Raw genomic sequence first — 72089 nt, 5'->3', positions numbered from 1 at the left:
TATGTGAATGTGTGTTTTGCCTCCCTTTATATCTGTGTACCACATGAGTGCCTGGTGCTATAGAACCAAAAGGAGGCGCTGGATTTCCTGGAACTTGAATTACAGATGTCTGCAAGCTATAATACAGTACTCTGGAAGAGCAGTCGGTGTTCTTAACCATTAAGTTATCTCTCAAGTCTCATACATTCATCCTTTACAGACTCTTTTATTCAGACATTTTATCTATATGGTACACTACAATGTATGATCTTTTGTGACTGGTATCTTTTATGTAGCATAATGCTTCAAAGTTAATCCAGCAATGAATGAGAGTTTCAATTTTTTATATTCTCAAAAATAGTTTTAATTACCTTTTTATTATAGTCATTGTGATGGACATGATGCATGTCCTGCAATTCTTAACTGTGTTCTTCATGGACTCTCCTATAAGACTGTTTGAAATATTCTAGGTTTCTTGAATTTCCATATAAATTTAGGTAGCTTTTAATAGTCTTATTTGAGTCTCCAAAAATACTACTAGAATATAAACTTTGTCTAAATCATGAAACATTTGGTGGGTACCAACTGTGTTCAAGACTCTCTTCTAGCTGCTGAAACATTGTAGAAATACAGTTAATGCAAATTGGTTATGCTTTTCAAATTTTCTATGTCCTTACCCACTTCTAGTATATGTCTTAGTTTCAAAGACATGTGGATTGCTCTCTAAGAAGACTGTGACTCATCCCCTTTTCCTTTTCACTGAACCAATTTGGGTTTGTTATTCATTACAGTGTGAGTGCAATACTTAAATTTTCATAAATGCTACAGTGTTTTGGAAAGTGACTGATTCCATTAACATGAAATATAATTTATTTATGTATTAAAATCACTCTTACCATAAATAATGTTTTGTTTCTGATATGAATGATATTTATGATATCAATGAGTTTGGTCTTGACTGATATTCCATATGGTATTTATCATTACAGATTTTTTTTCTCTTTGTTAATGTGTGACTCTCCCCTAATTTTTATCTTTTCCAAATGTCATAAATTTATACTTTTTAAATGACAAGAAATTAGATATATTAACTTTCCAATGTAAATGTGCCTTTCTTTTTAATAGGATCATACACATGGTGACAGAAACCACTGGCTACCCACCAAAATCCATTTCCTTTTTTCTTCACAGAAATGGAACTGTCACTGAGCACATGGGATTGTGACTGAGCCATACTTGCGCTTCCAGCCTCCTCTATAGTTAGACAGGCCCATATGACTAACCACTCATCAATGGACTATAAATGGAAATTCAGATGTGCTACTTTTTGAGCCTGGGTCTTAAGGAAGAGCCATGCATATTCTACACCCATTTTCTCTTCCCACTACTCAGATGGTTGAAATCCTGTCAACCCAGATGGAGAGCACCAGCATGCTAAGGCAACTGTTTTTCAATTGAGTGGGATGGATTTTGTCCCTTGGAGGACATTTGGCAGTTGCAGCATTTTGGAGTAAGATGGAGGTGCTGTCTTACAATGTAGTAACTTGTAGAGGCCAAGGCAACCATGAAACATTTTTAAAGGCACAGAACAGTTTCCAAAGAATTATCCATCCCCAAATGTCAAAACTGTGTAATGTTGAAAAATCAAATGCCATGCATTTGAGAACAATTTCACAACAGAAATAAAACCTACAGGAAACAGGGGTCTCCTATGGCCTAGAATGTTCCCATAGACAGGAAAATCTTATTCTTTAGACCTGAGAACTTTTTGATAATCTTTGTAATAACATTCCAGTTTTAATATAATTAATTTATTGTGATTTTGACATGTTTAGAATCATTCCTGCCATTTTATTTTGTGTAACCTCTTTTCTTTTCTTTTTTAAATATTTTCATATAGTATATTCTCATCATGGTTCCTCTCCCTTTTCTCCTCCCAAATCCTACTTACCTATCCACCTATCCCACTCCACAACTTCTCCCTTTCTTTCCTCAGAAAACACAGTTATATAAAAAGCGGGGGGGGGGACAAAGCAAACATACAGAGAAAAGAAAAAGCCTCTCTCTCTCTCTCTCTCTCTCTCTCTCTCTCTCTCTCTCTCTCTCTCTGTCACACACACACACACACACACACACACCATAAAAACACAAAGTTGGAAATCATAATAGATAAACAAAAGACAAGGTAAAAAGTTGCCCCTCAAAAAAAACTATTATGAGACAAAACATCTCCAGAAATTCTACTTAGCTCATGTGGTGCTGGGCATCTACTGCTGGGCGTGGGCTCTCCCTAAAGTGTGGTTTGTATACCCAGCGATACAACACTGAAGAAAACTATTTTTTTTTCCTGTATGAGAAATTACTAATTGGAGATTGCTTCTGGGTTAGGGATGGGGATTTGTGTTCCCTTCCCTGGTCAGTGCTGGGATCCCATTTGACTTGTATCTGTGCAGGTGCTGTGCATGCAGCCACAGTCATTGATAATTCATATGGGTCTCAGTCTTGCTATGTCTGGCAGGCACTCTTTGACTGGTGTCTTCCATCCTCACTGCTTTTTATGCTCTTCCTGCCTCCTCCTCTGCATAGTTTCCTGAGTCCTGAGTGAAGGGCTTTGATGAAGACATTCCAGTTAATACTGAACGTTCCAAGGTCTCTCACTCTCAGAACATTGTCCAGTTGTGGGTCTCTGTATTTGTTCCTATCTCTTGAAGAAGGAAACTTCTCTAATTCTGGTTGAGCAAGACACTTATTTATGCATATAGCAAAATGTCATTAAGGAGCCATTTTATTCCTAGGTTGCTTTATAAGAACAATAGATAAGTTCAAGTTCTTTGCCACTTGAGTAGTGGCAGGTATGATCTCCTTCTCATGGAATGGGCCTTAAATCAAATTAGTGAGTGGCTGGTTACTCCAACAACTTTTGTGGCACTGTAGCACCCGTGTATGATACAGACAGGTCACTATTGTAGACTGAATGGTTTGTATTGTGTTGTTTTTAAGATTTCTCCTCTGGTAGCATGCAGAGTACCTCTCGGTACCATGAACATTAATCAGCAAGGGTGAAGGCTCTACTTAGGCACCAACTTGACTGGTGTTCAGTACATATGTGGGTTTTCTCTTCAGCAATAGAGCCATACCATCAGTTTGTGGAGAGCAAGCAATAGCCCTGGCAGTAGCCTGAGTTGTGTTGGGATTTCCATGGGGCCCCTGATCAACAACTCCATTAGATGTAGCCCATTCCAAGCACTGGAAGTTTCATTTTGGTGTTGACAGAGATCTAGTTGGAGCTTTGTCTCCCCTGTTATTTGGTGATTCCATTTAGATTTATTCACGTCATTGAAGAAAGAAATTGGAGAAGATATCAAAAGATGGAAAGATCTCCCATGTCATGGATAGGTAAGACTGATATAGTAAAAATGACGATCTTACCAAAAGCAATCAATAGATTCAACACAATCCTCATCAAAATTCCTAGCCTGAGCAGTCTATTGGGCCACTGACAGTGGGAGCAGGCTTTATGTCTAGTGCATAAACTGACTTTTTGGAGCCCACTCCCTATGGAGGGATGCCTTGTTCAGCCTTGATGCAGGGAAGAAGGGCTTGGTCCTATCTCAACTGAATATGCCAGGCTTTGTTGACAGAGGAGGCCTTACATTTTCTGAGAAGTGAATGGGGGGCGGTTGCAGGGGGAGGTGGAGAGAGGCACAGGAAAAAGGGAGGTGGGGGAACTGTTTTCGTATGAAAAGTGAAAAAACTTTCAAATAAATTTTTTTTGTTGTTTTTTGGGTTTTTTTTGTTTTTTTGTTTTTTTTATTTTTTTATTTTTTATTTTTTTTGAAAGAAATTTTATTAAATTATAAAAGTTTCCATTTCCGCCCCTCCTCCCAACACCCTCCCACTCGCCCCACTCCCTCTCCTCCTCCCTCTTTGTCCCTAAGGGCAGTCAGGGTTTCCTGCCCTGTAGGAAGTTCAAGTTCCTCCCCCTTCCCTCCAGGTCCAGAAAGGTGAGTATCAAAACAGACTGGATCCCCAAAATCCAGCATATGCAGAGGAAACAAGTCCCAGTGTCATTGTCAATGGCTTTTCAAAAAGACTCCGGGCCAGCCACATTCAGAGAATCCGGCCACATTCAGAGAATCTGGTTGGATCACGTGCTCGTTCAGTCCCAGTCCAAATGGCCTTGGTAAGCTCTCATCAGATCCGTCCCCTTGTATCAGTGGGTGATAGCATCCCTCGCAGTCCTTATTTCCTTTTTCATTTTCTTCGTCCTTCTGCTCCTCATTTGGATCTTGGGGGGCTCAGTCTGGTGCTCCAATGTGGGTCTCCGTCTGTATCACCATCCATCGCCAGATGAAGGATCTATGGTGATAAGCAAAATATTCATCAGTATGGTTATGGGCCAAGGCCGGTTCAGGCACCCTCTCCTCTGTCCAGAGAACAATCTGGGGATCTCTCCTTGGACCTGGGATCCCATATATAATCAAGTCTCCTGTAAACCATCAAATGACTCCCTTAGTTGAAATATATTCTTCCCTGATCCCATATTCATCCTTCCTCCCTCCTCCCGATCCCGGTCCACCAAGCTTTCCCCATTCCTCCCCTACTCCCTTCTCTCTAGCCGTCTCCCCTTCCAACAACCCTCCCACCCCCCCACCCCCATGCACCCGAGGTTACCTGGGACTCTTGTCTATTTCCTACCTCCTGGCGGATAGCTAAGTAATCTTCATCAGGTTCATCTTCTATTTAGCTTCTCTAGGATCACGAATAATAGGCTCAAAGACCTTTAATTATGGTTAGAATCCACTTATGAGTGAATACATACCGTGTTCCTCTTTTTGGGTCTGGCTTACCTCACTCAGTAAAGCATTTTCTATTTCCATCCATTTGCATGCAAAATTCAAGATGTCGTTGTTTTTTACCGCTGAGTAAAACTCTAATGTGTATATGTTCCACACCTTTGTTAACCATTCTTCTAGAGGGGCACCTAGGCTGTTCCCAGGTTCTGGCTATTACAAATAGTGCTGCTATGAACATAGTTGAACAAATGCTTTTGTAGTATGTTAGGGAATCTCTAGGGTATATTCCCAAGAGTGGAATTGCTGGGTCCTGAGGGAGGTTGACTCCCAGTTTCCTGAGAAACCACCACACAGATTTCCACAGTGGCTGCACAAGTTTGCATTCCCACCAACAATGGATGTGTGTTCCCCTCATTCCACATCCTCTCCAGCATAGGCTATCATTGGTGTTTTTGAGTTTGGCTATTCTGACAGGTGTAAGATGGTATCACAATGTTGTTTTGATTTGCATTTCCCTGATCGCTAAGGAGGTTGAGCATGACCTTAAGTGCCTTTTGGCCATTCGAAGTTCATCTGTTGTGAATTCTCTGTTCAGTTCAGTATCCCATTTTTTAATTGGGTTAATTAGAGTTTTAGTGTCTAGTTTTTTGAGTTCTTTGTATATTTTGGAGATCAGACCTTTCTCTGATGAGGGGTTAGTGAAGATCTTCTCCCAGTCAGAAGGTAGCCTTTTTGTCTTACTGACAGTGTCCTTTGCTTTACAGAAGCTTCTCAGTTTCAGTAGGTCCCATTTATTCATTGTTTCTCTTATTGTCTACATTCCTGGGGTTCTGCTTAGAAAGTGGTCTACTGTGCCTATATCTTGTAGACTACTTCCCACTTTCTCTTCTATCAGGTTCAAAGTGGTCGGATTAATGTTGATGTCTTTAATCCATTTGGACCTGAGTTTTGTGCATGGTGATAGATATGGATCTATTTTCATTTTTCTACAAGTTGACATCCAGTTATGCCAGCACCATTTGTTAAAGATGCTTTCCTTCTTCCATTGTATACCTTTAGCTCTCTTGTCAAAAATCAGGTGTTCATAAGTTTGTGGGTTAACACCCGGGTCTTCTATTCGATTCCATAGGTCAACTTCTCTGTTGTTATGCCAATACCAAGCTGTTTTCAACACTGTTGCTCTGTAATAGAGTTTGAAGTCAGGGATGGTAATGCCTCCAGAAGTTCCTTTATTGTATAAGATTGTTTTGGCTATCCTGGGTTTTTTGTTTTGCCATATAAACTTGATTATTGTTCTCTCAAGGTCTGTGAAGAAATTTGGTGGGATTTTGATGGGAATTGCATTGAATCTATAGATTGCTTTTGGTAGAATTGCCATTTTTACTATGTTGATTCTCCCAATCCAAGGGCAGGGGAGGTCTTTCCATTTTCTGGTATCCTCCTCAATTTCTTTCTTCAAGGACTTAAAGTTCTTGTCAAATAGGTCTTTCACTTCCTCGGTTAGAGTAACATCAAGATATTTTATGCTATTTGTGGCTATCATGAAAGGTGATGTTTCTCTGATTTCCTTCTCTGCTTCTTTGTCCTTTGTGTATAGGAGGGCAACCAATTTTTTGGAGTTGATCTTGTATCCTGCCACATTACTAAAGGTGTTTATCAACTGTAGGAGTTCTTTGGTAGAGTTTTTGGGGTCGCTTATGTACACTATCATTTCGTCTGCAAATAACGAAAGTTTAACTTCATCCTTTCCAATTCGAATCCCCTTGATCCCGTTAAGTTGTCTTATTGCTATTGCTAGAACTTCAAGCACTATATTGAAGAGGTATGGAGAGAGTGGACAGCCTTGTCGTGTTCCTGATTTTAGTGGAATGGCTTTAAGTTTCTTTCCATTCAATTTGATGTTAGCTGTCGGCTTGCTGTATATTGCTTTTATTATATTCAGGTATGATCCTCGTAAACCCAATCTCTCCAACACCCTTATCATAAAGGGGTGTTGAATTTTGTCAAATGCTTTTTCAGCATCCAATGAAATGATCATATGGTTTTTTTCTTTCATTTTATTTATATGATGGATTACATTGATAGATTTGCGTATATTGAACCAACCCTGCATCTCTGGGATGAAGCCCACTTGATCATAATGGATGATTTTTCTAATGTATTCTTGGATTCGGTTTGCCAGTATTTTATTGAGTATTTTTGAGTCAATGTTCATGAGTGAGATTGGTCTGTAATTCTCTTTCTTGGTTGTGTCTTTGTGTGGTTTTGGTATCAGAGTAACCGTAGTTTCATGAAAAAAGTTTGGCAATGATTCTTCTGTTTCTATATTGTGAAATACATTAAGGAGTATAGGTCTTAGCTCTTCCTGGAAGTTCTGGTAGAATTCTGCATTGAAACCATCTGGTCCAGGACTTTTTTTGGTAGGGAGATTTTTGATAACAGCTTCTAATTCTTCACGACTAGCAGGTCTATTTAGATTGTTCACCTGGTCTTGGTTCAACTTTGGTATATGGTACTTATCTAAACAAATGTCCATTTCTTTTACATTTTCCAACTTTGTGGCATATAAATTTTCGTAGTAAGATCTAATGATTCTCTGAATTTCCTCTGTGTCTGTGGTTATGTCCCCCTTTTCATTTCTGATCTTATTAATTTGCATGTTCTCTCTCTGCCGTTTTATTAATTTGGATAGGGGTTTGTCAACCTTGTTGATTTTCTCCAAGAACCAGCTTTTTGATTCATTGATTCTTTGGATTGATTTCTGTGTTTCTATTTTGTTGATTTCAGTCCTCAGTTTGATTATTTCCAGTCTTCTAGACCTCCTGGGTGTATCAGCTTCTTTTTTTCTAGAGCTTTCAAGTGTGCTGTTAAGTCTCCAATGTGTGCTTTCTCTGTTTTCTTTAATTGGGCACTTAGTGCTATGAACTTTCCTCTTAGCACTGCTTTCATAGTGTCCCATAGGTTTGAGTATGTTGTGTCTTTATTTTCATTAAATTCAAGGAAGACTTTAATTTCTTTCTTTATTTCTTCCTTGACCCAGGGGTGATTCAGTAGTTGACTGTTCAACTTCCATGAATTTGTTGGTTTCCTGGGGGTAGCACTGTTGTTGAATTCTAACTTTAATCCATGGTGATCTGACAAGACACAGGAGGTTACTAATATTTTTTTGTATCTGTGGAAGTTTGCTTTGTTACCCAGTATGTGGTCAATTTTCGAGAAGGTTCCATGAGCAGCAGAGAAGAAGGTATATTCTTTCCTATTTGGGTGGAATGATCTATAGATATCTGTTAAGTCCATTTGATTCAATACCTCCAATATTTCTCTTATTTCTCTGCTAGGTTTCTGTCTGATTGACCTGTCCATTGGTGAGAGTGGAGTGTTGAAGTCTCCTACTATTAGTGTCTGTGGATTGATGACTGCCTTGAGTTCTAGAAGTGTTTCTTTTACATAAGTAGGAGGCTTTATATTAGGGGCATAGATATTCAGGTTTGAGACTTCCTCCTGGTGAATTGTTCCTGTTATGAGTATAAAATGTCCGTCTCCATCTCTTCTGATTGATTTTAGTTTGAAGTCAATTTTGTTGGAAATTAGAATGGCTACACCTGCTTGTTTCTTAGGTCCGTTTGCTTGAAAAACCTTTTCCCAACCCTTTACTCTGAGTAGATGTCTGTGTTTGTGGTTGAGGTGTGTTTCTTGTAAACAGCAGAATGCTGGATCCTGTTTTCGTATCCAATCTCTTAGTCTGTGCCTTTTTATAGGTGAATTGAGTCCATTAATATTAAGTGATATTAATGACCAGTGGTTGTTGACTTCAGTTATTATTATTTTTTGTTTGTTTGTTTAATAGAGTTTGTATGTGTCCCTTCTTTGAGTTAAGCTCGTGAAGGGTCGCTAGATGTCTGAGTTATTGTAGGCAGTGTTGGCAATGTTGGATTCCTTGGGTTGTGATTTTCCTTCTATTACTTTCTGTAAGGCTGGGTTTGTGGCTATGAATTGTTTAAATTTGTTCTTATCCTAGAATATTTTGTTTTCTCCATTGATAGTGAATGATAGCTTGGCTGGGTATAGTAGTCTGGGTTTGCCTCCATGGTCTCTTAGTTTCTGCAGTACCTCTATCCAGGACCTTCTGGCTTTCATGGTTTCCATAGAGAAGTCTGGTGTAAGTCTGATAGGTTTACCTTTATAAGTTACTTGACCTTTTTCCTTTGCAGCTCTTAATATTCTTTCTTTAATCTGTATGTTTTGTGTTTTGATTATTATATGGCACGGGGATGGGTTTTTTTTTTGATCATGTCTATTCGATGTTCTGTATGCTTCTTGAACCTTCATAGGAATATCATTCTTTAGGTTGGGAAAGTTTTCTTCTATAATTTTGTTGAATATATTTTCTGGGCCTTTGATCTGCAGTTCTTCTCCTTCTTCAATCCCTATTATTCTTAGATTTGGTTTTTTTATTATGTCGTAGATTTCTTGACTGTTTTGTGATGAGAATTTGTTGGATTTGCTGTTTTCTTTGATCTGAGCATTTATTTTCTCTATGGTATCTTCAGACTCTGAGATTCCTTCTTCCATCTCTTGTATCCTATTGGTTATGCTTGATTCTGTAGTCTCTGTTCGTTTACCTAGATTTTCCATATCCAGCCAGCCCTCGTTTTGTGTTTTCTTCATTGCCTCCATTTCAGTTTTCAATTCTTGAACTGTTTCCATTACCTGTTTGATTGTTTTTTCTTGGTTTCCCAGTGTATCATTCACGGATTTACTCATTTCTTCAAACTTTTTGTTATACTTCTCCTCCATTTCTTTACTCATTTCTTCAATCCTTTTGTTGTACTTCTCATCCAGTTCTTTAAGGGTATTATTCACATCCTGTTTAAGGGACTCTATTGCTTTCATCATGGCATTTTTTTTTCAATTCTTCTGAATTAAGAGGTTCAAGTCCTTCTACTGTAGGGTCATTGGGATCTGGTGATTTCATGTTGTTTTTTAGATTGTTGGAGGAGTTCTTGCCTTGGTGTCTGCCTATCTTTTCCTTCAACTGCTCTATATTGGATCTTCTGGTACCAGGTCAGGTTCCCTTGTAGGGCAGGGACTTCACTGACAGAATGTCTACCTTTCCTCAGGTAATCTATTGAAACATAAGCACTCCCTCCTGCCGGGTTGCACTCACAGCCCCGGCACAGCACGCAAGGGAGCTGCTCTGGGGAGATCTTGTGGCCCCAGGGGGAGGGGAGAAAGAGAGGGAGGTGTACCTGGATGAGGGCTGGGATGGGATTCGGGAGAGCTCCGCAGGGTATAGCCACCACTGCAGGGCAACCAGAAAGTCGAGGGGGTGGGGAATGTCTGAATTCCTCCTAGCCGAAGCCCTCGGGCCAGGAGCAAACTCACCCCTCCTCCAATGGATGTCTGCTAGAAGATCACTGTCTCTTGCTGGCCAGGAATGTGGCTGAGGTGATTCAGGGCCTGCCTGTCAGGCAGGCTCTCAGAGCACAGGAACTGCCCCTGCCCAGCTGAGCCCACAGCCCAGGCTCAGAGTGCCAGGGAGCAGCTCTGGGGAGATCTTGTGGCCCCAGGGGGAGGGGAGAAAGAGAGGGAGGTGTACCTGGATGAAGGCTGGGATGGGATTCAGGAGAGCTCCGCAGGGTATATCTCAAATAAAATTTTTTTTGGAAAATTTCAATGTGATTCTTTACAGACTTTGAAGGGACAATTCTCAACTTCATATGGAACAACAAAAACCCAGGATAGTTAAAACAGTCCTGAGAGGTATCATCATCTATAATTCCAAATTGTGTTACAGAGCTACAGTAATAAAAATAGCACAGTATTCATAAAAATAAGTCAGACACATTATTCATAGTATCCTCTCCTCTTAACTAAGCTTTCTTATATTTTGTATGGAGTTTTTGGTCAAATTAAATGTTTTCACTTGAATGAATGTTTTTATTGTTCCATGTTTTTCTTAGTTCAAAAAATTTTAATCTTTATATGTATATCAACAGGTATTTTAGATCATATTTTAATATTTTATTATCAATTTATATTTTCTAATATGCTCAAATAAAATAAATCAACTGTTTGTCCCATAGCCATGAAGTTAATTAACAATTTATATGTATTTGTAGCATCTATTCTAATCTTAACACTACCTAAAATTTGGTTTTAAACTAGTTTAATATTAAAACAATATTTTCTTAATTTGTTTTGAAAGACAATACCACACTATATATCCATGGATTGCCTGAAACTTGCTATATAGATAAGTTTGATCATAAACTCACCAAGATCCTCCTGCCTCTACCTCCAGAGTACTAGGACTTAAAGCATGTGCCACTATGTTTGGATTGGAATAATAATTTTAAAAATAAGAATAAGTTGTTGTGGTTATATAAACCATAAAATAAATTCTTCATTATGTTAAACTGTATAGAAATATAAGGTGAAATGACTACAAATAGTAATCAAACTCTAGAACTTTCCTTCACCATTCAGACTCCATATGGTAATATACAGTCACTTTTATTGTATGTCTTTTATTGTATATTGTATTTGTGAAACAATAATACTGCTTTTCAGACTTCTATGTAAATTGAATCACAAAACCAAGTACCTTTTGCATCTAGTTTCCACCATTTCATACACTATTTTGGAGTTATCTCACATGTTTGGCTGTACTTTATTCTTGTGTATTGTTAGGAATTTTGTTGTATGACTATGCGACATTTAGCTAACCCACTCACCAACCAATGGACATTCATTTTTGTTCATAATTTCAAAGGGTTTAGTCCATGACTTGTATCCATGTGCTTGGGCAATATACCACAGTAAGAAGTTATAGGAGGAGATCTTTCACCCCACAATGAACAGGAACCTAGAGCCAGGTATAACCTTTGCAGCCCTGTCTTCTGTGCACTATCTCTTCTAGCTAGGACCCACTTCCTAAAGTTTCCAAATCTACCTAAGATGCAGCTGAGGAACAAGTGTACAAATACATAAGCCTATAGGAGACATTCTGAATTCCAACTACAGGAAAACAAAATGTGATGCGCAGATTAATGGCAATCCTCTACTAAAACTCCAAAGCACTTTACAGAAACTTCAAAAAAATCCTAAAATTCATGCAGACACACCCAAAGACATAAAATACCTGAATTAATTGTGATTTTCAAAAAATGAACAAATGAAACAGAAGCATCACATATATTAAAGAGATGTTGTAATTTGTATGACAGTGGCATGAAAACAAACTCAGAACAGTGGAAGAAAATTTGGGCTATGTATATTCTGGGGTTTTTTTTGTTTTGGTTTGGTTTTGGTTTTTTGTTTTCAAAACAGGGTTTCTCTATAGCTTTGGAGCCTGTCCTGGAACTAGCTCTTGTAGACCAGGCTGACCTCAAACTCACAGGAATCTGCCTGCCTCTGCCTCCCAAGTGCTAGGATTAAAGGATTGAGTCACCACCACTGGGCACTATGTATATTTTTAAGAGTTTAAATGGGGTTACCTTATAATGGAAAGACAATTTCTTAACTAGAAAACATAGGCTAGCAAGTAAAAAGCCCTGTGCCAGGAGTGGGTTATCTCTTTTGGCACTGATAACCACTAGTGTCCCATAGACCACCCTCCCAAACATCACAGGCTATTGTCATTATTTCTGATTTCACTGCAGAGGTTAATGGTAAGCCTCTATTGCTGAAGACACCACATGCTTAAGTCAGAGAACAAGGAGTTATTAAACTGGTACTGATAGGAAAACTTCATCCCTATAGGCTAGTTTTCTTAATTCCAGAAGATGCTAGGCACACTGCCAGAGAAAAAAGCTAATCATCAATCTCATCCAACTTTGACCCCTGCAAGACATGCCCACTAGTACAATAGTGGCTTGAATGTTGTAGGACTAATCAAACATTACATGATTGGATTTAAGGCTTGCTCCATGAGCTAGAATACATACCTGACAGTGTTAACAAGTACAAGAACCTGTGGCTAGATGCACCAGAGGTCCTAGAGAAGAAACTACTATTACTATTCTGCCAAATGAACATAGTATTAAACTGACTCCTAATGACTTATTATACTCATGGATTAGTGAAGCTCTTAATAATCATTGAAGAAGATTCTGTAGTAGATGGCTATTAGCATTAAAGACCCACCACTGATCAACATGCTTAGAAATAAAGATTGTACAATGCTCAGCCCTAAATGAAAAAAACTATATCGTACCCCTTTTTCCAAATGCTCAGGGATCATGACTGAAGATGGAAAGATCTCCCAGGTTCATGAATAGGTAGGATCAACATAGTAAAAATGGTAATCTTACCAAAAGGAATTGACAGATTCAATGTAATCACCATCAAAATCCCAACAAAATTCTTCACAGACCTCGAAAGAACAATACTCACCTTCATATGGAAAAACAAAAGACCCAGGAGAGCCAGACGGTCATGACACACATCTTTAATCCCAGCACTTGTAAGGCAGAGACAAGCAGATCTCTATGAATCTGAAGTGAGCCTGGTCTACAGAGCAAATTCCAGGATAGGTGCCAAAGTGACAGAGAAACTCTGTCTCAAAAAAAAAAAACAAAAAAAAAAAAAACAAAAGACCCAGGCTACCAGGCTAGCTAAAACAATCCTGTACAATAAAAGAACTTCCAGAGGTGTCACCATCTCACCATCTCTGACCATCCCTGATTTCAAGTTGTACTGCAGAGCTGCAGAGCTATCGTAACAAAAATGACATGGTGTTGATGTAAAAACAGACACATTGGTCAGTGCAATCTAATTAAAGACCCAGACACAAATCCACACACCTATGAAAACCTGATTCTTTATTTAGATAGCACATTTTTTTTCAAACCTTCGTGTACTTCCACCTGGGCTTCTGGGATCGCCTCCTACCTGCTCTGTCTGATCTCAAGCTCTTAGTTCCTCATTTCATGATCTGTATTATCAATACAATGAAGTTTCTAGAGCAGTCTCCCATTATATGTCTTATACAGCTTCTCTGCATTAAGATATTTGATGGATCCCTAGCACTTACATGATGCAATATAAACATTCTCCTTCATTTATTTAATTTTCTGTGGATGTGTGTTTTGCCTCAATATATATCTGTGCGCCATGTAAATGCCTGAAGCCTGCATAGACCAGAAGGAGGCATCAGATCCTCTGGAATTGGAGTTCCAGGCAGTCATAGTATTATTTGTATTACTTACCTTGTGTAGTTTTAAAAAGCATTTATATGCTTGTCATGAGTTTCTACCGCCTACTTTTCCATTCCTGTTTTTTTTTTTCCCATTCACACTCCACCTACAAGAAATGACTGTCCCAGGAGCTACCATCATGTTTCCATTTATCCTTCAAATGATATATCTTCAATGAAGACTCCCCACAACACTCCTGTAATAGGCCATAATCCCCCTCTGAGATATATATCACTTTATATTTTATCTATAATGAAGCATTTTAGAATGCATGGGGGCACCCCTGTGTAATTTATTGCATTATGTACTTAAGAAAGAGTGTAGATTTCTTTAGAGTCTCAAAGGGCTCTACACTATATAATGACAGGAACCAATGGTTCCTATATAGAGCAAGTGAGGAAGCATCTGAATACTAGGTATGTTTCCTTACCCACTTTTATGTTCCCCGTACCTACCATGATGCTCAGCAGGATATCAGAGCTTCATGGTTGTTGTTCAAAAGAGAATAGAAAGCTTCTCAGGCACAAAAAAAATAGTAACTTAAAATCAGAGGACTGTATTTTTGCTTATTATTTTTATTATTTTTCTATATTTTTTTCTCATTCATATAAACAAGATGTACCCTAATGATGTTTTTTCCAGTCACCTCCTTCACCTCCTCTTTGTGTCTAGTACTTTATTCTTGATCATCAAAGCTCCATGAAAGCTTTACAATTTGTTTCCCTTAGCTGTTCTTCTGGAAATACTGCGATGCAGATATCACTACCATTCTCAGTGGTTTCCCAGAAGTAACTTCAAAAAGATCCACAGCAGTCTCCCACACTCTCAGATCTACTTTTCATAAGAAATTTTCCAATCTAGACAAATGGATTCCAGTATGTCAAACTAAACATACTTTGTATATTCCCTTGACTGGAGTTTCATCTACTATATTCTTTCCACCAAGATGTAAAAGGTACTTATCATTTTTCTCTAAGTTGTTTAATTGATTATCCCTTATAATGGCTCATCTGGAGTCCCACTTCTCCCACAGAGTCTTTGCTAAAGTATCTCCTTGAAAGTGCCTGTCTGCCCCATACTCCAATAGCTCTTACTAAAACTCTCACTGGCTCAAATGTTAGTGTGCTATACTGTAAAGAATGTCACTTTATTATCAACTCAATTCTTGACTATTGAGAGCAAGGAGACATGTCTTTTCTTTTTATTTTGTTTGGTTTTTGTTGTCTTTACATAACCTAACCTATTTTTCATTAAATGGTAGACCTGAAACAAATCATGATGGTAATGATGTGGTTACCATTGTTAGTGTTGTTGGGTCTTGTCTTCCTTGTGCCAGTTAACATAAAATTCAGATTAGGAAAGCCAGTTGTGTTCTCTTTCTTACTAAGAAGACTTGATGCAAACATAAAGAAGACACCATGTCTCCAGATTCCCTATAGTTATTCCCTATAGATTCCCTAAAGGAAAGGGACTATCGGGAAGGGAACTCCTAGCAGAGTGCTGCGGACAGGCAGTGAACACAGGCCAATAGCTTTACTTCTCGTCTAGCCTTATTTAGACAAGGCATTTGACAGAGGAGCAAAATTTTGACGCATATTGTGAAAACCCCTCTCAAAACTGGCACAGACTTTTTCCCCACCCACTTCTCAAGCTGCCAATACTATACTGCAGGAGAGGCTTAGGGCAGACTAAATCGGCTCACTGATCTTCCTGTGCACATAAGTGGAGGCAATGTTTTTTAAAGAGGAAATCACGTGTGATATCTTCAAGTTTGATCACATCACCCATACACTATAGCAATGATACCCTGGAGGAGATTGTATGTAATATCCCATTCAGACAGATCCTGTCATCAGTGCTGCAGTACCATTCAGATCAGGACTCTAGGAACTAGCTCAACATGAAATGACTATGAAAAACCAGCTTGCTCCTTTCTTTATTTACATATACTCTTTCTACAGGTCCTTTAAAACAATTATAACAGCTATACATACACAATAATATAATATATAACAATAATATATAAAATATAGATACTTTTCCCTCTTTCATATCTTTCACTTTATCTCTTCTTCTCCCTTCCTCTAGTCTTCTCCATCCCCAGCCTCCCTTTTGTTTTCATGCCATGCATGCATAAATGACTCTATCTATATAAAATCTAGATTCAGACTGAGAAGGAAAACATAAAATATTTGTCTTTCTTAGTCTGGCTTATTTAATTTAACATAGTGATTTTAGTTGTATCCATGCTCCTAAAACTGGCACAGTTTCCTTCTTCCTTATGGATGAAGAAAATCCATTTCATACATACTACATTTTCTCTACCCGTTTATCTGTTGATGGACACACAGGAAAACCACACCTCTTTAAACAGCAAATTCACTGTGATCTCTTTCAAATTTGCTCAATGAGTCATTACTTAGGATCTAAGCAAAACAGATAACATTGAAATAAAAAGTCTTACTTTCTCTAAACCATGTGCACAGTTCCACATACTGGACATTTGGATAACCATACATACTGTTGTATACATTTGTATAACCATACATATTGTTGCCCATCAAGTCGCATCTCCATGAATGCAGGGTCAGTTTCTTTCAAGGTTTTAAAATTGATTTATTTATGTTGTTTTATGCATATAAATATTTTGCCTACACAGTGTGTGTGCACATCACAGTCACGCCTGATGCCTGTTGAAAAAGGGGTTGATTCCCTAGAATACAAGTTCCAAAATGCCACCATATGCATGCCAGAAATTGAGCAATGGTCCTCTGCAAGAGCAAGAAGTGCTCTTAACCACCCAGCTATCTCTCCAGCACTAGGCAGCTTTAATTCATTCTTTTAAGTATGCTCTATTTTTTAGGCAATTGTATTAGTGTACCAGGATTGGTATAATTAAATACAACCAACCTAGTGGCTAAAATCATCAGACATCTTTTTTCTCTTCAGCTCTAAAGGCTGGAAGTTCAAAGTCAAGATGTTGGTGAGGCCATGTGCTCTCACAACTCTCCAGTGACACCTCTGCCTTAATTTCAAATTTCTAGTGGCTTCAAGGCATCATTTGCTTTATGGCAGTGTAATTCCTGTCCCTGTGTCTTCATGGAGCCCTCTTCACTTTATGTATGTCTGTGTCTCTTTTCTGTTCTTATAGAAAAACTAATTATTGTGGATTAGGGTCACCTTATTTGAACATGACCTCTTCTTAACTTGATTGAATCTGAAAGATTCTATTTCCAAATAAGTTTACATTCACAAGGGAATTAATACTTTGCTGTCCCCTTTTGTGGGGGGCACACATTTCAACCCACAAAAGAAAAAACGAGTAAGACACTTTGTACTTACTGACTTCTACTGAGTTCAGTAGATCACATTTCTATAACCTGATCCTATTTAATGTTCCATGACATTTTTCTTGAAAGCTCACAGGAAAAATGTGTATGTTAAATAGTTTTGGGTTTTAAAAAGTGTTTTACAACTATAATGAAGTTCCACATAACTATGGAGAAAGGTTCTCAGGACCTTTTCAGCTCATTAAGGAAACACTTCCAAGACAGAGGTTAAGACATAGCAAAAAGCAAACAAATTAACCCAGAAAATTACATTTCACTGATTTTTTTTTCAAATTTTAAAAGTCATAGTGCTTATAGATAAATAAATTCCCATAAATACAAGTTCTTTCATCATAGCAAATCAGTTTTCCCCTAGCTGAATATTGCTAAAGGTCATTCACATTAGATCAAAAACTAAAAGATAAAAGGTATGATGATTATACCAATAAAAGTACTTTCAGGAAGCATTTTCGCTCTGAGTTGCAACACCTCCAGTGAGACTTTTGACTCACAGGTAGTACCAATAATTGTTTAACATAGTTACTTTCTCATAGACCTGATGGATATGAGCAATCCGTGTCCTTTGAAAGAATCGGCTTTTTAACCTAATGTGATTCAAATCCCTGACAAAACTGCCCTCTTTGTTTCTTATTACTAGTCTCTTTGCTTACGCATCAAAGACATTCCAAGGAGTGGAGAACCAGCACATTAATGTTCTTTCAGCCTTAAAACTAAATCTCACCATACTTTTTTTTATGATGCTAAAGGTATCAACCAGATATGCCAGTGATCTTTGAAAGTCAAATTGGGCATTAGAAAATTACACTGGAATGTAATAAATAAATTCTGTCTGCATATTAAACAAGGACAAGTTAATTAAGAAAATAGTTACTTGCGAGATTAATTAGTTGGAATCAATGTTGTTGACTAAAATCACCCAAGTATGTCTCCCCAGGAAGTCAAGATGTCACTATAAGAATTCCCTGACTTAAACATAACACAAATACATGTATGCTGCACTAAAAAGAATGGTCTGCCTCAGTAAGACAAAGGAAACATCAATCTGAATATAGTATCCTCAAACTAAATCAAACTGTTTAGTAAATACCATTGTAAATGGCTGAGCATGACAGAAAAATAAAGTGACTAAGCATGCCTTCTGAGCAAATCTATTGCCTTGTGAAATGGAAAGCAAGACCATACTCAGATTTGCCAGATTCTGATAGCATATGTATGAATGAGAGAAGACCTTTGACATCTAGGAAAATTGCTGATTCTCTCACATGAAGAAAGGCACTGTCATCTGAATCTAAGGAAGTTCAAGTCTTCCTTCTTCTTGCTAAAAACATGAAAGAATTCTATAGGGAACACCTGAAGTTGACAAACAAAAAAGAATAAAGAATAGTGTTTATATTTATTTGTTGGGTCCTCTATAGTCAGAAAACCCATTGCTTAATTTGTGATCTTTGTGAACTCAATTTAATATATTGCATTGTCCAGTCGTTCTAGGCAGAGATAACATATATTACCCTGTCCAATTAAATGGCAATGATAATTCATATGAAAGAGTGTGCCTGGAAAATTTGACAGATAATGAAGAGACTGGGGAGGCTAGCATTGCAGCAAAGCATGAGATAATGTAAGACCTTCCTTGTAGAATATGTAAGAATTTTTTGTTTCAGCCTAAGTGCTAATGTATAGTTTTGAATAAGATACCTCATTGAGACAGTCCCTATGAGAATAGACTGTGGGGCCAGGGAATGAAAGAAAGCAGAACAAGGAGAAAGCTAGTGCAATCGTATAAGTAAAGGAAGACGGTGGCTTAGATACATGTCATAATGATGGAGGTGAGAAAAAACGAAGAGTGATAGAAAGAATAGGACAAAGGAGACCAAAGAGAGGGGAAATGAAAGGGAGAGAAACAGTGTAGCTATCAGTGTAGAATGAAAGGAATTTTGTCTAATGGATTGGGTGAGTATAACAAAATATGAATCAGAAAAGTACCAGGAGTTTACCTATGTTTATGCCTACCTTACTAAAAATGAATAGTTGAGTTAGTATTAACTATTTTCTGGAAAAGAGTTAAGAAATCAGATCAGGGAGTAAATACAAATGAGAAGTTCTGTTTTTGACATGTTAGCTTAGAGATGGTTGTAAGCTATTCAAGATGTTTCTCATACAAGTATGACTATCAGTGAACATATTTAGACAAGCTCTATCTATCTATAAAACCAGAAAATAATCACAGGAGTTAAGGTAAATATTTTGTAAAAGCCCAGGGTGTAAGCTTTAGTCACTCCAAAGATATGAAGTATCCTTCTCACTATTTCAGCATCATCAATGAAGCAGGCAATATGAACTCTATATGACTGAGAAGTGTGAGGACATGTTGAGTGTTGAGCGTTTGAAGAAAGGATAGAGTGTGTGAAACTTTAATGTGGGGAAGTGGTTGCAGAAACTGAAGTAGGAAAAAGCAATGCTGTTATTAGGCAGTCCCTTGGGCCTACTTACAGTTCACAAGAATAATTGCTCCCATGTCAGGTGCAATTGCACAGGTAAATGCACTGAGAAGGCAGAGTTGCTCTTAACAAGGGCTGTGCTTTAGGCATGTGAGAAATGATGGCAAATGGCTAGAAGACATATCTTCACAGGATCAGTAGAATGATGGAGCATGTGATTTAAACTGAGGAAAGAGGAGAAGCTAAAGGATAAGTTGCTGGTTTGGCTTTTGTCAACTTGACACAAACCTAGAGAAGAAGAATCCTGAATTGAGACAATGCCTCCATAATACTGGCCAGTAGGTAAGTTGGTGATGTATTTTCTTAACTGACAATTGATGTGGGAGGGCCTGGCTAACTGGGTGGTGGCACCTTTGGACAGGTGGTCCAGAATGGTAAAAGAAATTAGTCTAAGCTAGCAAGCCATGGAAAGTAAGCCAGTAGGTAGCAGTCTTCCTCGGCTGCAACTTCAGCTGAGCATCTGCCTCCAAGTTCCTGTCCTGCTTGAGTTCCTGTTCTGACTTCCCTACATTGATGGATTATGACCTGCGTGTTGTAAGATTAAATAAATCTTTTCTTCCCAAGTTGCTTTAGATCATGGTGTTTATCATGGCAATGTCCTAAGACAATGTCTTTCCCATACAAGATGGGCTATCAAATAAAAAGTCCAGTACCAATACCTTCTTTTGAGTTGTCAGTCAGTAAGGTCCCATGGACCACCTCAAGCATTCCAAGATATTGAAAGTGTTCAGTGGGTAAACTGAAATAAACCTCTTTCTCCCCAAGCTGACTTGGACATGGTGTTTTATCACATCAATAGAAACTCTACCTGATGTAGGGCGCCAAGGCGCCACAACCCTGCTGTCATTTCCTGCCTCTCAAGCAACTTCGGCCCCGCCCCAAGGCGCTTGGCGTGCTTTCCCGAATGGCGCGATCTAGCCACCAATCGTGAGCTGACGCATAAGATCAGGAGCGGCCAGAGCCATTCAGACTCGGACACGTCTCAGGCTTTGTTCTGCACGGCTTATAAGCCGTACGCGCCAGGGTCGGGGTCCTTTGCCATCAACCTCAAGTTTGTGCGCTCCCAATAAAAGTACGTTCTGAGAAGAATCCTGTTGTGGTCGTCTCTTCTGCTGGCAGATGCGGCGTGCCACAACCTGAGACAATAGGTAAGAAACAGTGAATCATAAGAGAGCAAACCTAACCATCTAACTCCATACCAACTACTCAAAAGAACTGGAAAAAAAGACAAGTGCAACAATATAACATGGAGATATTAATAAATATCAATCTGTAGAACAATGGAATAAGGCAGCACATTGGTTTTATGAGAATTGAGCAATAACAAGAAAATTCACCAGTATTCATTGCCTTTACTAAAGGAATGTGTGAGTTGGAGTGAAACCCATACTATAAAAATAATTTCGGTTTCATACAGGGATATTAATATATTTAACAGAATTTCTCTCTCTCTCTCTCTCTCTCTCTCTCTCTCTCTCTCTGTGTGTGTGTGTGTGTGTGTGTGTGTGTGTGTGTGTGTGTATTAGAGTATTATTAGGTAGATAGATAGAGACAGATATTATGTAATTACCCACTATTTGTTTTGTATCCTCATTCTATCTCCTGGACAGTTCATTCCACTTTTCTCCATGATAAGTTGATTTTTGGGGGATAATTCCTTTAGAAAATAATGTTTATTACATTTCTACAATCTCAATATGCAATATATTGTGAACCACATTGTTATCATCTCTAATTCTCCATCCAGTCCTATATTTCTAACTGGTAACAGTAGTACAATTATTTGGGGATGTAACATATCACTTTCTAATTGTATTTGAGAACCCACTCTATGAGAAGAAATACGTACCTAGTACTGAAACCTGGAGGGGAGAAAAATCTATGCCTGGGGATGTGATAGGCCCTACAGTAAAACTTACTATTGATATTAGGTTCAATCAACATGTAGCCAAACTGCCTTTTAAATATTCATATTCATGCCATTATACTAATACTGCTATATATAGGGCCAGAAAAGAGGGTTGGGTATTTAAGGGGATGTTTGAAGAATATGTTCCAAACACAGTATTTTGCTTGGTTTGTTTTTTATTTTCTGAAAATTCCCTATCAGTACTGACCGAAGTACATTTCCCAATACAGAGGGAGCTGGGAGAAATAATGTAAAGATCATTGTACTGTTCTGCAACAGAACAAACAGCAGCAGGAGGCCAGTCTGGGCTATATAAATAAGTCTGACTGAAAAAAAAAGAAAGAAATTAACTAACCCAAATCAGAAAGTTCAGACAAAGCTGGCAATGATAATCAGGGTCAAGTTGAAAAACCTCACAAACAGACCATCATTGGAAATGAAGAAGCGGGTAATGGATGGAGGAAGAGGTGAAAAGTAAAGACGTTCTGGAGGAGAGCCTAACTCAAATGGCAGAAACAGGCTTTGTTCCTGGAAGAACTTCATGGAACAAAGTTAATGGTAAATAAAACAGGAGCTGAAGCAGAATAAAATCAAACCAGAAAGTAAAGAGAGAAATAAAGGGACTAAGAAAACAAAATGAAATTCCATATAATAATACTCAGATTGTAATCGAAAGGAAGCATAAAAATGAAATAAACTGAATCAAGAAAGTATTTTAGATAATGACTATGTATGTACAAGAAAAAGAACACCACACAACTACAGGAAAACAATAAGTAAGGTGCACAGAGAAAGGTGATCAGATGCAGAATCTTTGAAATGTGGAAAAGACAGGGCCTTCCAATCAAAGAGCTTACTACACACAAATAAACATGAACACAATGCAGAAGCATCATACCATATTTTGAGGTACTATGGAGATTGCTCAGTGGTTAAGCATGCTCACTGTTCTTACAGAGGACCTGAATTCTGTTCCCCACAGTTACATGGTGGCTCACAACCTCCTAGAACTCCAGCTCCTGGGAATCTAGTGGCTCTTTCTGATCTCCACGGGGTCTTTCATGCATGTGGCATACATACATTCAAACAAATACAATACACATTAAATAAGCAATCTTAAAATCCCATTTTGTATATTACTAAGTCCTAAGTAAAAATAAAATCATATAGATATTCTGGAAGGGAAAAGAGTAAAGGGGAATTTCTCACATGTGTCCTTTGAGATTTCAGAGCTGGAAGACAGATCCAACTCTTTTCTTAACAATATTTTTATTGTTTTTCTTCGAGAATTTCATGCACATGTGCATTGTATTTTGATCATACCCATCCTCAATCAACTCTTCCTAGATCCCCCAACTTGCTACCTGCCAGTTTCATGCTGCCTTCTTAAAGAAAAGCAAATGTGACTTTCAAACACTTTGCCCAGACAAGTGATTTAAGTATAAAAGCAACAGGCAGAATATCTCAGACATGAATAAATTAAGGACTCAGGAAATGTAACCCTAATGAGCTCTCTTTTCAAAAAAAAATACTACTTGATAATGAAATTCAGTCAACCAAGAGAAGAAACTAATGAGGAACTTAGGGCAAGATAAAGTAATGGGACAGTTAAGTATTGAAACCAATTAGATGTGGAACTTAAATGAGAGAATTGGGACTTCAGAATAGCATGTAAATATTATAAGCCTTGATTAAATAAAACAGACAAGCATCAAAAATGTAAGGCAGAGTGGGGGAATCCGAGGGAAGTAAGAAAGCTGTCGCTCATTTAAGGAGGTGCTAAGCTCATTCATTTCACACTGGTCCAAATTAAGATATGGAGTTCTACAAGAAATCAAGACTTCAACTTCTTTTTTATAATTTATTTTATTTTATTTAAAAAAGAAACTATCTTTTTACATTTTTACATACCAATCCCAGTTCCCACTCCCTCCCCTCCTCTCATTCCCTCCACTGTACCCCCAACTCACTCCCCATCTACTCCTCAGAGAGGGTAAGGCACATTGCTTTGTGGAAGGTTCAAGGCCCTTCCAACTATACCTAGGGTGAGTAACCTATCCATCCAAAGAGAATGGATTCCCAAAAAGCTAGTACATGCAGTAGGGATAAATCCTAGTGCAACTGTTAGAAGCCCCTCAGTCTGTCCAAGCCATGCAACTGTCACCCACATTCAGAGAAACTAGTTTGGTCCCATGCTGGTTCCTTTCCAGTCCAGCTGGAGTTAGTGAGCTCCCATTAGCTCAGGTAAGGTGTTCCAGTGGGTGTCCCTATCATGGTCTTGACATCTTTGCTCATATTCTCATTCCTCCCATTCTTCAATTGGACTTTGGGAACTCAGCCCAACTTCTTAATGATCTTCAGAATCCATTTTCTTTCTCTTAAAATGATCCTTTATTACTTTTAGCAAAGAAAGATTTTCCTGTGGTGTAGTGATTTCTTCATTTTAGCTTGTTAAATCAGAAGACAAATCTAATAGCATTTCATATTAAAATGAATAACATGCTGCTTGTATGATCTCTTCCTTTCACATATGTTTTACCTGTACATCTATGTGTACAGGAAGACCACTATAATGTTAGCCACAAAGTGTGATGCTATCTATTACTTGCCTCTAAAGTATCTTTGGGGGCTGGTGATGCAGCTCAGTGAGTAAAGTGTTTGTTTCACAAGCTTGAGGACCTCAGTTCAGAACCGCAGCACCACGTAAAATGTTACACCCAGGATCACAAACCTACAATCGCAGTGTTGGCAAATCATACAGGAAGATCCCTGGGGCTTGCTGTTCAGCTAACAGAGCTAAATAATTGAGGTCCATATTCAAGAAGAGAATTGGTCTCAAAACCTAAGGTGGAGAAACAGCTGAGGAAGACCCCAAACTGTGGCCTCTACATGCATGGGAAAGCACATATATTTGGGAGTAGAATGATGACTCTGCAATTAAGTGTGCTTAATGTTCTTACAGAGGTCCCAGGTTCAGTTCCCAGTCCCGTCAGGTAGCTCACAACTACCTTTAACTTTGGTTTCAGGGAGTTCCATGCCCTCTGGCCTCTGGGGCACCTGCCTGTGTGTGCTGCACATAGACTCATGAAGCACATTCATACACATAAAATAATAAGTATGTTTTAAATACGTATTCTTCATAATTTTTCAACCATAGCCTTTCCTATTAAACAAATTAGAGGATCATTGAATGGTAGAGGGAAACAAGAAAAAGAGTTGGCTAAGTATTTATTTTTGACCTTAAAATTAGCCTTTAACCATAAGTCTCCCAAGTCAAAATGACTACAGGGTCATCAGTTTGGTCAATTTCAAATTTATGTAAGTCATTGAACAAGTACTGCCTATATGCGCCTGCATGTAATTCCTTCTCCTTTTGTTTGTGATAAAATAATGTCTGGCCAAGAAAACACTGCCAGAACACATAAATTATACTGTGAGCAAAAGAGGGAACCAAGGATTTTATTGTCTGTGACTGTGTTTAAGGAGCTTTTCAGAGAGAAAACAAAGGATCCTAGTCCAAATAGCACTGTGACACAGCCACATAGACTGATAGAGACTTTGGTGACCGTGCTGGCTTTCCACCACTCAATGTGCATGCTCAATCTAGGTGTCACAATATATTGCACCAGGCAGTGCCTGCAACAGACAAGGCCTATTTGGAAGAATGCAGAAATAGCATAATTCATAATTCTGAGTCACCAATTTGCGGCTCAGAATCATTATTTATAAACTTATAAAACTGAAGATGAATTTTCAGCCCACAGAAGACATAGCTAATAAAATTGTATGCCCTTTAGAAATAAAGTAGGAACCAAGTTTCTCCTCTTCAAATTCATGCTGGTCTTTATCATCATTGATAAAATCAGAGAGCTTCAAAAAGGAACTTTACTAGCAGAAAACGGTGAATATGGTAAATCATTCATTAATGCCATTATTCTAGCTTCCCTTGATGTTAACACCTTGCATATCAATACCACAGTCATTAAAACTAGAAGCTAAATATTGGCAAAAATGCTACATTCAATCTTTAAATGTTACTAGTTTTCTCTTCTAGAGTTCTTTTTGAATTCACTTGTCATTTCTCTATGATTCTCTGACATGTAATTATTTGTCAGTCTTTTTGCAGCTTATGACCTAGGCTCATGTCTGTGCATGTGTGTGTGTGTGTGTGTGTGTGTGTGTGTGGTGTACAAGTAGACATACACATTTGTGCCGATACATATAGAGTCTAGAGGTGAATTTCCGGTGTTGTTCCTTGGACATCATCTACCTCTTTTGAGAGTGTTTCTCTCTTGCCTGGAACTTGCCAATTAGGCTAGGCCAGTAGTTAGTCAGCCCCCAAGAGTCTCCTGCATTTGCCTTCCCAACAGAGGAATTACAATTCCAGGCGCCATGCCTGGGTTTATTTTTACGTGTATTCTTGGATCAAATTCAAATCTTCATGCTTACAGAGCAAGTACTTGACTGACTGAGCCATCTCCTCGGATCCCATGACCTAGGCTTTTTAAAATGGTACTGACCAGTTATATTACAGAATGAGATTCAATTTGTGCTCACCGGGCGTTTGCTCAGAACTAAACTGAGGTTATGCAGTTGGAGCATGAATAATAAGTCATACTGTATTCCTCAAATTGAATCTTATCAAGAAATACATCATGTTTACTTATCAATATTGATGCTAATCTGATTTAATTAAGAAAGTATTTGAATGGTTTCTTTTCTATAAGGTTAGTACTTTTTCTCTTCAAATAAATAAACTAAGATAGTTTAAAACCACAGTAATATTCTATTTCTCCTCAAGCATTCAACCAATGCATTTGCTACTTCATTGGTGTATCTTACTATAATCATCACATTAATATTTGACTAATGGCAATTTTATATTTAGCCTATTCCCTTTACATACATTAATTGGAGTTTTATGCAAGGAAAACTTTTCTTTATTTACCCAATCATTTCTCTAAATCACTATGGACAAATGGGGAGTTATTATATTCTATTGATAATAATACAATATTATTTTCTTAACTTAACATTTCTTTCTTTAAACTGTCCCACTTTTGGTCATTTTGGATTCCAATTTCTTTTTATGTGACAGTACCTTACTGCAAAAATAGCTAATTATTTTTTTCTGGTACCAATATAATATTTCATATTATATTGACTACTCCCCAAAACTAGACTCAGTCATTTCTTTCCAAGACATCTTGGTTCCTATATTAGAAAGCAAAACTGTGCATTGGTGTGCTGTCAGCTAGTGTGCTGACATTAACTCTTACCCTCTCCAGAAATTAAGTTTTCTGGGAAATGTTGTACAAATAATAAAAACTCAGAGATAGATTTTGGGACTCAGTCTGAAGATCAGAAAAACAGAGCAGGTAGCCATGGACTCTTAGCTCAGACCTAAATGGTGATCCTGCATTCATGAATCCTCAGACTGAGCCTAAGTCAGAAACTTGTCTCCTTCCGTTTTTTAGTTCTCTCTAGTACTAGAATTAAAGGTGTGCACCACCACTGCCTGGCCTCTATGGCTGACCAGTGTGACTTCTTTGCATTCTGATCTTCAGACAAGCTTTACTTATTAAAACACAAATACTATAACACTATAGGGAACTGTGGCATTGCTAGACTATTTTAGCTCATTGTTTATGACAAGGATCTAGTGACCTACTTCTTTAATGTAGCCCAACTTCCAACAATGCCGTAATGTGTCTATCTTTATTAGGTCGTGTTCTAATCGTCTCTGGAAATGCCCTCTTATCCATTCCTGGAGGTGTGCTTTACTAGTGTTCTACGCATTTGGGGGCTAGAGAGATGGCTCGGTGGTTAAGAATGTATACTCAGCTGGGTAAAATGGGCACACCTTTAATCTCAGCACATAGATGGAATCAGGTAGAACTAGGTGAGTTCAAGCTCAGGGTGGTCTGTATAATGAGTTTTGTGCCAGGTAGGGCTACATAGTGAGATACTATCTCAAACAAACTCGCATACTGCCTTTACAGAGGACCCACGTTTGGTTCCCAGCATCCACATCTACCTATTTCACTCCAGCTCCAGGAGCATCCAACACCTGTGACCACAGTATTCCCATGCATACCAAACAGACACACTAACACACACACATAATTAAAAATAAAGGAATTATTTAATTGTCCATATTGCTTTTTTAATGATATTTTAATCCATTTAACAACTAAAATTAACCATCACCCTGGGTCATGTGAAACATTACCATAATTGTAAGTCAAAACTACACAAAAATATAAACATTAAGAAATACCCTTGTCAGGGGCTGGAGAGATGGCTGGGCAGTTAAAAACACTGACTGCTCTTCCAGACGGCCCGGGTACAATTCCCAGCACCTACATGGCAGCTCATAAGTGATTATAAATCCAGTTCCTGGGCAATCTGACACCTTCACAGCATTGCACATAAAATAAAGTTAAATAAATCATAGAAAAAAGAACTATTCTTGTCACTATATTTCCACTTTTTTTACACCTTTGTATTTTTTTTCTCACTCAGATTCTATAAGTGTCCATTGTTTACTTTCTGGTTCAGACTTCCCCTCCCTTTTGTACATATTTATCTAATATCTTTTTCTTGATCACATAAACATTAGACTGTCTCAGATAGTATTTTATACTTTTCAATTTTTATTTATTATTACTTGTGTGTGTGAGAGAGAGAAAGAGAAAGAGAGGGAGAGAGAGGGGGGAGAGAAAAAGGTGTGTGTGTGTGTGTGTGTGTGTGTGTGTGTGTGTGTGTATGACAACAGGTGTACAGGTAATATGGCCAGTGGATGGAGGTCAGACGGCAATTTTCGGGAGTCGATTCTTTCCTTCTGCTATAGATTCTGGAGATCCGACTCACAGCATCAGGCTTTTTGGCCTCATTATTGTCTTACTACTTAGCATTATTTGTGATATTCATTCCTAATTATTTCATGGATGTTCTTCTCACCGCTTTTTTAAGATATACACAGTCCTCCACTGTATTGATGTACAAAGTTTTTCACTCATTTGAGAAGAACTTGTTCATATTTCTCTTGAATAAGGAACATTTCTTCTCATGTTGAAGGATAAGTTTTCAAGTGATAAGTCTGAAATAAGTCTGTGTTTTCTCTAGGCTTCTCTGAAAATTAGGAAAACAATATATTCTCTTCACTTGATAAGTAGAGTTAGAAATCCTCACACTTGTGAATTGAAATATCATTTTGAAAACAACATAGCAGTGTGTTACCATCTACATCTGACTCACTAATTTAACCAACAACAATTTTTTCTGACAAATAATTAATGAAAAGGAATGTCTTGAAGCAAAAGGATGTACATAGAAAATGTATAAGTGTCAAGATAAGAAAAATAATCTGGAAAACCCATCCAGCAGCCATCCAAACTCTTAGCCACAACCTGCCCACAAACCCGCCTATCCTCCTACAACCTCGGTTAAAGTCTGAAACACAGTTTGCTCCTATACTGAGGGGACTTAAGAGGTGAGTGAACAGCCACACAGGCAGGACGCCCCACTCTCTAGAAACACCTCAGTGGGACAAATCCCCGGGCCCCTCCCCCAACTCCCTTGGCTTTTCTAGCCAGTCATCAGGGAGTTTCCTGTGGCTGGGCTCCCCCAAAACCCAAACCCATCCACTGGAACCCCCAAGCTACTAGCCACACCCTGCCTAAGAGCTGAGAGCTTGCTCTAATACTGGGGGGACCAAGAGCTTGCTACAACACTGAGGGGAACAAGAGAGAGCACCAAGAGAGCAAACCAGGAAAGCAGACCAAGAGAGCAGGCACATAGGGACCTCAAGAGGCTTTCTGAGACAGACATGGAAAGTACAAAGGAGACCAAGAAAAACTCCCAAGCACTCAGACAGCCACTGCAAAGATTGGACCAAGACACAAAGACACTGCCAGCCTATTTGAAGGAAGAGATGGGTAGGCACCGATGCAAGAATTCCTCCAACAACCTAAAAAGCAACATGGTAACACCAGAAACCAGCAGTCACAGAATAGGAACACTTGATCGGCCTATCCCAGAAGAAGTAGAAGAAAACAACTTTAAATGTAACTTCATGAAAATGATGGAGACCTTTAAAGAGGAAATGAAAAGCTCCCTTAAAGAAATGGATGGGAAGACAAATAAAAATTGGGAGAAATTAATACATCTCTCAAAGAAAACCAATAAAAAACAATCAAATAGGTGAAAGAAAAACAGTTCAAGACTTGAAGACTGAAATAGAGATAATAAAGAAAACACAAACCAAGGGAATTCTGGATAGGGAAATTCTGGGTAAATGAGCAGGAACTACAGAGACAAATATAATCAACAGAATACAAGAGATAGAAGAAAGGATCTCAGGTGCTGAAGATACTATAGAGGAAATAGACTCATTGGCCAAAGAAAACATTAAATCAAACAAATTCTTAACACAAAACATCCAGGAAATCTGGTACACTATGAAAAGACCAAACCTAAGAATAATAGAAATAGAAGAGGGAGAAGAACTCCAGCTCAAAGGCACAGAATATATATTCAAAAAAATCAGAAAATGTTCCCAACCTAAAGAAGGGTATTCCTATGAAGGTACAAGAAGTTTATAGAATACCAAATAGACTAGATCAAAAAAATTCCCTCAGCATATAATAATCAAAACATAAAATATACAGAATAAAGAAAGAATATTAAGAGCTGCAAAGGAAAAAGGTCAAGTAACATATAAAGGTAAACCTATTCAGAATTCCACTCGACTTCCCAATGGAAACCATGAAAGCCAGAAGGTCCTGAATAGATGTGCTGTATAGACACTAAGAGACCATATATGCAAGCCCAGACTACTATACATAGCAAAGTTTTCTTTCAACATCAATAGAGAAAACAAGATATTCCATGACAAAAACAGAGTTAAACAATATGTATCCAAAAACCCAGCCTTACAGAAAATACTAGAAGGAAAACCCCAACCCAAGGAAGCTAACTGCACCCACAAAAACAAGGCCTCTGATAACTCCCCACCAGCATAACCCATAGAAGGGAAACACACAAACACTACTACTGAAAAATAACCAGAATTAACAACCACTGGTCATTAATATCACCTAATATCAATGGACTCAATTCAACTATAAAAAGACACAGACTAAGAGAATGGATATGAAAACACGATCCAGCCTTTTTCTGTATACAAGAAACACACCTCAACCTTGAAGACAGACACTACTTCAGAGTAAAGGGTTGGGAAAAGGTTTTCCAATCAAATGGACCTAAGAAACAAGTGGGTCTAGCTATCCTAATATTTAACAAAATTGATTTCAAACTAAAATCAGTCAGAAGAGATGGAGAAGGACACTCTATACTCATAAGAGGAACAATTCATCAAGATGCAGTCTCAAACCTGAAATCTATGATTCTAATACATGAGCACCCATATATGCAAAAGAAATATTACTAAAATTTAAATCACACATCAAACCCCACACACTAATAGTAGGAGACTTCAACACTCCACTCTTCCCAATGAGCACATCAGCCAGACAGAAACTTAACAGAGAAATATGAGAACTAACAGATGTCATTAATCAAATGGACTTAACAGACATATATAGAACATTCCACCTAAACACAAAAGAATATACCTTCTTCTCAGCACCTCATGGAACCTTCTCTAAAATTGATCACATACTCAGTAATAAAGCAAACCTTCACAGATACAAAAAATATGGAGTAACCCCCTGTGTCTTATCAGATCACCATGCATTAAAGTTAGAATTTAACAACAATATTACCCTCAGAAAGCCTACAAACTCATGGAAATCTGAACAGTCAACTACTGAATGACCCCTGGGCCAAGGAAAAAATAAAGAAAAAAATTAAAGACTTCCTCAAATTCAATGAAAATGAAGGCACAATGTCCCAAACCTATGGGACACTATGAAAGCAGTGCTAAGAGGAAGGTTCATAGCATTAAGTGCCCACATAAAGTACCTAGGGAAATCTCACACTAGTGACTTAAGAGCATGCCTGAAAGCTCTAGAATAAAAAGAAGCAGACTCACACAGGAGGAGGAGAAGACAGGAAATAATCAAATTGAGGGTTGAAATCAACAAAATAGAAAAAAACAATACAAAGAATCAGTGAAACAAAGAGCTGGTTCTTTGAAAAAATCAACAAGATAGACAAACCCTTATCAAACTAATCAAAAGGCAAAGAGAGAAGATCCAAATTAACAAAATCAGAAATGAAAAGGGGGACATAACAATAGACACTGGGGAAATTCAGAGAATCCTTAGGTCATACTACCTTCATCATGCAACTGATGGAAACAGAAGCAGAGACCCACAACAGAGTACTGGACCGAGCTCCCAAAGTCCAGCTGAAGAGTGGAAGGAATGAGAATATGAGCAAAGAGGTCAAGACCATGATGGGTTCACCCACTGAAACAGGATCTATCCCTACTACATGTACTGGCTTTTTGGGATCCTCTTCTTTTTCGATGTTTACCTTGCTCCGTCTAGATATAGTAGGGAGGGCCTTGGACCTTTCACAAAGCAATGTGTCTTGCCCTCTCTGAAGATCAGATAGGGGTGGGGTGCGAGGGTGTATGGAATGGGAGGAGGAGAGGGAGTAGGAACTTGGACTGGTATTTTTTTTAAAAAAATTCTAATTAAAAAAGAAAAATAAGCTGAATGTCTAATAATAGTCTAATGAATTAACACTGGCCAATACAATTGAGTGTTATGTGCCAACAAAAAGTCATTGTGCAAACTACACAGACAGTAAAGGTTTTATATTATCAACCAAAAAAAGAATACAAAATAGTGTAATATGATTGCAATGACACCAAATTGAAATTAATAGCTGTTTGCAATTGTACCAAAGAGAATTGATGCTGGGAAGTAGCAGACTAATCAAATAGTAAATTTCCCAGAACCCTTTGCATTCTTGTGAGATCACGTGGTTTAGTTCTAACCAAATAAACTATGCTGAATTATCTGACCAACTTCCCATCCAACTTACTCATGAGGTCACTTTCCTTATCTGTAAGTTGAATGACAAAACAAAAAAATGTATTAAAGATAGTGTAATTGCTGTCAGTCTGAGTCACTGCGCATTCCATAAATCTTCAATTATACTATTGTTTCTGGGCTTTCATAAGCAAGAAGTAAGTATATACAGTGACAATCCACTATGTTCTCCTTCTTATAACAGTATTATTTTAAGAGTAAATAATTGTAGTATTGTAGCATTGTAGTATTGTAGACAATTGTAGCAAATTGTCTTACCTTAATGCTACTATTTTCAATGCTACTATTTTATCATCAATGGATAATAAAAAGAAATATGACACTTCAATCTGTATGAAGAAATGAAGGGCTAGAGCGATGACTTAATGGCAAGAGTACATATTACTCTTACAAAGGACCTGGGTTTCATAGCCAGCACCCTTGTGGTAGCTTACAACTATCTGACTCTAGCTTGATACCCTCTTCTGAACTCCATGGATGCCATGCACAGGTACAGTACACAGACGCAAATGCAGAAAAAAATGCCTATACATATTCAAAATAAATAACTACATCTTTTAAGAATAAATAAATAAAACTAGGCAAGTATCCTTCATTGATACCTCAACAGAAAGATAGTCAACTGAGTATTATGTAGTAACAAAATCATTATGTAAACTACACAGGTAGTAAATGTTTTATATTATCAACTGAGAAACATCTGGAAGCCAAACATCTGCCATCCAGCTGACTATTCTAATCAAGGCTTCAGAATATCCTTGAATAAGAATAGAAACTCTGTGTTCTTTTGACTCTTGAAATGCTATACTCACAGGACTGCCCCAGCCAACAGGCATATAATAATCTAGGAGGCCAAGAGTGTCAGAAATTTTGGTACATAAAAGATGACTAGCAATATATCAAAGTATCACCTTAATCTAATTGTTCAAACAAAGATGTATGAGACTGAGCAGCTGCCTTAGTTCTGTCAGACCCTGACTGACCCAAACCTCCAGACCCTGACAAAAGAAGGCTATGGGGTTATATATCATCAGTTTTAATATTGCAACTACATCTACGAACAGCATCACTTCTTATGGTTAGATTCATGCTACCCATTTGCCTCCTCTGGCTTTGTGCTGCCAGTGCTTACTACACCTTACTACACTCAGAAGTCAGAAACTGGGAAATCTAAATTACCACCTAAGAAAACTACACCCTTGAATGTCTCAAACAGATGCTTCCCAGCAGAAAACCACATCTAGCTCAAGGAAAGTCTGACAACCATGAGCTTTTAGAGCTTATTCGGAATGTATTACATTTTTGGCGTGTGCTTGAGATGCATCTTGTAACATGAGGGCCGGCTTGTTGGGGTTTCTGTCCCGCCTGGTACCCTACAGCCGGCAAACCCCAAAGAAAATCACACACAGGACTCCATAAGATTATAAACTGATTGGCTCATTAGGTCAGGCTACTTATTAGTTCTTATGACTTATCTTAACCCATTATTCCGATCTATGTTAGCCATATGGCTTGGTACCTTTTTCAGCTGGGCAGGTTACATGTTGCTTCTCTGGTGGTCTGTGCAGGAGTGCCTGAGAGAGCTTCTGCTTCCAGAATACTCCCAGTCTCTTTGCTCCACCCCTACTTCCTGTCTGGTTTTCCCGCCTATACTGCCTGCCTGGCCAATCAGCGTTTTATTAAAATATGATTGACAGAATACAGATAATTCTCCCGCACCAGCATCTCACATATGTTCCTTCAAATAAGTGTTCTGTGTCTCTTAAATGACACCAGTTTTCCTTCAGATGTCCTTATTTCAGAGCACAGGAAAGAGTAAAGTAAGTCTTCTACACTCACTTCTGTTGTATTTGAAACACATTTACAACCTCCCAAATGGCCAATATACTTCAACTGGAGGATGCTTTCACTTTAGTAAAGCACTGATCCAAAGATGTTGGTGTGCCAGGACATCCAATAAGTTATTTATTTGTTTTAATTAAGAATTCTTTCCATATCTCTCCTGATTAAACTGACTACAGCAGACAAATCAGACTTTCTAATGGAACGCTTTTTTCTCTTATGTTTGGTTGCAAATAATTAATTCAGTTGGTGTACTTTCTCACTCCTTGATGTAACCAACTATGCAAATAATCAGTTATTCAGATGCATCCTTTCCCTTATATGAATATAATCTTAGCTCTCTTACTGAATCTTTAATACTTTAGGTAACTTAGATTGTGCCGTGAAACTTTTGACTTATGTCCATTAGACAGAGAGAAAAATTCAAAGAAGTTAATTGAGTTTTCTTATGCCTTGTGGAAGATAATCACTGGTAGAAGATATGAACACAATTTTGTCAGAGTCCAAAATCCAAATTTGTCCTAAATATAAATAAAAACAAGACCTAAGAGTTAGTAGTCCCTCTGTGCAGAGCAGGTCTTGTCCTTGCATGCATATGTAATATATTTGTGCAAGGGCATACACCTATGCATACAGAACCCAAATGGGGACACTTACGGTCCTGTTTTGTCACTATCTGGATTATTCCTCTGAGACAACACCTCTCACAGAATGTGCAATTAGATTGGCAGCCCATCTGAACCTGAAACTCCACTGCCATTACAGGTGCCCATATAGCCATATGCAGCTTTTTACATGGGTGCTGAAGATTTGAACTTAGGTCCTAGTGTTGCACAGCAAGTGACCTTACCTGTAACATGAGGGGGCCTGCTTCTTCAGATTTCTGTCCTGCCCGGCCCCTGAGTTGTTTAGTTCCAGAGAAAAATCATACACAGATATCTGTAAGTAATAAAGCTGATTGGCCCATTAGGTCAGGCTTCTTACTGGCTAACTCTCACATCTTGATTAACCCATTATTCTGATCTATTTTAGCCATGTGGCTCAGTACCTTTTTCAGTGGGGCAGCTCACATCCTGCTGCTTTGGTGATCTGGGCAGGAATGGGAGGAATCAACTTCGTCCTCCCCAGAATTCTCCTGCTCTCCTTGCATCATTTCCACTTCCGTTCTGTTTTCCCCACCTACACCTCCTGCCTGACCAATCAGCGTTTATTTAAAACATGACTGACAGAATACAGACAATTCTCCCGCACCACTTACCCATTGAACCATATCTCTAGCCATCGATTCTGTCCTCTAACTGCTGTGGCAGGAGTATCAAAGAACAAAAAGCATACCTTATGTGATAGAGGAGCCAGTGGAGAAATGATAGAATCTGTCCCTAGGAGGAGCTAGGGAGACTACTAGTTGTCACAAACAAAATCATTCAGCATTATATGTGCTTTCCTTTGAAATATCATAAAATGAAGGTAAAGGTATACAAACAGGACAAGTCAACAAGAAAAAAGTCACAAATATTTATGAACATGAATAAAATGCTGCCATGCTGGCACCAGCCTTTATTTCTAGAACTCGGAAGATGGGTGCAGAAGAATCTGAAGTTCCACATAATGAGTTCCAGGTGAACCTAGGCTATAAAGATAGAGAGGACAGAAAGAAAGAGAAGAAACATTCAGGAAATAAGATATACTCTTTTGCCACCCTCATCCTTCCCCTCCTCCACCTTTTTTCTATCTCCTCTGCATTCTCCTATCTAAACCAAATGAACTCTTTTTCTTTTACCCACTGTCCTAGAGTTTTGGTTGTTATGACAAAAGATCATGGTGAAAAGAAACTTCTGGAAGGAGAAAAGAGTCTATTTGAGCTTACTTGTTTGGATCCCAGTCTAATATAAAGGGAAGTCAGGGTACAAACTCAAGGAAGAAACCTGGAGACAGGAACTAAAGCTGAAGTCATGAAGGAGCGCTGCTTATTGGCTTGCCCCTCATGGCTTAGTCAGCCTCCTTTCTTTTTTCTTTTTTTTATTTTTTATTGGGTTATTTATTTTTATTCACTCCCCTCACTTCCTCCCCCCACCCTTCTACCTTCTCTCATGATCTCCGTGCTCCCAATTTACTCAAGAGAGCTTGTCTTTCTCTACTTCCCACGTACATGAGATCCATGTATGTTCCTCTTAGGATCCTCTTTGTTTTCTAGGTTCTTTGGGGTTGTGAATTGTAGGCTGGTTTTTCCTTGCTTTATGTCTAAAAATCATTTATAAGTGAGTACATATTATATTTGTCTTTCTGGGTTACCTCAGTCAATATGATGTTTTCTAGATTCATCCATTTGCCTGCAAAATTCAAGATGTCATTATATTTTCTGCTGTGTAGTACTCCATTGTGTAAATGTGCCACATTTTCCTTGTCCATTCTTCGGTTGAGGGGTATTTAGGTATGACAAATAATGCTGCTATGAGCATAATTGAGTACATGTTCTTGTGGTATGATTGAGCATTCTTTGAGTATAAACCTAAAAGAGGCATTGATGTGTCTTGAGATACTTTGCTTCCTAATTCAGAAAATAAGATAGATACACTCTTATAGATTAATAGTTTTAACCTTCTAGGGGAAAAGTAGGATGAGTAATATTAATGATGTTCGAAAACCCATGTGGAAATTTACATTTTTGTAAGTTTAAGACAGATAGTGTGGTAGCTTGAATGAAAATGCCCCCCATAGGGTCATAGGGAGTGGCACTATTAAGAGGTGTGGCTTTGTTGAAGAAAGCATGTCACTGGTGGTGGGCTTTGAGGTTTCAAATGTTCAAGCCTAGCCCAATGTTACTTTCTCTTCCTGCTGCCTGCTGATCCAGATATAGAACTCTCAGCTACCTCTCCAGCACCATATCTGCCTGCATGCTGCCATGCTTCCTACCATGATGATAATTGATTAAACCTCTGAATCAGTAAGCCAACCCCAAGAGAAATCCCAAATAAGACAGACAAGTGGTTAGATCGAATCATTGGGATTACCTTACACAGGTAGATAATGCTCCTCCCAGAACTCAAAGATTATCAAACAAAATACCCAGTGCCAGACATAGGATAGTTCCCTTTGAATTGTGGGTTAGAGAGGTTCAGAGACCTCCAAAATAATAAAGACAATTGTCATTGCTCTCTTTTTCACCAGAATGTGATGGTAATACCCTATTGCTGAAGATAGCATACAGTTTGTTCTCTAAACATAAAGAAAACAAGATAGCATCACCTGGAAGATTCTATCATGACTGATAGCTTTCTTTCATACTGCCTGAGAATGCTATTCAGTTCCAGTATGAGAAAATTATCATTAGCCTTGCATAGATGTGAAGCCTGAAAACTATAATAATGACAAGCCCAGCAAGATATGCTAGTTAGTACAATAGTGGCATGGATATCATAAGGTAACCAACACCATTCTGATTGGATTTAAGGCCTACAACACAGACAATAACTCAAGCCTAGTACTGTAAATCTGGTCAAGAACCCCTGGGTGGGGAAGTCATAAGCCCTAAAGAGAACTCACTACTATCATTTTGATTACTGGACATAGTATCAAACTCCCTTCCAAATATTTGCCTTTATACTTAGATATTAGGGTAACTATCAGTCCTTATCAGAGAAGACTCTCTTTTTGCAGTAATAAGATTACTTGTAACAAATAAGATTTGTTGTAATAAGATTAGGCATATCCTGTCATATTAAAGCTATATAAAACAATCCAGTAGGAGGAAAAGTGTTCCAAAAGCAGGCAAAGGAGTTGGAGACAAATCCTGATACCACTGCTAAGAGACACATAAGAACACCAAACTACACAACCATAACAGAGTTTAATACAGAGTCCACAACTGAGAAAATGCAGAGAATAAGTGACTGTGGAGTGCTCATTCCTAAAAGGAACATCTTTATTACACCTTTTCCCAAAATGTTCATGTAACTTTTTGAAACAGAGGATAGAAAGGTTGCAAGAGCTAGAGTCTTCTCTGATGAGGAGTGCTATATGTACAGGACATAGGTCAAACCCATACAGGCTCCCTGGTTGTTGGTTCAGTCTCTGTGAGCCTTATGAGCCCAGGATAGTTGATTGCTGCAGAAGCTCCTACTGCTCCTTCAGCCAATAGCCTTAAAGCTACCAGCCTACTTGGGTATGGTCTCTTTTGCTTTAAAAAGCAGCAGTAGCCCTGCTCTCTGTCTCTCTCTTGCTTCCGGCTCCACTTCCAGCTACTAGACTCTGTTCTTGGTCACGTAGAGAGCTGTTGTCTAGAACAGTGATCTGAAAGTTTTCCCCTTAAATAAATAACCCTTTTATTAATCATAATTCCAAACTGGTGTGGGATTGTTTTGTGACTTACATCTACAGTTTATTTTGTGGGTTTTTTTGTGATTTCATTGACCCCTTTGGCTCCTCCCCCTCTTCAGAAGGATTCCCTGAGCTCAGCCTAATGTTTGTGTTTGACTGTGAGTCTCTGCATCTTCTCCCATCAGTTGCTATATGAAGTTTCTCTGATAATGATTATGATGGATTCTGGTCTATGAGTATAGGAGAGTTTCATTAGGAAACATTTCATTGATTTTTTTTAACCAGTTGTGTTTCTATCCTAGGTCTCCGGCTTATCCAGACTTTTGTTCCTGGCCATCCAGGCAGTGTCAGGCATTGCTTCCCTCTCTTAGCGTGGGCCTCAAGTTGGGCCTGTCATTGATTGGCCACTCCCACAAGTTCTGGACCCAGAACTTTATCTTAGCACAATTTGTAGAAAGAACAAAGTGTGAATTGACAGTTTAGTGGTTGGATTGGTATCCCAATCCTGCCCTTAGAAAACTTGGGAAGACTGTGACAAAAAATAGTGCCTTATAAATCCAACAGAGCTGTTGTACCCATGAATTCACAATAGCTGTCATTTCCTATATGAGTCCTGCATGAGATCAAGGTAACCAGTATTCAAGTAGCTCTTTAGTGAAGGATATTGCCCTGTGAGCCTCTCTTCCACCCATCTCTGATAGGAGTGGCTGGCCCAGCTAATCCAACATTTCAGAGTTTTCTTAGATGTGTCCCCTGATGTGTTGCCCATAATCCAAGTTTTTTTCAGGAGGTCTTCCTTGATCAAACCTGATTTTCCTAAACCCAGAATGAATCCACAGCCTCTCATTTCCTATGGATATAAAAGCAAAACCTCTTCTCCAAAGTAACATATATTTTGACTTAAATTTTGAAGTCAAGGCACTTTCAAAATATATATGTTGGATTAATCCAGTAACATTTATCAAATGTCTTTTAGCAGCTGTTGCACTTTCCTCAGTCATCAAATAATTCAAAGACAACACAATAACATACAATATTCAGATACTCTGTGTATTTTCCATATCTATGTGGCTTTATTTTAATCTCTATTACTTTTTTGCCAACATGTCAAATAAAAACCCTTTATTCCTTTATACAGCCTCATGCTTTCTTGCCAGCTGCCTTTGAAGCAGGCGCTTTCTGGGCTGGGGCCTTCTGACCCTTCTGACCTTTAGCAGGAGGTACTTCCTTCTGGCCTGAAGCCTTCTGGCCTGAAGCCTTCTGGCCTGCAGCCTTCTTGGCGGGTCCTGTCACCTTCTTGGGTGGAACTTTACCCTTAGCAGCTGCTGCAGCTGCAATGGCAGCCTTAGCAACAGGTGCCTTTTTGGGAGAGGCTTTCAGGATAGCTGTTCTCTGAAGTTTCTTGACTTCAGTCTTGATGATTCTGTTCCTCATTTTCTTTGCCATCATGACTTTGAAACGATCAAAATCTGTCATCTTGGCTTTCCTTTCCCTGGCATCGATCTTCTTGGCCCATCTCGTGGCCGCCCATTTCGTATTGATATCCACCTTTTCCCAAGCTTTCCGTACATACTTCTGTTGGGCACTGTGTGGGAACTTGAGGATGAAGTCAGTGAGCTGCATGAATTTGAAAGGGATGGCCTGTCTCCTCACCCGAGTGCAAGGTCCATCAACCAGAGCCCGGTTCTGATCAATGACATCTACAATCGTGACCAGCTTTCCAGCATGAGGCCCAAAGGAGACGTAGGCCACCCGGCCAACCTCCACAAAGTGCCTGAACACCATGTCGGTGGTGTTCAGCGAGAAGCTAATCTCTATTACTTTTGTTTTTATTTTTAATTTTTGATTTTTTTGAGACAGGATTTCTCTGTGTATCTTTTGCTATCCTGGAACTCACTCTGTAGACCAGGCTGTCCTTGATAGCACTACTTTAAGACCAGTTTTGAGTACCAGCTGCTCAAGATGGTTCCAACTTGGTTAGCTGAAATGGTGCACTTTCTTACAACATTCTGGCCAGAACTCCAGATAGGAACCTCAGAAAAACCCAATTTACTATTCAGAGACTATTTGCAATTATACCAGACAGTAATCCTGAAACCCAACTATCATTCTACTTTTTAGGATCCCATAGAAAGAATATTGCCCCCATGAGAGTTATACGTAATTCTAGAAGACAACGTCTCCTCTCCCAACAAAGTTTGTCCTCAGGGTTAGGGATATCAATTAGGGGTTGATTATACCTGGTATAGGGTTGGGGTGAAAATTATGTAGGCTCAAGAATCTCTTTGGAAAAAAAGGAAAACTGGATAGGATAATAGGTAGATTAATGTGAGCTTACTCACATTAAATAATAATAGTGAGTAATAGAGTGAATATTTGTGAAATATTATTTATAGGCAATTTACTGTGATACAGATTCTTATATATTGATACAAGTTAAAATTATATTTGTTATATTGAATATATCCCTATTTCTGTTTATAATATTTGTACACCTATGCAAAGTTATTTTGTCAGATTATATGCATGCATGTTTCAACCTCTTTTTAAGACATTTTGTATATTGATACAGTTTTAGGATATAATTATCATATTGCATTATATATTTCTACCTCTGATAAAGATACTTATACATTGTTTACATTTTGAGGTCATTGCCCTCAATTATTGCACAATTGTTTAAAGATTGTTTAATATTCTAATATGAAGTCTTAATCTTTAGTTATACAGGTATCAAGCATTATAGGTCAATAGTCATTCATGTTTGTCATATTTATAGTTAGACTAATCAGGATCTTTAGATACATAAAGATTGTATTCTGTATAGATAGGTAATCTTCAACCATTTCAAAGAATTGTAGAATATGACATGCAAATAACTTAGGGTTCCACTGACTTGAGACATGATTGCTCCTGGCAGCACTGATCTATTCCCAAAAGAATGTTAGCACCCAAGACACTCCACTAGGGGCTTGTTTTCTTCTTGGAAAAACTGACCTTCAGGCAAGGAACTGCCCATGCCTCGACCACTGACAAAATGTACACTATCCAGACAGGACAAGCAGAATACAAGAAAAAAGTCTGCCAAACCTTGCCAAGACAGGGTAAGACTGTTCTGAAAATTCTCCTGCCTCTTAAAATTGTTTGTCAGTTATTCTAGGCCTTAGCCAAAGTTGATTACTTCAACATTGCAAATGAGACTTTGGGTGATTGCCCAGATAGCCAGTTGTCTCTGTCATCTACTGCACATTTTGAAAGCTGCTTGATTGTACTTCCTGCCTACTCAAGTAATATTATCTCCCTTCTCAGGCCTTTGATGGAGTTGAAGATTAGATAGGCATAGTTACTTTCCTCTAATGATTTAGCTATGCCATTTCTAATACAAGACTTTGACTCCTTAGGATAAAATTATTATTGAAACATTTAGCATATTTTCCTTGTTTAATATTGTTTATACTGGTTATAGTTCTAATTTTTATATTTGTTTTTTGTTCTTATTATACATAATTTTGTATTAGGCTTAGAACTCTTTTATTTAAACAAAAGCTACAGGTGCTGTAGGAACTCTTTTAGCCAGTAACCTTTAAGATACCAGTCCACTTGGGCATGGCATCTTGTACTATAAATGCCAACATAAAGCTTGTGTTCACTCTCTCTCTCCCAGATTCTGGATTTGGTTCCTGCTCTCATTCTTTCAGAGGACTGTGACCTGTGAGTCTTCCTCTAAATAAATAACCCTTTATTATACACAATTCTGAGCTAGTGTGGGGTTATTTTGTAACTTTCATCTTCACTTCTCCCTATATATCCATTTGGCTTTCCCACTCAGCCTTATTCTTCCTGGCTAGGCCAAATCGATGTTCATTATCAACCAAAGAAAGCAACATACATTCACAGTATACAGAAGGGTCCTACCACAGCAGTTATATGGAACTGTGAGTGAAATAACCTCTTTGCTGCCCATGTTGCTTTTGGTCATGATGCTTCATAGCAGCAATAGAAACCCAAACTAAGACAATGACCTTTTCAGGCTGTTAACTGAATGAACTCTAGAGAGTAGTGTTGTACTGATTCTATCACTATAGTGTGTGTACCATTGTTCTATAAACTTCCTAAATACTCAGCTCCCCAAATACAGATACACAAAGAATATGGGCTCTTCTCCTAATCCAAATAAAAACTCTAATGTATAGGTGTGCCACACTTTCATTACCCATTCTTCCATTGTGGGGCAAGGGGAGGGTTGGGGAGAGCTTGGGTGAGTGGGATGGTTAAGATGGAGGAAAGGACGGATATGGGAGCAGGGAAGAAGACATCTTAATTAAGGGAGCCATTTTGGGGTTGGCAAGAGGCTTGACTCTAGAGGGGTTCCCAGGTGTTCATGGAGATGTCCCCAGCTATGAACCTGGGCAGTGGAGAAGAGGGTGCCTGAACTGGCCTTGCCCCGTAGTCAGACTGATAATTGTCTTGAATATCACCATAGAATCTTTGGCAACAGATGGAGATAGAGACAGAGACCCACATCGGAGCACTGGACTGAGCTCCCAAGGTCCAGGTGAAGAGCCGAAGGAAGGAGAAGATGAGTAAGGAAGTTGGGACCACGAGGGGTTGGTCCACACACTGAGATAGTGTGCCTGAGCTAATGGGAGCTCATCAAATACAGCTGGACTGGGACTGAACGAGCATGAAATCAAACTGGATCCTCTGAATGTGGCTGACAATGGGGGCTGACTGAGAAGGCAATGATAATGGCACTGGGATTTGTCTCTACTGCATGTACTGGCTTTTTGGGATCCTATTCTATTTGGATGCATACCTAAGCCTGGATGGAGGGAGGAGGGCCTTGGACTTCCCACAGGGCAGGGTACCCTGCCTTCTCTTAGGACTTGAGGGGGAGGGGTTAAAATAAGTGGAGGAGCCGGAGGGGAGTGGAAGGAGGGGAGGAAGTGGAAATTCTGAGTGGTATTATTTATAAAGTAATAAAAAATATATTAGTAAAAAAAGAAATTTAAAGCTTTCTTAATAGTCTAACATATAGATGTAGTGTATTTTATTTAACCATGTCTCTATCTACAGAGAGCAACAGTCCTTGGTCAGGAAATCAATGGTTATATAAATAACAGAACATAAATTAAATGAAGAAGATTCAGAACTCCAGATTATTCCTTGGTTTGTGTAAGTTAATAGAATCCATGGAGAAATAACAATCCAATGTTCTATTTTTAGCCCTTTCAAGGATATATTTAGCCCTTGTCGCTGATGTGTTGTGCTAAAAGGTGCCCCAGAGCAAGGTGGTTAAAGCTGAAGCTCCTTGCCAGAATAATAGAAGCTACTCTTATATCAGTGTGCATCAGAAAACAGGACCAGAGGAACAGGTCAGGAAATGCAACTGGATTCACTAAAAATCTAACTTCCATTTAAGAAAAGTAGGTCAAATTTTTTAAAACAATGACTCCAAGTCAACAAATATGATCAGAACTTTTCTGTTATTTTATTGATTATGTTCTCAGTGATGATCTAAGCTTATTAAGTATAATTGATTAAATGTACTTATTGAAGGAATAATGTGATGTTTTGATATATCTATACTATACATTGTGAAACATTAACCCAATCAAGCTAATCAATATATCCATTACTTCACATAAACTTAAATCTATTCTTTTAGCAAATTTCAAGTACATAATACATCATTAGTAATTATAGCTTCCTTGTAGCACATTCAGTCATGAAAAATTATTTAACTACAAATTTAAATTTGTACCATTGGCACACATCTTCTATTCTCTCTCAACAACTGTCAACCACCAACTATTTTGTCTGAGTCTGACATTATTAGATTTCACATATGAGTGAGATCATGCAGTATTTGTTTTCCATTTGTAATGGTTCAGTTTTAGTGGGGATTTTTTTGCTTCCGGAAAATATAAACAATAAGATGGTACAGCTAGCTACTTATAAGGAGTGTCTACTGCTATCAAGATATACTATTTAAGTGAAAAAAAGAACATATCTCTCTGTTTTTTCTTTGCAAACTTTTGTCTGTTTGCTTTAGTTCTGGTTTTTTGTTTGTTTGTTTGAAACATGGTATTGGTAAATAGTCCAGGCTTTCCTCAAATTCACTTTACATCTCAGACTTATCTACAGCACACAAGCTTCCTGGGTGGTAGAAATATATTCATACGCTACAGTTCCCAGATATCCTTCACATTTCTTGTTGGTGGCTTTGTTTTGAGGAAGATTTTACAATTATACCTAATAGAAGTAGAAATAAGAAACAGTTAGGGTTTACAGGAGACTTGATTATATATGGGATCCCAGGTCCAAGGAGAAATCCCCCAGATTGCTCTCTGGACAGAGGAGAGGGTGCCTGAATCGGCCGTGGCCCATGACCATACTGATGTATATTTTGCTTATCACCATAGATCCTTCGTCTGGCGAAGGACGGCTATGCAGTCGGAGGCCCACATTGGAGCAACGGATTGAGCCCCCCGAGGTCCGGAGGGGGAGCGGAAGGAGGAGGAACATGAAAGACGAAATCAGTACTGCGAGGGATGCTATCACCCACTGATACAAGGGAACGGATCTGATGAGAATTTACCAGGGCCAGTCGGACTGGGACTGAACGAGGACGTGATCTAGCCAGATTCTCGGAATTTGGCCGGATTCTCTGACTGTGGCTGGCCCGGGGTCTTTCTGAAAAGCCATTGACTATGACACTGGGACCTGTTTCCTCTGCATATGCTGGATTTTGGGGATCCAGTCTGTTTGGACGCTCGCCTTCCTGGACCTGGAGGGAGGGGGAGGGAGCTGGAGCTTCCCACAGGGCAGGAAACCCTGACTGCCCTGGGGGACGGAGGGGAAGGAGGGGGGGAGTGGGGGGAGTGGGAGGGTGTTGGGAGGGGGGGCGGAAATGGAAACTTTTATAATATAATAAAATTTACTAAAAAAAAAAGAAAGAAAAAGAAATAAGAAACAGAACAATATCCTCAGAGATCAGTAGGCAACTGAAGATTTTTGTATTTTTGTTTTGTTTTGTTTTCTGGTTTGTTTTTTTTTTTTTTGATATGGTCTTTTTGTGTAATCCTGAATGTCCTGGAAGTCACTATGTAGAGCAAGCTGACCTGAAAGTCATAGAGATCTGCCTGACTCTGCCTCCTGGATGCTGAGATTAAACACATGTGCCACCATGCCTGGCCTTAACCAAGGCATTTTTGACAAATGCTTTCAAAGGGTAGTGAATCAGAAATAGCTAGAGGTACACTAAAGCATAGAAAATCACTGAGATGTAGCAGCATAGCCAGAAGGTACATTTCTTAGTTATTCTTGCATCTGTATGGTTCCATGCGACCATTAGTGTCCAGTGAAAGGAAAAGATAATTGAAGTGTGTATCATGTTGAGTAAGTCATCTGTGGTGGTTTGAATGATAAATGTCTCTCATAACCTCAGGTATTTGAAAAATTGTTCCCCAGCTGGTAGTACTGTTTAAAGATGTGGTACAGCCTTGATGGAAGAAGTATATTATTAGCAGCAGACTTTGGAAGTCAATAGCTTCATTCCACTTCCAATTCACTCTCTTCTTTTTGTTGGTGTATGAAAATAAAGATATGTTCTCTCAACTTCCTGCCTCAGATACCTGCTGTGAGACTTTCCTGTCTATGCTGAACTCTTACCCCTCTGGAACTGTAAGTCCAAATAAAATTTTCCTTCTATAAATTTCACTGGTTATGGTATTTTATCACAGCAACAGAAAAATAATTGATACACCATCCTTGCACTTTGTTTCCCTTCTATGGTGATCATGGAAGATAATAACATCACAAGAAGAAAGTGGCTGCATAATTGAGAGAGCTTTAGAAAGAAACTACCCAGAACCAAAGAACCAGGACAGAACACTGAACTTTGCATGACTAATAATAATTATTATATTGTCATTAACATGCATAGGCAATCTGTTAAATTAATGAGAATATGTGGCTAGACTCATTTTAAAACCATGCTGCTCTCCACACAGCCAGACATCCTACTTCCTTCTCCAGGGTCTAACCTTGTGAGTACCTTATTTGGGAGAGATGGAAGAAAGGAATAAGATATGTATAGAATAACACTTCAAGCTCTGATCCTGTGGAGGGGTAAGTGTGTTGACCACCACACAAGTCCGGTTAGGGAACACACAATACTCCCGCCATCCTTATCTCCCTGGCTACTCCAAAGGGGCAGCTTCCCCCAGCTAATCCCTCTCTCCTGCTATGCCATCCCAGCTTTCTGCCTGGAACCCCTCCCCTCCCCTCTCCCTCTTCCGGGGCTTAAATTCCTCCATCTCAGCCGGGGTGGGCACCACGGGCCGGGTCAGGCGGTGAGTGCAAAGGGAAGGAAGTCCCTTTGTTCTAATAGCCTGCCTGCAGTAAGCTAAGGCTGCAGGCAAAGTGATTCCTGGATAGCAAGGGGCACTAATCCAGTAGAAGAAGACCCAGCGGAGGGAAGAGCCATTGGAGAGCATCTGAAGGAAGAGATGGGCAGGCGCCAAGGCAAGAATTCCTCCAACAATCTGAAAAACAACATGAAAACACCAGATCCCAGCGATCTTACGACAGAAGGACTTGAACGCCCTATTCCGGAAGAAATGGAAAACAGTGTCATTATGAAAGCAATAGAGTCTCTTAAACAGGGTATGAATAACTCACTTAAAGAATTAGAAGAGAAATATAACAAAAAGATGGAAGAAATGAGTAAAGAAATGGAAGACAAATATAACAAAAAGTTTGAAGAAATGAGTAAATTCGTAAATGATACCCTGGGAAACCAAGAAAAAACAATCAAACAGGTAATGGAATCAGTTCAAGAATTGAAAACTGAAATGGAGGCAGTGAAGAAAACACAAACCGAGGGCCGGTTGGATATGGAAAATCTATGTAAACGAACGGAGACTACAGAATCAAGCATAACCAATAGAATACAAGAGATAGAAGAACGAATCTCAGATTATGAAGACACCATAGAGAAAATAAACGCCCTGACCAAAGAAAACAGCAAATCCAACAAATTCTCATCACAAAACATTCAGGAAATATGGGACATAATAAAAAAACCAAATCTAAGAATAATAGGAGTAGAAGAAGGAGAAGAATTGCAGATCAAAGGTCCAGAAAATATATTAAACAAAATTATAGAAGAAAACTTTCCCATCCTAAAGAGGGATATTCCTATGAAGGTGCAAGAAGCATACAGAACACCGATTAGACTGGATCAGAAAAAAACATCCCCTCGCCATATAATAATCAAAACACAAAGCATTCAGATTAAAGAAAGGATATTAAGAGCTGCAAAGGAAAAAGGTCAAGTAACCTATAAAGGTAAACCTATCAGACTTACACCAGACTTCTCTATAGAAACCATGAAAGCCAGAAGGTCCTGGATAGAGGTACTGCAGAAACTAAGGGACCATGGATGCAAGCCCAGACTACTATACCCAGCCAAGCTTTCGTTCACTATCAACGGAGAAAACAAAATATTCCAGGATAAAAACAAATTTAAACAATACGTAACTACTAATCCAGCCTTACAGAGAATATTAGAAGGAAAATTACATCCCAAGGAATCCAACATTGCCAACACTGACTACAATAATTCAGACATCTGGCGACCCTTCACTAGCACAACTCAAAGAAGGGAAACACATACACTCTATTACCCCCCAAAAAAATGACTGGAGTCAACAACCAATGGTCATTAATATCTCTTAATATCAATGGACTCAATTCACCTATAAAGAGGCACAGACTTAGAGATTGGATACGAAAACAGGATCCAACATTCTGCTGTTTACAAGAAACACACCTCAACCACAAAGACAGACACCTACTCAGAGTAAAGGGTTGGGAAAAGGTTTTCCAAGCAAATGGACCTAAGAAACAAGCCAGTGTGGCCATTCTAATATCTAACAAAATCGACTTCAAACTAAAATCAATCAGAAGAGATGGAGATGGACATTTCATACTCATAACAGAAACAACTCATCAGGAAGAAGTCTCAATCCTGAATATCTATGCTCCTAATATAAAGGCACCCACATATGTAAAAGAAACTCTTCTAGAACTCAAGGCAGTCATCAAACCACACACGCTAATAGTAGGAGACTTCAACACTCCTCTCTCACCAATGGGCAGGTCAATCAGACAGAAACCAAACAGAGAATTAAGAGATTTATTGGAGGTATTGAATCAAATGGACTTAACAGACATCTATAGAACACTCCACCCAAATAGGAAAGAATATACCTTCTTCTCTGTAGTTCATGGAACCTTCTGGAAGATTGACCACATACTTGGTAACAAAGCAAACTTCCGCAGATACAAAAAAATATTAGTAACCACCTGTGTCTTGACAGATCACCATGGATTAAAATTAGAATTCAACAACAATGCTACCCCCAGGAAGTCAACAAACTCATGGAAGTTGAACAGTCAACTACTAAATCACCCCTGGGTCAAGGACGAAATTAAGAAAGAAATTAAAGTCTTCCTTGAATTTAATGAAAACAAAGACACAACATACTCAAACCTATGGGACACTATGAAAGCAGTGCTAAGAAGAAAGTTCATAGCAATAGGTGCCCAAATAAAGAAAACAGAGAAAGCACACATTGGAGACCTAACAGCACACTTGAAAGTTCTAGAAAAAAAAGAAGCTGATTCACCCAGGAGGAGTAGAAGACTGGAAATAATCAAACTGAGGGCTGAAATCAACAAAATAGAAACAGAGAAAACAATCCAAAGAATCAATGAATCAAAAAGCTGGTTCTTGGAGAAAATCAACAAGATTGACAAACCCCTATCCAAACTAATCAAACGGCAGAGAGAGAACATGCAAATTAATAGGATCAGAAATGAAAAGGGGGATATAACCACAGACACAGAGGAAATTCAGAGAATCATTAGATCTTACTACGAAAGTTTATATGCCACAAAGTTGGAAAATGTAAAAGAAATGGACATTTTTTTAGATAAGTACCATATACCAAAGTTGAACCAAGAACAGGTGAACAATCTAAATAGACCTGTTAGTCGGGAAGAATTAGAAGCTGTTATCAGAAATCTCCCTGCCAAAAAAAGCCCAGGACCAGATGGTTTCGATGCAGAATTCTACCAGAACTTCCAGGAAGAGCTAATACCTATACTCCTTAATGTATTCCATAATATAGAAACAGAAGAGTCATTGCCAAACTCCTTTTATGAAGCTACAGATACCTTAATAACAAAACCACACAAAGACACAACCAAGAAAGAGAATTACAGGCCAATCTCACTCATGAACATCGACGCGAAAATTCTCAATAAAATCCTGGAAAACCGAATTCAGGAACACATTAGAAAAATTATCCATTATGATCAAGTAGGCTTCATCCCAGAGATGCAGTGCTGGTTCAACATACGCAAATCTATCAATGTAATCCATCATATAAATAAATTGAAAGAAAAAAACCATATGATCATTTCATTGGATGCTGAAAAAGCATTTGACAAAATTCAACACCCATTTATGATAAAGGTGTTGGAGAGACTGGGGATACAAGGATCATACATAAATATAATAAAAGCAATATACAGCAAGCCGACAGCTAACATCAAATTGAATGGAGAGAAACTCAAAGCCTTTCCACTAAAATCAGGAACACGACAAGGCTGTCCACTCTCTCCATACCTCTTCAATATAGTGCTTGAAGTTCTAGCAATAGCAATAAGATAACATAAGGAGATCAAGGGGATTCGAATTGGAAAGGATGAAGTTAAATTTTCGTTATTTGCTGACGATATGATAGTGTACATAAGTGACCCCAAAAACTCTACCAAAGAACTCCTACATCTGATAAACACCTTTAGTAACGTGGCAGGATACAAGATCAACTCCAAAAAATCAGTGGCCCTCCTATACACAAAGGATAAAGAAGCAGAGAGGGAAATCAGAGAAACATCACCTTTCACGATAGCCACAAATAGCATAAAATATCTTGGGGTTACTCTAACCAAGGAAGTGAAAGACCTATTTGACAAGAACTTTAAGTCTTTGAAGAAAGAAATTGAGGAGAATACCAGAAAATGGAAAGATCTCCCTTGTTCTTGGATTGGGAGGATCAACATAGTAAAAATGGCAATTCTACCAAAAAGCAATCTATAGATTCAATGCAATCCCCATCAAAATCCCATCAAACTTCTTCACTCCTTGAGAGAGCAATAATCAAGTTTATATGGCAAAACAAAAAACCCAGGATAGCCAAAACAATCTTATACAATAAAGGAACTTCAGGAGGCATTACCATCCCTGACTTCAAACTCTATTACAGAGCTACAGTATTGAAAACAGCTTGGTATTGGCATAAGAACAGAGAAATCGACCTTTGGAATCGAATAGAAGACCCGGATATTAACCCACAAACCTATGAGCACCTAATTTTTGACAAGGGAGCTAAAGGTATGCAATGGAAGAAGGAAAGCATCTTTAACAAATGGTGCTGGCATAACTGGATGTCAACCTGTAGGAGGATGAAAGTAGATCCATACCTATCACCATGCACAAAACTCAGGTCCAAATGGATTAAAGACCTCAACATTAATCCGTCCACTTTGAACCTGATAGAAGAGAAAGTGGGAAGTAGTCTACAAGATTTAGGCACAGGAGGCCTCTTCCTAAGTAGGACCCCAGCAGCACAGACTATAAGAGAAACAATGAATAAATGAGATCTACTGAAACTGAGAAGCTTCTGTAAAGCAAAGGACACTGTCAGTAAGACAAAAAGGCTGCCTTCTGACTGGGAGAAGATCTTCACCAACCCCTCATCAGACAAAGGTCTGATCTCCAAAATATACAAAGAACTCAAGAAACTAGACACTAAAACTCTAATTAACCCAATTAAAAAATGGGGTACTGAACTGAACAGAGAATTCACAACAGATGAACTTCGAATGGCCAGAAGACACTTAAGGTCATGCTCAACCTCCTTAGCAATCAGGGAAATGCAAATCAAAACCACTTTGAGATACCATCTTACACCTGTCAGAATAGCTAAAGTCAAAAACACCAATGATAGCCTATGCTGGAGAGGATGTGGAATGAGGGGAACACTCATCCATTGTTGGTGGGAATGCATACTCGTGCAGCCACTGTGGAAATCAGTGTGGCGGTTTCTCAGGAAACTGGGAGTCAACCTCCCTCAGGACCCAGCAATTCCACTCTTGGGAATATACCCTAGAGATTCCCTAACATACTGCAAAAGCATTTGTTCAACTATGTTCATAGCAGCACTATTTGTAATAGCCAGAACCTGGAAACAGCCTAGGTGCCCCTCAATAGAAGAATGGTTAAAGAAGGTGAGGAACATATACACATTAGAGTTTTACTCAGCGGTAAGAAATAATGACATCTTGAATTTTGCATGCAAATGGATGGACATAGAAAATGCTTTACTGAGTGAGGTAAGCCAGACCCAAAAAGAGGAACACGGTATGTATTCACTCATAAGTGGATTCTAACCATAATTAAAGGTCTTTGAGCCTATTATTCGTGATCCTAGAGAAGCTAAATAAGAAGACGAACCTGATGAAGATTATTTAGCTATCTGCCAGGAGGTAGGAAATAGTCAAGAGTCCCAGGTAACCTTGGGTGCATGGGGGGGTGGGAGGGGTGTTGGAAGGGGAGAGGGTTAGAGAGAAGGGAGTAGGGGAGGAATGGAGAAACCTCGGTTGACCGGGATGGGGGGAGGGAGGAAGGATGAATATGGGATCAGGGAAGAATATATTTCAACTAAGGGAGTCATTTTAGGGTTTACAGGAAACTTGATTATATATGGGAACCCAGGTCCAAGGAGAGATCCCCAGATTGTTCTCTGGACAGAGGAGAGGGTGCCTGAACCGGCCTTGGCCCATAACCATACTGATGAATATTTTGCTTATCACCATAGATCCTTCATCTGGCGATGGATGGCGATACAGACGGAGACCCACATTGGAGCACCGGACTGAGCCCCCCAAGGTCCAAATGAGGAGCAGAAGGACGAAGAAAATGAAAAAGGAAATAAGGACTGCGAGGGATGCTATCACCCACTGATACAAGGGGTCAGATCTAATGAGAGTTTACCAAGGGCAGTTGGACTGCGACTGAACGAGCACGTGATCCAACCAGATTCTCTGAATGTGGCCGGATTCTCTGAATGTGGCTGGCCCGGAGTCTTTCTGAGAAGCCATTGACAATGACACTGGGACTAGTTTCCTCTGCATATACTGGATTTTTGGGATCCAGTCTGTTTGGATACTCACCTTCCTGGACCTGGAGGGAGGGGGGAGGAACTTGAACTTCCCACAGGGCAGGAACCCCTGACTGCCCTTAGGGACAAAGAGGGAGGAGGAGAGGGAGGGGGGGGAGTGGGAGGGTTTTGGGAAGAGGGGTGTAAATGGAAACTTTTATAATTTAATAAAATTACTTTTTAAAAAAAGAATAACACTTCAACATGAAGAACAGAAAACAGGCCAACTCAGCAAAGAAACAACAAATTATTGTCGTGTAATATTACTTTAACTAGGCAAAGATGTGTTACATTTGTTTATGCTGCATTTGTTTAATTATGTAATGATGTGTTGCTCTTTTACCCTGCCTACCTAAGGCACCTGAATGGTCTATTATAAAGCTGAGTGGCCAATAGCTAGGCAGTAGAGGGAAAGTCCATGCTGATGGACAGAAAGAATAATTAGAAGGAGTGAAGAGAAAGGAAAAGAGAACAAGGGAGAAAGAGAGGGAGATGCCTAGGACTAGCCAAATAACATCTATCTACCTGCCAGTCAGACAGACATGGAGTAGGACACACCAGAATGAAAGAAAGGGAAAAAGTCCCAAGGAAAATGTAGATGAAGAGACACAGGTTAATTAGGTTATAAGAGTTAGTGAGAAGACAAACAAAAGCTAAGGCCAAGGATTCATATGCTGTGGGATAATGCTTTTGTACATTGTAAAGATTTGTCACTCATAATGGTTTAATAAAATGTTGATTAACTAATAGCCAGGCAGGAATTATTGGTGGGACAACCAGGCTAAGAGAATTCTGGAGAGAGGAAAGGCAGAGTCAGTCACCAGCCAGAAGCAGAGTAAGCAAGATGAGAATGCTGCACTGAGAAAATGTACCAAGCCATGTTACTAAACATATACAAGAATTATATGTTAATTTAAGTTGTAAGAGATAATTGATAATAAGCCTGAGCTAATAGGTCAAACAGTTTATAATTAATATAAGCCTCCATGTGTTTCTGTGGGATTGAATGGTTGTAGGACCAGGCAGGACAGAAACATCTATCTACAAATGGTTCCCAAACATGTGGCTAGAATTTTCACATAAAACCTGAGAAAGCTTTCTTAAAAAAAAAAAAGGATTCTAGACAAACAAGAACAGAGTCGAGTGCAGTTTCTTGGTAACCATCTTTACTCTGGTAGACTCTGTCTACTGGTGGTGAGCAGAGGCATGGCTCCTTTAAGAGAGACTTCCTGACTTAACACTAGCAGCAAAAACCTTGCAGCTCTATTAAGAGTCCCTGACACCAAACACTTAAATGGTTGTTTATGAGCAGCTGTCATAGGCTTCTTGGTGTTGGTATGGACCTTGAAATTCCACATAGCTGTAGCAATAAACATGGCTCCCCCAAGTACCTCTGCCATAAGCCTAGACTCTTAGAAAGTCAAGGAATGGGGCAGAGCCAGCTGCCAAAGCTACAGCTTTAATCCTAGCCATATTGCTTAGCAGATTAAAGACTCATGTGGTCACAAAAATATATACAGTAAAGACAGATTCAGATTTTTTAAATCCTCTTAAAAAGTTACAGTGTATTTAAAGATTTACATAGGCTTGGGAGAGAAAAGAAAAAGAATAGAGAAAGTCCTTTAAAGAAAAAGAAAGACACAGAGTTGTCAGGTGTGGTGGCACATGTCTTTAATCCCAGTACTCAGGAGGTAGAGGAAAGCAGATCTCTGTGAGTTTGAGGCCAGCCTGGTCTACAGAGTAAGTTCCAAAACAGCCAAAGATACACAGAGAAACCCTCAAAACACCAAAAAGTAAAAAGTAAAAATTAAAGAAATAGAGTTTAAAAAGCCATGTAAAAATTAAAAATACACAGAGAATCTGGATGCTGCATGCTATTGTGTTACCTTTTAATTGTTTGCTGACAAAGGAACAATAGCTGCTAAAAAAATATTTGGTTATAAATGCTGCTGGATTAATCCAACCTATATACTTTGAAAACGCCTTGACTTCAAAATTTAGGTCAAAAGATCTGTTACTTTGGAGAAGAGGTTTTGCTTCTGTTTCCATAGGCAATGAGAGGCTGTGGATCCATTCTGAGTTAAGAGAAATAAGGTTTGATCAAGAAGACCCCCTGAAAAATCCTTGATAAGAGCAGATGGACCAGAAGATCCAATGTTTTAGAGCACCCATGTTGCAGTTTCCTCTGAGTTCTACATCCAGAACAGCTTCAAGACTGTTGGCTGAAATGATCCAGCCTCACAGAATACTTCAGTCAGGACTTAACTATAATCCTAAATTTTCCTTGTGTGTCCCCATAAAAATTACCAGTGCCTTCAATCAGTAGGAACTAGTTTAGAAAAACCACACCCACGTTCCAAAAACATAAATTATGGATGTTTGCCTTTGTTTACAGGGTCTTGTTTTGAAAAAAAAAATGGGAAACTGCTGTGTTATGAAGATTTTGCACACTGTAAAGATTTGTCACTCGTATTGATTTAATAAAACACTGATTGGCTAGTAGCCAGACAGAAAGTATAGGTGGGGCAACCAGACTAAGGGAATTCAGGGAAAAGAAAAGGTGAAGAGTCAGTCACCAGCCAGACACAGAGAAAGCAAGATGAGAATGCTGTACTGAGAAAAGGTACCAAGCAATATTGCTAAACATAGACAAGAATTATGAGTTAATTTAAGTTGTAAGAGCTAGTTAGTAATAAGCCTGAGCTAATAGGCCAAACCATTTATAATTAATATAAGCCTCTGTGTGTTTCTTTGGGACTGAACAGCTGTGGGACTGAGCAGGAGAGAAACTTCTGTCCATATTCATAACTAATATTAAGTCTCTATGCCTTTACTTGGGAGCTAATTGGTGGCTCAAAAGAAAGCCTGTTAGAATGAAGCACTAAAAGTAACAGTGATGGGAAATCAAAGCATAAGGTCTTGAACATAAAAGTGATAACAGAAGTCTGAAATCAAATTTCTTTTTAATAAGACTTGGGCCCTTGAGTTGTCTCATGTCTTTCATGAGCAGTAAACCAATATTTTCAAATGTATATTTCGGTCAAAAACTGACATTTGGCTTTGTTATTCAAATGATTTTGTTCCCAAAATAATATCTTCTTTGATTTATGACTATTCACTCTTGATTCTAGGTCACATTCCAATTCATTGTGTCCTCGTGAGATTTTTATAACTGGTTAAGGTAACAATGAGGTATGAAAATGATTTGATATCTTACCACATTGATTAAAGATGCTAATGATTTTTTACCCTAAACAAAATATTTAGATTTTTCAATTACCTATAGGATTTTCCAGACCACAGAAATTGCTCACAATGACATCATTTGGTTACTCAATTATCATTGAGTGTTAAATGTTTTCTATATTACTTTCTGAAAAATAAGCATTTATAATGAATAAAGTGTTAGTCTTTGCATTTTGCTGCAGTAATGAGCCTTATTTCTGTCTATCTATGCATCATTTATCTATCTGTTCATCTCTATATAATTCTTCAATTGTAATTTCTAGTAATGAGTTATATGGGGAATATGTTAGATACAAAAACAAATACTGACCAGAGCAAAGAGAATTCTGAAAGCTTCAGGTATGTCAAAGATGAGGGGTGAAGCTGAACATATGTCTCAGGATAGAGAACATATTTACTAGGTTACAACCTCTGAGTTCAATTCCAAGCACCAAAAAAGAAAATGAGATTTACCCTATCTCTTATGACCCTAGTTCTGCTTGATATTTATGATATCTGCTTGCACCCTAGTTCCTTACAACTAGGAGCTTCATAGCCTTACTATATAAGGTCTATAACTATGTAAGTTCTGCATATTTTCTATAACTTCACACACAGTAAATACAAAGCCATGTTGAGTAGAAGTAAGGTCTAGAATTCTTAAAAGTCAAGATCCTTTTGGAGCCCTCCTTTATTGATAAAGCCTATTTTTACAACCTTCTCTCTCATTTTGTTTCCAGGGCAGATTATGAGCCCTTTATGCCAGTAACATTTAACACTGACACTGAAGAGTCCCCTCTTAGAGTAGGTTGGATCCTGTTCTCAGTGCATACAACTAATACTTCAGCACATTCTCCAAAAGAAACCCTCTACTTGACATAACAATATCACCTTCTCTTGACACATGCTCCCTGTTATACATACATACTTATACAGACGAGAGCTTCAATTCTTTCATAGAGGATATAGTCAAGGAGAAATTCACCTTACATTGTTCAAAATTGCTGTTTCTTATTGGATGGACATGTCATTGGAATAGAGGCAATAATTCTACCTTTTCTCTTAAGGTTCTCCACAATTTCCACCACATGCTCCTTAACACATGATCACTGTAAAGGCTCTAGGCAGTCTTCTCACTTCTTTATCTTATTCAATTTTTTTTAAATATCACCACTGGAGAAATAAATGCAGTCTGTGTTGTTTCTTAAAATTTCATGTGAACTTATAATTATTTCAAGAAATAACTTTAATTTTTATTAATGAATAAGAATATTTTAAAGTTTCCACTTTAGAAGATCCTCTTAAAATACTGTGAATCCAGAAACTACAGTTAGTAGCACTGGGCCTACTCATAACAGTCCACTCAATGGTCAATCATGACTGAAGAAGGGGCTCATGAGATCCAGTACCTTACTGCTGAACTACTGAGACCAGAGACAAAGCAAGAGAAGAAGCAAAGGTTGTTGGCCCTGACAGAGAAGAAAGCTACTGGCAAAGCGGACGTCCCAACTAAAAGACCAACTGTCCTTTGAACAGGGATCAATACAGCTGCCACATTGGTGGACAACTAGAAGGCTCAGCTGGTGGTGACTGCCCAGGATGTAGACCCCATTGAGCTGGTGGTCTTCCTGCCTGCCCTGTGTCAAAAAATGGGTGTCCCCTACTGCATCATCAAGGGGAAGGTCAGGCTGGAGCACCTAGTCCCCAGGAAGCAGTGCACCACTGTTGCTTTGATACAAGTTAACTCGGAGGACAAGGATGCTCTGGCTAAGCTGGTGGGAATTAGTAGGACCAACTACAATGGCTGACAGATACGATGAGATCCTCTGCCACTGGGGCAGCAATATCCTGGGTCCTAAATGTGTGACTCGCACTGCTAAGCTGGAAAAGGAAAAGGTCAAAGAACTCACCACTAAATTAGGTTAAATGTACACTGTAAAGTTTTCTGAAAATATAATTACATAATTTATCTTCCAAAAAACTGCTAAGAACAAATTATTCTGCCTTTTAAATATTCATACCATGCATGCATGGTGACTATGGGATTTCTAGCATATTCCATCTAGAACATGAAATAAATTAAATTTCTCATTCTTCTATAATTTAGATAGATAAACTAAGATTAAAATGTATGTTGTCAATGGCATACTGCTATCCCCATAGATCAATGCATCTCTCAATTATCATCAGAGAAACTTCTTGCAGAAGACTGGGATTAACACAGATTTCCCCAGACTGTCCAAGGTGCAGAGATTCTGTAAGAAATGTCTCAGCACCTAGCCTTAAATGAGATGCTTTTATCAAGCCTTTCCCTTCATTGCACAGAAGTTTATGTGGAAGAGGAGGCAGAAAGATTGTAAGAACCAGAAGTGGTTGGTGACTCCAGAGAAGGGAAACAGTGTCTTCCAGACACAACAGGACTGATGTACATATAAACTCACTGTGAAATCATGCACAAGCCATGCATAAGTTCAAGCCAACTGGGGTTCTAGCACTGAGAGGGGGAAGTGCACATGGAGTTCCCTCCCTAACCAAGAGGCTATTTGTAATTGACACCTGCTTGCAAAGGGAAAATCATTTTTCTCCAGTGGAATGATTGGGTTTATCAACCACAGTCCAGGGCAGGCCCCATGCCCAAAAGTAGTTGACTAACACAAAATGGCCTCCATGATTTTTCTGTGTGCTTCTACTGTTGTTGTTGCTTTTGTTATATTTTTGTGGGGTTTTGTCTTCTGTGCTTTTTGCTCTTTCATGTTTTCTTTGGAGGGATTGGCTCTTTTCTTTTGAGAGTGAGAAAGAGCATGAAGGTGGGTAGATAGACAGGTAGGGATGATCTGGGAGGAACTGAAGGAAGGGAAAGAATGTGATCAAAATATATTGCATGAATCTCAGGGCATTTCTGGGACCAGCTAGAAACCAAGCACAATGGAAACTCCTTGCAATGGGGAACACAGAGCCTGAACCGGCCATTTCCTGTAACCAGACTCCTAGTGGAAGGATAGGGACACCAACCCAGCTACAACACCTCCAACCTACAATTTATCCCACCTACAGGATGTGCTCAGGTAAAGGTAGCACAGAAATTATGAGAGTGGCTGACCAATACCTGGCCCAGTTTAAGACCCAAACCATGAGAAGGAGTCCACCCCTGAGGGCCAGGACACAAAGGTAGGATAGCCCAGAATCCTAGGATAGAACCAAACAAAATTGGTAAATAAAAAAAGTCACTGAAATGATTCCTAATGATATTCTGCTATACTCATAGATTGATGCCTAGCCCAACTGTCATCAGGGAGGCTGCATCCAGCAACTGATGGAAACAAATGCAGAGACCCACAGACAAACATTAGGCACAGCTCGGGGAATCCTGCAGAAGAGTTGGGGGCATTGGAGGAGCCAGTGAAGTCAAGGACATAGTAAGAAAACCCACAGAATCAACTAACCTGGACTCATAGGGGCTCACAGAGACTGAACTATCAACCAGGGAACCTGCATGGGACTGACCTAGGCCCTCTGCATATGTGTTACAGTTGTATAACTTGGTCTTCTTGTGGGAGCAAAGACTGTCGCTGACTCTTGCCTGCTTTTGGGACCCTATCCTCCTACTAGACTGCCTGGCCCAGCCTTAATAGGAGAGGAGGTGCCTAGTCTCACTACAGCTTGAAATACCATGGCTGACTGATATCTATGAGAGACTCACCCTTCTCTGAAGAGAAATAGAAGAGGAGAAGTGGGTTGAGAAGGAAAGGGAGGTGAGGTGGGATTGAGACGAGAGGAGAGAGGGGAAACTGTGGTTGGGATGTAAAAAATAAATAAAGAACAATATATTGCAAGGAGTATTTTTAAATAATTCCCTATAAGGAAGGAAAGATCTTATGATTCTTGATGATCAAAGAAAGAAGACCCATGGTAGACTCAAATGTCAACTAAATATATTTCTAGCATTAACATGAAACTCTTTTGGGGAGTTGTCAACAAAAATCAAATCATTGACATGATTGCAGATATGCTATGTTTTCTAGAGTAGTGATGCTGTTTACTTCCACATGCATATTCACTAGGAAATAATTATAATTACTTTGGGTCTATCCTTGAGCTATCATTAGTGATAATGATGACTGCACGGCATGCGATAGTATCAATGACATTAATGATAATTGTATTAACAAATCGGTTTTAAGATAGGACATTCAGTCTATTTATCTAAATGAGAAAAAGTAAACCACTTTCAGTGAGAAGCCCAGAGCTAGTTATATGTTACTAGTACTGTCTCCCTATGACCTCTGATGGTATAAAGCAGATAACACATGATGTGATTAGCCCCTAATTAAAAAGACATTTGGGCCCCTGTGCTGAGTGAAAATGAAGGATGACCTTAAACTTCCCACTTGGAGAGTCATTAGCCACAACTTCAAGCTTTCTAAGAGAAGTCCAGAGAAGTAGGACCATCTGTACTCAATAAAGTAGGAAAGATCCAGCTTTTCATGTTGCCATTAATAGAGTGGAGATCTGGTCAGAAATTTCAATTTTTGAGTTAGTTAGAAAAAGAAGAGCATAAACTCACACAATTAAAATCAGCCCCCATCAGTGGAAAGATACCCAGCAGAGAACATACAGGAGCCTCACAGGACACAGCTGAGGATAGATATGAGCACATTTGCCTTTCCTCATTTCTATTCACAATGCTTTCACTTATTTTTTTCATCTAATGCAATGTTTCATTCAAGTAATCTTAAATTCTTTTCAAAATAAAAAGGAAATTCAATGAGACCGTGGTATCGTCTTCTGCTTTTGAAAGCTTTCCTTCACTAGCACTTTCATGGTCTAAAGTAGACCGTGAGTTTGGACACCATCACTTGTTGAGTGGGACTTTGGCATTTCTGGGAACCATTTCAAACAGAAAAGAAATGACTTTGTTCTAGCCAGTATTGGTCTCTGAAGAGAGAGTATCCCGCTGAGTAAACTACCCCTGCATCCTGAGGTCTCAAAGAGAAGTTCAAGTTTTAAGAGCTGATCTGAATCAAGCAGCATCTTTATCTTCACATACCTTTCAGGCCATATTCTTTTATCTCCTCAAGTCCTTTGAACCCAAATCACTGAATATTTGAACTCTATTTACAAATTCACTTGAGCATGTTCAGTAGCTGTGACTACTTGTACATAACAATGGATGGGATGTTTTTAAGTTAGTAATGTATGGAATTTTCTCTTAAAGCCCTATCAATACGCATGTAACAAGGTAAAGGACATAACTGTTTTTTTTCAGTTATTGCAAGTGTTTATTTCTTTTTTATTTATTAAATTTCTTTTTTATTACTTTATAAATAATACCAGTCAAAATTTCCACTTCCTCCCCTCCTCCCACTCCCCTCTCGTTCCCCCCCCCACCCCCTCCCCCACTCTTCTCCAGTCCTAAGACAGGACAAGGTACCCTGCCCTGTGGGAAGTCCAAGGCCCCCCCTCCATCCAGACTTAGGAAGGTATGCATCCAAATAGAATAGGATCCCAAAAAGCCAGTACATGCATAGAGACAAATCCCAGTGCCATTGCCATTGGCCCCTCAGTCTGCCTCAATTGTCAGCCACATTCAGAGGGTCCAGTTTGATCCCATGCTCTTGAGTCCCAGTCCAGCTGGAGTTGGTGAGCTCCCATTAGCTCAGGCACACTGTCTCAGTGGGTGGACCAATCCCTCGTGGTACTGACTTGAGGTGGGGAGGAAGGGGATGATGGGGAAACTCAGCCAATCACATTCTGTTTAGGGTGTGGCCCCCTGAGGCCAAGAAAAAAGGATAAAAGCATCCAGGTGCGCTAGCCTCCCTCTCTTTGTTCTCTCCACTCCTGGTGTTAGTTGGATCATTGGTCGTTTGAGTTTTCTCTGTTTTTCCAATTATTAAATATATTATTTGTCTTTGGGTTGGTCTGGTTAATTCTAACTATCGATCGACCATGCCCTTGGAGGGAAGAGAGAGGGGAGAAGGGGAGGGTTGGGGAGAGCTTGGGGGAGTGGAATTGCTGAGATGGAGGAAGGAAGGATATGGAAGCAGGGAAGGAGATATCTTAATTGAGGGAGCCATTTTGGTGTTGGCAAGAGGCTTGGCTCTGGAGGGGTTCCCAGGTGTCCACGGAAATGTCCCCTGCTAGGACCCTGGGCAGTGGAGGAGAGGGTGCCTGAACTGGCTTTGTCCGGTAGTCAGACTGATGACTATCTTGAATATCACCATAGAACCTTCGTCCAGAGACAGGTGGAGACAGAGACCCACATCGGAGCATTGGACTGAGCTCCCAAGGTCCAGTTGAAAAGAGGAAGAAAGAACTTAACTGATTTAATGAGAAGGAAAATCATCCAAAGGATAGGTTACTCAGCCAATTTTCATCAGAGAAAGTGGGAACCACTAAGTAAGAAGAAACGCCTAGAGCAGAGTAAACATACTGTGTAAATTTATTTCACCTTGCGCTTCCATGTGCCGTTCCTCTCACCCGGAGAGTCTCTCATTCAGTCTCCACACTCAGAATGGATTTATTCTCATTGCATGTTAACTCATACATTCTCTTGTTGGTATCTTTAGTGACAAACCGCTCGCTCTCTTGGTGACTGCAAAATAATCAAGATAAAAATGATGCAGAAATGGGCCTGCCAGATCCACCAAATAATAATCCAGGGCTCACACACACTTGAAGCACGACTATTAAAAGCTCAGGGTCAGAAACTGGGGTTCATTCTGAATATCTGAAAAGCCAAACAGCCAGCCACTGGCTCCTACCACAACCTCAGTCAGATATGGTGATCCTGCCTTCAGGAATCTCCGAATGAGACTGTGTCTGAGAGCTGTCTTATTCCATTTTATCTTCCTCTCTAGGACTTGGAATAAAGGCGTGCACCACTGGGATTAAAAGTGCTTGTCATTATGGCTACTGAGATTTAAGGTGTGTGTTATTGAGCCTACTGGGATTAAAGGTGTGTGTTATCATAACCTGGTCTATAAGGTTGACTAGTGGGACTGTTTTACTCTCAGAACTTCAGGTTGTCTTTATTTATTAAAATACAATTGAAATGCCACTACACACACTAAAATTCAGTTTTAATTTCATATAAATGGTGAATAATTTTAGCACAAGCACATATGCTTTGTAATGGGACACACTTATACTTCGAAAATAACTATTTATCTGAAATTTAGATTTACCTGGGCAACCCTACTCAGGAAGGGTTTATGTACTTGAATGGCAGAGTCACATTGATTCAGTTGGGTAATTGCTTTAATTTTATGTGTAATATGTCATTTTTCTTAATCTGAAAAATGGAAACAATAGTAGTTCCCACTGCATGAAAATTTGTGAGGGTTAAATGAGGAAAATCATGTAAAACATTTAGGAAAACTTCCTTGCATGTCGTAATTCTCCAAGGGATGTTTATTTCTATTAGTATTTGGAAGCATATCAAGGGCCATAATAACCAGAAAAGAAAGATGGCATTATACAACTTGTTTCATGTTTCTTACGGCTTCCATGTAAATGACCCTGAAAAGTATTATTTCTGACAAATCCTTCTTAAAGTGGCTGCCGACAGATCAAATTCATCAGTGCTTCACTCTCGAACTTAGGCAAGCATAACATCTTCCTTAGGTTGTGACCATGTGGGTGGGTGTCTGTGATCTGTGCTGTCGCCAGCAACCATATGGAAAAGCATCGTACATGCTTCCACTGACAGTAATGGGCAGGGAAGCTAGTTTTGCAGTGGTATCAATGACTGCAGACTCACAGTTTAGAAAGAGGGATAGATACAGCTTCAGTAACAACTTTTATCCCTAACCCAACCCCCATCCCACCCCTACTCTGCCCCCACCACAGCCCACTGCACCCCACCCCCACTCCACCCAAAAAAAGTAACAGCCAAAACAGAAGGCCATCATAGAGAACTCTTAAAAATTGTGGTAAAAGGGGGAGAGATGCCCCCACCCCACCCATCAACACTTGAGGCAGGTGGAAGAGCTGGCCTTGAGGTAAGAAGGACAGGAGAGTTTCCCCTACCCACCACCAGCTGTGACACTCAGGAGAACAGGCCCTGCACCCCATGTAGGTAGCAAAATAGAGCCAACCCACTGGCAGAGGTGAGGACAAGCCAGCCCCAATATTGTGAGCATGGCAGAGTTGTACCCATTACCCACCTGTCATGTGGTGGTATGAGTGGGAGATGTACCCCTGCTCCCCCACCCATAAGTGCCCTGAGGCATGTGGGAGAGCTAGTCCTACCCTCATCTGCTGCAGTGCTCAGGAGAGTGGCTCCTATACCATACCTTGGCAACACAGTAGAGATGGACCTGAAGATAAAGGTGTGGAAGATCTGACCCTGAGGACAAGAAATCAGGACTACTGGTCCCATCCCTTGCTCATGGCTGCAGGAGATGAACTCATCAGGGCAATGCTGGAGAGCTCACTCTGGTGGTGAGGACAAAGGAGAACTGGCGGGATGACCAACCCTGCAACTATCCAGGCCCAGAACCACCCCAACATCCACCCCATCTGTGATCTGCTGGAGCACAGGAAGGCCACTCCTGCAGACCCAAAGTTGCAGGATCTCCATGACACAGGGCAACTACAGGATAACCAAGAGGAGTCCCAGTGAGGGCCCAGCATCAATAGTGTAATAGAAAACAGAGGTCTTGGACCAGATCAATGACTCTCTGCAATGAACACTTGCGAGTAAAGATATGTGGATAAAAGAGTCTACTGCATGACTCACTATGTTACATTACAGCTTCCAAGATGAGATTTGTCCTTTTTTCTTTTCTCTTTTCTCTTAAATTTTATGGGGTGGGGGCTGCAAGGGTAGAGAGTGGATACACAGGGATGGAGAATGAATTGAGATGCATGATGTGAAAGAAACAAAGAATAAATAAAAAGAAACTCTAAAAACTTGTGGTAAAGATGCTGACATGTATCTCTCCATAATTGAAGTCTTCTCATGGGGATGCAGATGGGGAAGGACTCAGTTATCTTTAAGAGGCTGACCATTGGGAGTTCGACCGTGCTTCAGTGAGTACATGGGCAACACAAATTAGACTTTTTTCTTCTTTTTTAGTGGAGGTCGTAAGGGTGGGGGCAGACCTGGGAGGACTGATAGGTGGGTGTGATTGGGGTGGTTGGTGTGAAATTTTCAAATAATCAATAAAAACATTATGTAAAAGAAACAATAGCTACAGTTCCTGCAGACAAATTTGTATTCTTTCATAGCACCTCTCTTCCTCTGGGCCCCAAATCTAGGGATTATGTCAGGCCCCACCTGCTCCTTCTAACCCCATTCATTCGTATTAACTATTGCAGGCCATATTTTGTTACTTCCATTTTTGTTGTTCATTTTTAAATTAATATCTACTGAGAGTTTCTTAGATGAGCATTGTTTTGTATCACTTATCCCCTCCTTTCTCCACTTCTTCCCATGTCCTTCACACTCCCCAAATTCATGGCATCATATTCTTTAATTGTATTTGTTACATAATGTACACAGGTCAATGCAATCTGTTAAGATCATTTAGTATTGCCCATATGTGTTTAGGGGCTGACATTTTGAGGTTGACTTACCTATCATGTGGCATACCCCTGGGGAAGACTGATTTTCCCACTCTCAGAAATTATTAATCACCTGTAGTTCTTCTTTTAAAGGTAAGGCCTTGAAATACTGTGGTATTATAACCATTGTATTCTTGGTGTGACGTGGAGATATAAATATGAATGCTGCTAAACTGATCAAGCAAGATGTATTATTATTGACTTTGTGTTGATTCCTTCCTATAAAAGAACAACCAATGTGAACTTGAGTGGAGGGGAAGTCACAGACTTTAGATGGGGAGCCCATGTTGCATTATTTTTATTTCTCTCTATAAAGTCAATACATACAGCATAGTTAGATTCATTTGTATTCTTAATCATATCACACGGATTTCTGTGCACTCTGAATCTAATATGGCATCTAACCTGAGCCAAGCAAATATACAGGAACTTCTTTTCATACCTCTAGGTTCCTTCAAATTTCCTTATTCCTACTTCCTAATTCACAGTTTTAGCACTACATGAGATGTCTTCACTTCCTCTGCATATTCTCATAGAAAATCTGTCATGTGATTCCTATCTTCTCCCACTCTTCGCCTTATCTATAAGGAAGCTAAAACTCTGAGAAGTCTGGTGACTCCAGTGATGACATGTACTAATAGGTGCTAAAGCTTGGACCTGAACACCTATCTTTTGTTCTACAAGTTTTTCTTAAATGCAAAGTCTTTTTAGTTGTTTGTTTGTTTTTAAGATAGGGTCTCTTTTACACAACCCTGACTACCCTAGAACTCACTATGTAGACCAGGCTGACCTTAAACTCAACGAGATTAATGTGCCTCTGCTTCCCAAGTGCTAAGATTAAAGGCATGTATCACCACACCCAGCTTAAATGCAAATCACTACATCTTTAAATATTATCTCTTCTATAAACGTCTCACTGATCATATAATCTAAAATAAGTTTTCCTTGCTCTGATTTTGCTAGCACATTCTCTGCTCATTAGATCATTAAGAGAACAAATGAGTCTATTTGCTAACTCCCCCATAAGTGCTAAGGAAACATCAGTAAACGATATAGGAATGACCCTGCTCTTATGGACCATATATTTTCCTTGAAGATATTATGGAACCCTATATTCATAAATTTACTTTCATGCCATTATAAGCTATTATTTACAGGTGATTAAACTCAAACCTATTAAGTTCAAAGCCATACCATTGGAAGTAGAACCCAAACTGTGGCCTTCATCCATACTTCCCATCAGCACTGTTTGTATTCATGATCTCTTTTCCCTAATAAGCTATCAGCAGATTGAAGGCAGAAGCTGTTTCTTAATCACCTCTGTATATCCCTCAGAATTACCACACCAATTGAAAAGCAGGTAGAACATATGATGATGAGATACAGAAAAGACAGAACATCTGCATTTTCCAATCCAAATGGATACAAGAGTTACATATTTAACATTGATAAAGGATGTCGCAATTGCAGTATATTGCCCTATTTCATCCCTCAGTGAAGGAGCTTCCATAAATTATGGATGGATGCTGCAGAGCTGAAGTTGTGGAAAGGATCATCTTTGTAAAAAAAAAAAAAGAAAAGAAAAAGAAAGAAAAAAGAAAACATTTTCTATGAGAATGATGTTTAATGTCTCATTGCTGTCTCCTTTCATTTAAGCCCCAAGACTCACAAATAGCAAATTACCACCCAGTGTATCTAGAAGCTATATACTTATTATCTTCAAAAGACAAGGAAGGTCACTTAAATACAAAAGGAAGCAGAAAATTCCTCTGAGCCACTAAAATAAACTAAAGAAATATACTCTTCTAGCTCTTCTGTTTATTCGTTACAGCTACTGAGCATGCACACTTGCTCTGTGCCTAGAGTTCACTTTTGAACCCTTACCTCTTATATGTTGCTTGAGTCAAACTGGAATAGATACCTGATTTCCATGTCCCCCAGTCAGTGAAAAGCACCAAAGAAAATATAAAAAGCTTTAGTTGAAGCAGGCTATCCCACTCTACTTCATTTGTCATTCCAGCCATCATGGAAATTTGTCTTAAATGCCAAAGGATAAACTAAGGCAGTGCCAATATGGATTGCTGTATTTCACATTTGTGAAATGTGTTACATATAAATACACTGTGCACAAGAATTTGTATTCTTTTTTAGCCACAGCCAGTTAATGATCAGAGTGTAATAGCTAATGGGAAAAATATTCATTTCTTTCTCTGTACTTAAAAGGCAAAATCATTAACTAGGAGTAAGTGAAGGCATTTTATTACCTTTCAAAGCTAATTCCCTTGCTTTAAATTTCAGCTTCTGACTGAGAATCCAAGGACAGTGGCACTGGGTTTTGATTCTACTGCATGGACTGACTATGTGAGAGCCTGGTTTGTTTGGATGCTCACCTTTATAGACCTGGATGGAGGGGGGAGGACCTTGGACTTCCCACGAGGCAGGGAACCCTACTGTTCTTAGGACTAGAGAGGGAGGGGGAGGGAAAAGGGAGGCGGGGTGGAGGTGGAAATTTTTAATAAATAAATAAATTTTTAAAAAAGATAATCTTAAGATCCAAAAGAGAACATGTAAATACCATATGACATCATAATTAATTATATATATAATTATGACAGTAAATATCATTTTATACTCAGTACTCAAATAATCAAAATTTTTTATCTTATAAATATTTATAGTTATATATTCATATAAGTGCCATAAATATGTCTTAAAACTGTTGAATTTGAAAATATATCATTTTGGATTTTCCAATGTATAGTTTTTATGTTTTATACTTTTGGTGTGAGGTCTCTTTTGTTAATAAAGACTCCTGAAAAGAAAAATAAATAAATTAATAAATTTTATTTTTTCAAAATAAATAAATAAATTTCAGCTTCTAAGCAGAACACATGCGGATTATTCTCACTAGCAGAGGGAGGTTCAAATCAGGAAGCTCACAATTGCTACATTTCAGCAGAAGTGAAGCTTTTCTGCAATGTGACTGAGGGGGTCCCCTTTAGCAAAGTTGTCTAATTTACAAACATCAAGAAACATCTACTGCTGGCCAGCAAGGGGCACTATTCCTCTAGCAGAAGATCCATCAGAGGGGTGAGTTTGCTCCTGACACACGGCAGAAACCCAGCAAGGAGGAGCTCAGACATTTCCCGACCCCTTTGACTCCCTGGTCACTCTGCAGGGGTGGCTCCACCCTGCTAAGCCCTCTCGCCTCGTATCCCATCCCACCTTTCACCCAGGTATCCCTTCCTTTATTCCTCCCTTCCTCCTCAGGGCCATAAAATTGCCCAGCTCAGCCCGCTTGGACTCCAGGACTGAGTGGTAAATGCAACCCTGGCAGGAGGGAATTTCTGTGTTTCAATAGCCTGCCTGCAGAAAGGTAGGCCTTCTGTCAGTGAGGTCCCTGCCCAACATGGGAACCTGACCCGGTACCAGAAGATTCATTAGAGAGCATTTGAAGGAAGAGATGGGTAGACGCCAAGGCAAGAATTCCTCCAACAATCTGAAAAACAACATGAAAACACCAGATCCCAGCGACCCTAGAACAGAAGGACTTGAACACCCTAATCCAGAAGAAGTGGAAAAAAATGCCATTATGAAAGCAATAGAGTCCCTTAAACAGGATATGAATAACTCCGTTAAAGAAATGGATGAGAAGTATAACATAAAGTTTGAAGAAATGAGTAAAGAAATGGAAGAGAAGTATAACAAAAAGTTTGAAGAAATGAGTAAATCCATAAATAATACCCTGGGAAACCAAGAAAATACGATCAAACAGATAATGGGAACAGTTCAAGATATGAAAACTGAAATGGAGGCAATGAAGAAAACAAAAACAGAGGGCCGTTTGGATATGGAAAATCTACATAAGCAAACAGAGACTACAGAATCAAGCATAACCAATAGAATACAAGAGATAGAAGAATGAATCTCAGATTCTGAAGATGCCATAGAGAAAATAAACGTTCTGATCAAAGAAAACAGCAAATCCAACAAATTCTTATCACAAAACATTCAAGAAATCTGGGACACAATATAAAAACCAAATCTCAGAATAATAGGGGTAGAAGAAGGAGAAGAAATGCAGATCAAAGGCCCAGAAAATATATTCAACAAAATTATAGAAGAAAACTTTCCCAACCTAAAGAATGATATTCCTACGAAGGTTCAAGAAGTGTACAGAACACCGAATAGACTGGATCAAAAAAAAATTCAACTCACCTTATAATAATCAAAACAAAAAACATACAGATTAAAGAAAGAATATTAAGAGCTGCAAAGGAAAAAGGTCAAGTAACTTATAAAGTTAAACCTATTAGACTTACACCGGACTTCTCTATGGAAACCATAAAAGTCAGAAGGTCCTGGATAGAGGTACTGCAGAAACTAAGAGACCATGGATGCAAGCTCAGACTACTATACCCATCCAAGTTATCATTCACTATCAATGCAGAAAACAAAATATTCCAGGATAAAAAGAAATTAAAACAATACGTAGCCACAAATCCAGCATTACAGAAAGTAATAGAAGGAAAATCACAACCCAAGGAATCTAACATTGCCAACACTGCCTACAATAACTTAGACATCTAGTGACTCTTCACAAGCACAACTCAAAGAAGGGAAACACACAAACTCTACTACACAAAAAATAAAATAAAATAAAATAACCAGAGTCAACAACCACTGGTCATTAATATCACTTAATATTAATGGACTCAACTCACCTATAAAAAGGCACAGACTAAGAGACTGGATACGGAAACACACCTCAACCACAAAGACAAACATCTACTCAGAGTAAAGGGTTAGGAAAAGGTTTTTCAAGCAAATGGACCTAAGAAACAAGTGGGTGTGGCCATTCTAATTTACAACAAAATTGACTTCAAATTAAAATCAATCAGGAGAGATGGAGACGGACATTTTATACTCATAACAGGAATGATTCATCAGGAGGAAGTCTCAATCCTGAATATCTATGCCCCTAATATAAAAGCACCCACTTATGTAAAAGAAAAACTTATAGAACTCAAGGCAGTCATCAAACCACACACACTAATAGTAGGAGACTTCAACACACCTCTCGCATCAATGGACAGGTCAATCAGACAGAAACCTAACAGAGAAATAAGAGAATTATTAGAGGTAATGAATCAAATAGACTTAACAGGTATCTATAGAACATTCCACCCAAATAGGAAAGAATATACCTTCTTCTCTGCAGCTCATGGAACCTTCTCGAAAATTGATCACATACGCGGTAACAAAGTAAACTTCCACAGATACAAAAAAATATTAGTAACCACCTGTGCCTTGTCAGACCACCATGGAATAAAGTTAAAATTCAATAACAATTCTAACCCCAGAAATCCTACAAATGCATGGAAGCTGAACTGTCAACTACTGAATCACCCCTGGGTCAAGGAAGAAATAAAGAAAGAAATTAAAGTCTTTCTTGAATTTAATAAAAATAAAGACACAACATACTCAAACCTAAGGGACACAATGAAAGCAGTGCTAAGAGGAAAGTTCATAGCACTAAGTGCCCAATTAAAGAAAACAGAGAAAGCACACATTGGAGACTTAATAGCACACCTGAAAGCTCTGGGGAAAAAAAAGAAGCAGACTCACCCAGGAGGAGTTTAAGACTGGAAATAATCAAACCGAGGGCTAAAGGCAACAAAATAGAAACACATAAAACAATCAAATGAATCAATGAAACAAAAAGTTGGTTCTTGGAGAAAATCAACAGGATTGACAAACCCCTAGCCAAGCTAATCAAACGGCAGAGAGAGAACACTCAAATTAAGATCAGAAATGAAAAGGGGGACATAACCACAGACACAGGGAATTCAGAGAATCATCAGATCATACTACAAAAGCTTATATGCCACAAAGTTGGAAAATGAACAAGAAATGGACTTGTTTTTATATAAGTACCATTTACCAAAGTTAAATCAAGACCAGGTAAACAATCTAAATAGACCTGTTAGTAGTGAAGAAATAGAAGCTGTTATCAAAAACCTCCCGACCAAAAGAAGCCCAGGAACAGATGGTTTCAATGCAGAATTCTACCAGAACTTCC

At 39.0% G+C, this 72089-nt stretch overlaps 1 protein-coding gene and 1 long non-coding RNA gene across 2 annotated transcripts; both read right to left on the bottom strand.

Moving 5' to 3' along the window:
* Positions 1–36116: 36116 nt before the first annotated feature.
* On the bottom strand, positions 36117–63028 carry LOC146889246 (uncharacterized). Its single transcript, XR_015000249.2, has 2 exons — positions 62889–63028; positions 36117–36231 (listed from the first exon to the last, which is right to left on the bottom strand). It is a non-coding gene; the product is annotated as an uncharacterized LOC146889246 (long non-coding RNA).
* Positions 40011–40720, bottom strand: LOC125415468 (large ribosomal subunit protein eL14-like). The gene has a single exon (XM_048457722.3). The coding sequence runs from the start codon at positions 40701–40703 to the stop codon at positions 40059–40061; it is 645 nt and encodes a 214-aa protein (XP_048313679.3). The 5' UTR covers positions 40704–40720; the 3' UTR covers positions 40011–40058.
* Positions 63029–72089: the final 9061 nt, after the last annotated feature.

This window comes from Myodes glareolus, chromosome X (genome assembly GCF_982192425.1).
Source record: "Myodes glareolus chromosome X, mMyoGla1.1, whole genome shotgun sequence".
Classification (NCBI taxonomy): domain Eukaryota; kingdom Metazoa; phylum Chordata; class Mammalia; order Rodentia; family Cricetidae; genus Myodes; species Myodes glareolus.
Note: the sequence above shows the minus strand (reverse complement) of the source record. Positions and strands in the feature narration are given on the sequence as shown.

What these genes read in the sequence shown, in the direction of transcription:
- LOC125415468 (XM_048457722.3), bottom strand. Translation starts at nt 40,703, where the DNA reads ATGGTGTTCAGGCACTTTGTGGAGGTTGGCCGGGTGGCCTACGTCTCC.